This window comes from Scyliorhinus torazame, chromosome 1, assembly GCF_047496885.1.
Source record: "Scyliorhinus torazame isolate Kashiwa2021f chromosome 1, sScyTor2.1, whole genome shotgun sequence".
In the NCBI taxonomy this organism is placed as follows: Eukaryota; Metazoa; Chordata; class Chondrichthyes; order Carcharhiniformes; family Scyliorhinidae; genus Scyliorhinus; species Scyliorhinus torazame.
The window spans coordinates 298,908,494-298,980,582 of record NC_092707.1 but is presented as its reverse complement, the minus strand read 5'-3'; positions in this window follow the sequence as shown (position 1 = coordinate 298,980,582).

The window sequence follows — 72,089 nt, the reverse complement described above, 5'->3', positions numbered from 1 at the left end:
CTCATCATAGCTCCTGAGTCTCCAGGATTCAAATTGAGCTTGGAACTCTGAAAATCATTCCACTCAAGCAGGATCCAAGCACCACCTGTTATTGAGTAGAATACGGCCTTTTAACGAATTCATTGGCCACCAGCCAATCTATTGAATTGAGTCCCACCCCATCTCTCGGGTGCCGAAAAGTCTGGATCTTGCAGCCCAAAGCTAGCAGCACCATATACTACGTTGTACTTATTGAATTCCTCGTTCTCTCTGCTGCTTGACTTAAAGATACATGTCCATTAAGCATCTAAGGATCAAAAATGATAATGGCAAAAATTAAGAAAGGGGAAATAAGGGAATCAACAGGAAGGACCCTTACAGAGGCAAGAAGTGCCCCTCCAAGTAAACTAACTTGAACAGGAAATTTAAAGGAAACTTCACTGAAGGGTCATTGGCAAGACAAACAAATTTCTACTTCTTTTGTGTAAACTAATGATAACTGTTTAAATCAAATCAAAGAGGTAATAAGTGATCCCCTTCTAGAAGGAGGCGCATTTAATAAACTGTAATAATAATACCCAAAAACCTCAAAGAAAGCTTAGCACTCATGTTACAGTAGGATTTCGAGGAATCATGATGCACTCAATCCCTTTGCAGCTGCCCACTGGAAATTAGGCCACTAAAAGGTACCTTCATTGTTAGCATCGATGATGTTGTCAGATTGCTGCAAAATACTTCAATGGACAAATTTATGACTCAGAGGTAAGAGTGCTTTCAAACCCTTGCTCAAAAGGTAGCACCTCCAGCAGTACAGTATTCCTTCAGTTCAAGTCTCTAGAGAAGAGTTTGAATGTTTCTGACTCAGAAACAAGAACATTACACACATTAACCACAACAGATGAGCTATAAATAATCTATTCAGCCATGAAAGTACGTCACAGTAAGGTAAGTGAATGGATAAGGTGCCGGACTCAAAATACAGAGGCCACAGGCGAATCCTCCCTCGAAAACCCATTAAGTAGCCCATGAGAAAGATGGGGGCCGAAAATTCATAATATGTCACCCCTGCACAATTCTGTCTTACATTATGGTTTCTCCATGGTCCAAATGTGGCTGAATAATTGTTGGCGCACGGTAGATCCTTGTTGAGATTGGGAAAACATGCCAAGATTGATTGGAGGAGCAACCAGCATGGAGAGGCAGAATCTGTGAGTAACTACTATTCCAATCACAGATTCTGTCCCTCCCATGCCTGTTGCACCAGATGCTCCAATCTCAGAATGCCTCTCTCCTAAGCTCCCTGCTCCTGCAGAGGCAGAATCCATGATTGGAGGAAGAACAAGGGTGGGAAACAGGGAACCTGTGATTGGAGGAGTGGAACAGCATCTGGGAGAGACAAAACCTATGATTGGAGTATCTGGAGCAGCCACTTGGGAGAGACAGAACCTGTGATTGGAGGATCTGGAGCAGCCAGCTGGGAGAGCCAGAACCTGTGATTGGAGAGCTGGAACAGCCACTTGGGAGAGACAGAACCTGTGATTGGAGGATCTGGAGCAGCCAGCTGGGAGAGCCAGAACCTGTGATTGGAGAGCTGGAACAGCCAGCTGGGAGAGACAGAACCTATGATTGGAGGATCTGGAGCAGCCACTTGGGAGAGACAGAAGCTGTGATTGGAGGAGTTGGAGCAGCCAGCTGGGAGAGCCAGAACCTGTGATTGGAGTATCTGGAGCAGCCACTTGGGAGAGACAGAAGCTGTGATTGGAGGAGTTGGAGCAGCCAGCTGGGAGGGACAGGAGAATTGAAACCAAGAAACTTTTCCTGTGTGTTAGAGAGATAGAAACAATTCTCTCAGGGCAGAACCGGTAGGGTAACCCATTAGTGACAATACCAGTGAGCAGGAATCTAGGTAAGTATATTGAGGAATCTGAACAAGAGAAAAAACAGGTCAATGGAATTAAGGTGCAGATCACTTTTGATCAAACTGAATGACTCGAGGTGCTGATTGATCTATTTCTATTTCGCTATGTTTTTCTGTAATACCCTAGTAAACTGCGTTTGCTCCATATACTGCTACCTAACAAGTAATTAAAACTGATTTGCAAGGAGAATAAAACAATCAATAATGTTTTGTTTCTGTACATTAGGAAGCAGTGCATGATGCTAAAAGTAATGTTACAGCAATGATGATCTCTGCGACCTGGTATATGTATACCGAATGCTTAATTATTAGGTTACTAAGAAGAATGCTAATTGATAAAATCCAATGTCATTATTAGAAACTAAAATCTAATCTTGTAGTTAAGCAACACTTGACTTTAGATATCCTACTGTGAAGTGGGAAAACAGAAGTGTAGCACAGAATGAAAAGAGGGATTCTGGGAGTTTGTGTCAGGTTTTAAAAGCACTTCTTCGAAGCAAAAAGAACAAAACTTATGAAGTGTGTCTGGGAAAGATTTTGTGTGTGAGAATGGAATGTAGATGTCTTTCCTGACCAAATAAAAAACCATGGCATTGAGATTAAAAGTGCCTTGCTTATGTAAATATGTGAGGTGAGCAACAACCACTTAAACTATCTGATTGGTCAAGGAAGGAGTCCTCACACACAGGGCTGAGGTGATTGGGGCGAGGGAGAGGTTCATTCGATAACAGCCAGAATAAAAAATTGCCCTGAACTTGCCTTTTTGCGGCAGAGAGAGACCATCCAGAACCAAGACCAATGGACAGACAGACAGAGACTCAAAGACAAAACTGCGAGAGAAATCATTTTGTGTGCACTGCTGTCCAGGTCTTGACAAGGGAGTATATTCCACATTAAATTGTAAACCACCGCTTAAATTTGTTGACTTACCAAGAGCTTAATTAACTTGTCCTGAGTTTGTCTCAGTAAAGTTAATTCACAATAAAGCTTTGCTGCCAAGCCTGTTATTTACAGGGGTGTAAAGACGCCAAAACCTTACACTAGCTGAAAGGTCCCTGGCAATTAGTAACTGTCTCACAAAATCCTTTGAAATTTGAATGCATGTGAATGGAAGCTCGGGCCAGAATGTAGTATGGTTGCAGTATCTTACCAAAATGTTCATTGTTAATGAATCAGATCCCACAATAAGGCCTGATATTCATGTGGTGAGAGTGTCATAAATGTTCTACATTGCTTGGGGGGTGAAGAATTCCCCCCAGACCTTCCTAGCAGTTCTGTCCATTTTACATTTTATGCTGGATTTGTTCCCACTAATCTGACAGCAGACATTATCATAGAATCCCTACAGTGCAGGAGGAGACTATTCAACCCATCGAGTCTGCACAAACCCTGTGAAAGAGCACCCTACCCAGACCAATGCCCCCACCCTATCCCCATAACACCACTTAACCTTTTGGACACTAATGGCAATTTGGAATGGCCAATCCACCTAAGCTGGACATCTTTCGACATTTATCCCATTGTAGCCTTTTGAAAGGCCCAAAAACTTGCTACTGTAAAATATTCAACTTGCAGGATCAAAATTCTTTACCTGGAGCTGAAGAGTTCTTCAATGTTTTATCTTTGGCAGAGGAGCACCTCGAGGTACTGAAGTTGCAGGTCATAGAATCATAGAATTTACAGTGCAGAAAGAGGCCATTTGGCCCATCGAGTCTACACAGGGCCTTGGAAAGAGCACCCTACCAAAGCACACACCTCTCCCCGTAACCCAGTAATCCCACCCAACCTTTTTGAACACTAAGGACAATTTAGCATGGCCAGTCCACCTAACCTGCACATCTTTCGACTGTGGGAGGAAACCGGAGCACCCGGAGGAAACCCGCACAGACACGGGGAGGAAGTACAAACTTGGCACAGACAGTGACGCAAGCCGGGAATTGAACCTGAGACCCTGGAGTTGTGAAGAAACTGTGCTAACCACTGTGCTACCATGCCCCATGTCTTCGAAGGGACAGGCAGGTGCCACTGAAGCATCATTCCCAGCCATACAAATGACCCGATCCATGAAATTCTGGGGTTAATTCATTCTTGAGGACAGATGGTGAAGTAGGAAACCTATTGCAATCTTTTACTTAATACTAGAGTAATTCCCAGAATGCAACATTATGATTGTCTGTCTCCTCCCAGGCCAAGGGACACTCTGTTCCAGTATCACCCACCAAGAGTATTCGAAAACCAGATGTACTGGAATATGCATCTGGAAGATTGGCATCAGAAGTGGGCAGCACAGTAGCATTGTGGATAGCACAATTGCTTCACAGCTCCAGGGTCCCAGTTTCGATTCCGGCTTGGGTCACTGTCTGTGCGGAGTCTGCACATCCTCCCCGTGTCTGCGTAGGTTTCCTCCGGGTGCTCCGGTTTCCTCCCACAGTCCAAAGATGTGCAGGTTAGGTGGATTGGGCATGAAAAATTGCCCTTAGTGTCCAAAATTGCCCTTCGTGTTGGGTGGGCTTACTGGGTTATGGGGATAGGGTGGAGGTGTCGACCATGGGTAGGGTGCTCTTTCCAAGAGCTGGTGCAGACTCGATGGGTCGAATGGCCTCCTTCTGCACTGTAAATTCTATGAAAACTATGAAATAGGTGTCACTGAAAAGGACTAATTTCATGTCCTTAAGGTCCCCCATGGCTGAACATTTGAGTAGTCATTCCTCCATATTCAATTATGTAAAGGTTTTATTTGCCTTTGAGACATCCACACTTGTAGCATGTTTCATCACAGTACTTAATTCCATTGCATTAAAACTGGCACCTGATGTTGAAGGACTCATAGCCAATTCAGCTGTTTCAATCAAACCTTTGAACCACTCTGTTTCTTCTTTAGAGTTAACACTGTCCTTCAGGATCTGGCCTGCTGTATCAGAATACGAGTAACACTTTCTAGAAATGACTGTTGATTCAAGGTTACTCCTGACCTCTCCTGATTACTATCTTAAGCCTATTTATTAAAATGTATTTATTCTTCATGGAATGTGGGTGTCACTGGCTAGGCCAGCATTTATTGCTTATCCATAATTTCCCTTGAGAAGGTGGCCATTACAGTTCATAGAATCATAGAATTCCCACAGTGCAGAAGGAGGCCATTTGGTCCATCGAGTGTGTGCTGACCCTCTGAAAGAGCACCCTACTCCCCGCCCTATCCCCATAATCTCACCTAATCTTAGGACATTAAGGGCCAATTTAGCATGGCCAAACCACCTAAACTGCCCGCTTTTGGACTGTGGGAGGAAACCCACGCAGACTTGGGGAGAAAGTGCAAACTCCACACAACCAGTCACCCAAAGCCGGAATTGAACCTGGGTCTCTGGAAGTGCTAAGCACTGTGCCACCGTGCCACCCTATGTGGTGTAAGTATACACCACAGTGCGGTTAGAAAGGGAGTTCCAGGATTTTGACCTATTGACAACGAAGGAATGGTGATATATTCCCAAGACAGGATAGTGAGTGGCTTGTCAGGGAACTTTCCAATAGTAGTGTTCCCAAAGATCCGATGCCCTTATTCTTCTAGATGGTAGTGATTGCATATTTGGAAAGAGCTGTTGAAGCAGTCTAGTTCCAATGCATCTTGTAGATTGTACACATTCCTTCCATTGTGCATTGGTGGTGGAGGGAATCAATATTTACGCTGGTGGATGGGGTGCCAATCATGCAGGCTGCTTTGTACTGGATGGTGTTCCTTTTTGAGTGTCATTGGAGCTGCACTCCTTGAGGTAAGAGGAGAGTATTGCATCACACTCCTGACTTGTACCTTGTGGACAGGCTTTGGAGAATCAGGAGGTGAGTTGCTCACCACAGAATTCCTACCCTCTGACCTGCTCTTGTAGCCACAGTATCTATATGGCTGGTCCAGTTTAGTTTCTGGTCAATGGTAACCCCCAGGATGTTGATAGTAGGGGATTCAGCGATGGTAACTATCAAGGGGAGATGATTGGATTCTATCTCGTTGGAGATAATCCTTGCGTGGCACGATTTTACTTGTTACTCATCAGCCGAAGTCTGGATGTTGCCCAAACCTTGCTGCCTATGCTTCAGTGTCTGAAGAATTGTCAATGGTGCTGAACATTGTACAATCATCACTAAACATCTTCTCTTCTGGCCTAAGGATGGAGGGAAGGTCATTGATGAAGCAGCTGAAAATAGTTGAGCCCAAGATGTTACCCTAAGGAACTCTTGCAGTGATGTCCTGGGACTGAGATGGTTGACCTGTGCTAGGTATGAATCAAACAAGTGGAGAGTTTTCCCCCTCATTCGCATTGAGCCCAGTTTTGCTAGGGCTCTTTAATGCCACATTCTGTCAAATGTTGCCTTGATGTCAAGGGCAGTCACTCTCACCTCATCTCCGGAGTTCAGCTCTTTTGTCCATGTTTGGACCAAGACTGTTGTTATGGGCCAGGGTTTAGAGAACCCCAAAGTGTATCATGGAGTTCACCTGACCCAGAACTTTTAATAAATTGTGGTTGTGGGGAGCACACGGGCCTACGCTGCAGGTGTGATGCAACAGAAATCTACAGTACATTTAAATTAAATCAATGTTTATTTATGAAACCAGTTAACACTTTATAAACCCACAGTAAACATCTTAACAACTAACAACACCAATCCTCGCACAGATACAATATTCTATAAGTAAGCCTTAATCTTTCCTTATTAACATCCGTAAGACAAAAGACCCTTTTTAACACAGAGATCGGTGGGGGGGGGATTCTCTCAGCCCGGGGCCGGGCCAGAGAATCCCCGCGACCGGCGCGAATCGCGCCATGCCGCCATGAGCGGAGAATCGGCGCCATTGGCACGCCGCCGGTCGGGGACCGCTCTACGCGGCCGGGCCGCCGATTCCCGGGCCAGGATGGGCCGAGCAGCCGTCATGAAAAAGCTGAGTCCACCGGCGCCATCCACACCTGCTCACAGCCAGCGCGAACTCGACGTGGAAGGGGCGGGGGAGCAGCCTGTGGGGGGGAGGGGGGGGAGAGAACGGGAGCTCCGACCCCAGGGGGGCCTCCGATGCGTGTACCGCTCCAGGCCGTATTGACGTCGTCAAGAAATGCAATGGCGTTTCCGACGGCATCAACACTTAGCCTCAGGATCACAGAATGCCGCTCCAGAATTAAATTCACTACTGAGAGCAGTCAGCACTTTGAAATCATCCAATTGATCTGGAGACAGTCTAGTTTGCAGAGAGAGATCCTTATACAGCTCCTTGCTTTGCCTGCAGCTATCCAGCTCTCAAAACAAAACTGAAACACACCCTGTAGCCAACAGTCCAAAGCGAAAGTAAATGCAGACAGACAGCCCAACTCCACCCACTCTCTGACATCACTGCAGCTATCTAATAAAGACCCATTTCTTAAAGGTACACCCACTATAGCTATTTGATAAAAAACACCCATTTCTTAAAGGTACTCTCACATGACACTGTAATGAGGTCAGGAGCTGAGTGACCCTGGCGGAACCCAAACTGATTGTCAGTGAGCAGGTTATTGCTGATAAAGTGCCGCTTGCCAGGACTGTCGGCGACAGACTGAAAGGTCGGCAATCAGCCAAATTGGATTTGTCTTGCTTTTTGTGGGCACGGCATATGTGGACTATTACTGGGTAGATGCCACTGTTGTACCTGTACTGGAAAAGCTTGTCTAGAGGAGTAGTTAGTTCTGGAGCACAAGTCTCCAATACTATTGTTGAAATGTTATCAGGGCCCATAGTCTTTGCAGTATCAAGTGCCTTCAGCCATTTCTTGACATTATACGGTTTAATTGGCTGAAGACAGACATCTGTGACACTGGGGGATCAGGAGAAGTTTGAGGTGGATCAAGCACTCAAAAACACTTAGCTCTGAAATATTTCTGGCTGAAAATGGTTACCAAATGCTTTAGCCTTGTCTTTCAGGTTTATACGGTGAGCTTATCCATCATTGAGGATGAGGATAGTTGTTTAATTGGCCACCATCATTCACGACAGGATGTGGCAGAACTGCAGAATTTAACTCTGATCTGTTAGTTGTGGGATAACTTAGCTCTATCACATACTGCTTACACTGTTTAGGATGCAACTAGTCCTGTGTTATAGCTTTGCAAGGTTGACACCTCACTTTTAGGTATGCCTGATGTTGCTCCTGGCATGACCTCTTAACTCTTCACTGAACCAGGGATGATCCCCTGCTTGATGTTGCTGCTGCTGATGTCCAACAATGTCTCATGGATGCCCAGTTTTAAGTTGCTATATCTGTTCTACATTTATCCCATTGAGCACAACATAATGATATCCTTAATGTAAAGACAGGACTTTATCTCCACAATTACATTTTGGCAGTTATTAAAAGCTCCCTGAAGATTGACTTCCAATCTTAAATTCCTCTTTTAATCTTATTTGTAACAAATTGCCAAATTCCGTAGAACCTACGCATAGAAAATCATCGACAAGCATCATAAAGATGCCTGGGAGTTTCCCTTTGTGGTATTTATAGAACATTGTTGGATCTGCTTTCAATTGAGTACAGCAAGACAGACGTAACCAATAAATATCATTCCCTCAATGCATCATTCAATCCATAAATGTATTTGTTTAACTTCTAGTTTCCCTTTTGCATTGTTTCAAAAACACTTAGCTCTGAAATATTTCCCCCTGCAAAAATGTGGCTTTTCCATCAGTTGAGCTACATTCTCACAAATATGTGGCCAAAAGAACCAAGAAAAGTTTTTAGCATTACTTTTCCCATCGTGGGGGAGTCCACGGTAACATCTTGATCTCTAAGTCGCTCATAATTATGATAGAATATCGGCCAGCTGATCTATTACTCTCCCCACCCCCCTTCCTTTTACTGTCCCATCCTTTACCCAAACACTCACGAAACAGACACACACAGTGGAAAAGGGTAAAATGAAAGGAAGAAAGGGAGATGAGTGCCCTTGTTGCTGATTTTGAAATCATTGTAGCCAGCTAACTTCCCAGGGCGGGGAGTGTTGAAAACATCAGTTGGATTGCTAATGAGGTTGTCCTGGCTGTAACATTCAGACAGGACTCTCAGGCTGTGGTGTCCCCTTTGGGGAGCCACTTTAACCTGTATTAACCATTAACCTGGGCCTTCACTCGGAGGATCCACCTCATGTCTGTTTAGTTCTGACTTGCTTCCACCTCAACCAGTTTAACTATCAGCCTCACCCTCACCTAAGTTAAGATTAGAGTTCTCCACAAGAGATTTTTAAAATGTTTTTCAAACAACTACCCTGCCTGCAGCTGGTTATAGACTGGATATCCCTGTAAGTTAAACTGGCTGTGCAGAGAGAAAGGTCTTGTCTTCAGGTCTTTAGATAGAGTTCAGAGCTGTGGCCCACTAACTTCATGATCAAAACGAAAACTGAGAAAAAAAAACACAGCCTCACAAAGTAAGGAACATTTGGAACAATCAGCACCAATGAGCATCGAGTGTCAGTTGAGACCCAGGAATATCAAGTGATCCAGGCATTGTCAAACTCGGGGGCACGACCCACAGGTGGGTGGCCAGTGGGTGTCGGGACGGTCGCGGAGTTGTCCGTCGCGGCGCTCCCAATCACGCAAATCTGCGCGCCACAGCCGCAGCAGCCGGCTGTTAATAACGTCGGATGCAAGCGGCCTTCAAAATGGCAGCGAACATGTTTAAAAAAATGAGGCTGCGCTGCACATGCATGCCAGATCATCGGCGCACTTGCACAAAACTATGCGCATGCACGCCGATGATCGAGCATGCATACACAGTGCGGCCGCTTTTTTTTTAAACAGTCGCAGCTTTTTGGTTTACAAGTTTGGGGGGATTTTATTCATATTATTCATTTAATTTTTATTTTTTCAATTATTTTATTAATTTTTTTTTACAAGTTCGGGGCGGTTTTATTTGAAAACATTTTACAGGGGACAAAAATGCAGAACTTTGGACAGATGGAGACTCCATACTTACCGACACCGGAAGGCTTCACCTTCATCCACCAGGTTCCATTGGAGGAGCGTGTACCAGGGCCAAAGGGACCCAAAACCATTTCCTCCATTTTTGTTAGCAGCAAACAAGGTAAGAGAAAATGGTGGGTCTCGCAGGTCGGCCGGCGTGGGTCGCGAAAGTCGGCCGGCGTGGGTCGCGAAGTTCAGCCGGGTTGGGTCCTGAAGGTTGGCCGGTTGTAAAAATGGGTCCCCGGAAAAAAAGTTTGAAGAACACTGAAGTAGTCCATTGTTTGACAGCCAAGTCCATCAAGAAGAGTCATTAGCGATGTCAGCACAACAGCAAAGCCTGCTGGGGAATTTATTTTTTCAATAAAAGGGCAAGTCCATCTTAAAGTTATAGGCACACAGTAATTGTCCAGGTATAAAAATGATAGAAGCCAAAATCACAGAAAATAAAGAGAATACTCAGAGAAAACAAAGTTTAAACTGAAGAATTCTTACAGTTGACACTAATTTCTTCCAACTATACAATTCTTTTTTTGCCTCTCTTTAATTTAACATCTAATTTGTTTGCAATCACAAAAACGTCCCGATCATAAGGACTTCTACTTCAAGTAGTTTTTCTACACTGTTCTGTAGTCTGTATAATCCAGTCAAGCTATGGCCTCCATTTGCCTTCTCTGTATTTCTGGACTACTACTGCAGGGTCTCTCCCTCTCATGATCAGAGGTTTTGATACCAGTCTGTGATCATTTCCTAATGCAAGAGTCACCCCGAGGTCCACTATCAGAACTCGGAGATTGTTTTCTTGCTTTCCACTCTTTCACCTTATTTTGCCAGTCCATAGAATGTTGTCTTTTGTTCATCATTTTGGAGATTTAAGCAATATTTTAATTTATCAGTAGCTTCCCCTGCTCTCCCTGCAATAGTAGCATCTCTCTAATACACTGGCCCTTTCTGGTATATATGTCAGTGGGGTACTCATTCTCAGCAGTTGTCCTTTGTATATGATAGCCCTGCCCTGCTCATCGTATCATTCTGCCTATCGCCATTCAGCCCCTTAAGTACGTATTCTATTCCTCAGAACTGTTAAATATTTGAGTATGTGAGGCATAGGGTGCCTCATCCTCTTCTATTGATTCCTCAGATCTAAACATTTATCATCAATCCCAAAATCAATCACACCCTCATCTTTTTTTAAATTATTTTTTTAATTTTTCCAATTAAGAGGCAAGTTAGCGTGGCCAATCCACCTACCCTGATTGGGTAAACTGCGGAACCATTGATTTCCAAAACCAATTGCTTTATCATGTTCCATATCCAGTTTCATTTGTGCTTTTTCATGGAATACTTGCCCAGTATCAAGGGCATCTCATTTATGGTTGGACAGCTGGTTCATGATGCAGAGTGAGACCAGCAGCACGGGTTCAATTCCCCGTAACAGCTGAGATTATTCATGGGGGCCTTCTCAACCTTGGCCCTCACTTGAGGTGTAGTGATCCTCAGGATAAATCACCACCAGTCAACTCACCCCCTCAAAGGGGAAGGCAGCCGATGGTCGTCTGGGACGAGGGCGACTTTACTTACTTTACTTTATGATGTGCTCAAGATAATTGATCAATCAGTGTCCTTGAACTATGTCAACTTAACCTTAACAATACAGTTAATGTAAAACCAGCAGCTATGAGTTGTATGAATGGGGGTTCCAATCTACTTCATTGTGAGAGCGGAGTATTCTCTCAAGAATTTTAAGCCAGTATATCATAGGATATCACAGTAAAACCTAATCTCGCCCTTATCCACTGTTCAGCAATCAAAGTCAGGAATCCTGGCTGATTTGTTTTTCTCCCTTTCCTGAAGCAGGAACATGTGTCTATATCACTGATCCAGTGGAGATCAGCTAGCTCTGCTATCTGAATGGCATGGACACTACAATTTGTCTCAACGTTTCCAGACTGGGAGATGAGGAATAGTTTCATGATACTTCCTATCCAGCTCACATAGCAAAGGTTTGCGTGAGGTGCTGAAGATGACTGGCATCTGTGGAACATTATCCCAGCGTATTCAGGAAAATGGGAAGAAAAGTGGAGAAAACTCATCAGGGTTGGTTTGGTGGAAAGGGCTTTTGGAGCAATATCAGAACCAGACAAAGTACCCTAGATTCAAAGTAACAGCAGCTTAGAGATTTGCTCTGATGGGTTGAAGCCTGCGACAGCTGATCATATGCTCCTATTAGCACAAAGGGACATAGCTTTAAATTGAGGGGAGATAGATATAGGACAGATGTCAGAGGTAGGTTCTTTACTCGGAGAGTAGTAAGGGTGTGGAATGCCCTGCCTGCAACAATAGTGGACTCGCCAACATTAAGGGCATTCAAATGGTCATTGGATAGACATATGGACGATAAGGGAATAGTGTAGATGGGCTTTAGGTCAGCGCAACATCGAGGGCCGAAGGGCCTGTACTGCGCTATAATGTTCTATGTTCTATTATAAACAGGAGTTTGCAAGAGAAAGACTGCCAACAAGAGGTCAGCTTTATTCCGAATACTAGCTTTGCTGCTAATCTCTGTTTCCGTTGCAAGCAAGCCAACAGGGTGTCAAACACTGCTCAGTCCCAACGCTGTCCTATTTCTCTTTCTAAGAGCCAGTGCAGACTCGATGGGCCGAATGGCCTCTTTCTGCACTGTAAATTCTATGATTCTTCACATCCTGAGGCATCACTTCATCCAACTCAGAAGGAAGACTGAATGCCACCCTTCCAAGCTTCATACCCAAGATCTTCTGACAATGCCTGGCCAATTGAGGCTTGTGATCCACAGGAGGGTGGTTAGATTCTGTCTTTGTAAAGTGTTATTTTTTATTGCCAATGGATATTACAGTGATAGAATGGAGCTGGGCGTAAATCAGTGAAATAACTTGTAGTCTTCCTGCTTCACGTTGTCCAATGAAAGTTACTTCAGGGCTTGTTCCAATGAGTAAGAAATAAATCACTTACATGAATTCCAGATTATTTGTACAAAAGCAAATTGACTCTAATGTACAACAATTGCTTAAAATAAAGGAGAAAGTAAAGAAAAGCACTACCAAAACAGGCATAACTTCAGGAAGTGAGCTAATTTCCAACTATGGTGTTTAAAAATACCCCTAGCTCTGGCAGGAGTCGCTTTGCATTGATAGAGTATCTGGAAAACTATTGTTTCCTTGACATTAGATCCAAAATACTTTCTTGAAAGGGTAGCCAGCCCTTGAATTGTACAAAGAGTAAAATATGTCATGCTGTGGGCTGCTGCCTTTCCCTTTATACAGTATTGTATTGTTCATTGTTGCTACTGTAATGCAAATGGAAACTGGCCTTCAGTCTTATCTACAATTGGTTATTATGGACTTTGAGACAGAAACATCTGTCGTAACAATTTAAAATGATTCAGCAATGGCAATGGGAAAATAAATGTTGGAAGCTCTGTGCTCCCACAGATTGCACAGTATTCCCATGTGAAGTCAAACAATTCCTGACTAAAAGGGTCCACTTAGTCTTCCATTGGTTCAGTGTTTCAGCAAGCAGTAATGAGCCATAAATATGCAGATACTCCTAGATTCAATCCTGGGTGATATTGTTTTCTTTCTCCAAATGGGGACATTGTCTTGCCCTTTTGTTCATGTGAGCCTCTTTTGTGTTTTGTTTAACCCACTCAGCTATTTGCACATTATTTTGTTCCTTTTATGTTTCCGTCTCCTCACCGATAACCTTTCATATCATCTAATAGTTCTCTGTTACGTAGAATGCCAGGTATTCAATCCATTATCTCTCTTGCTTTCTGATTGTAGTATCTATTGATTCTCTCACCAATTGTCCTTTCACAAATTGACTAAACGACTAGCTTATGTTTGAGTCTTCAGTTCTGATGAAGAGGACAACATGCAAAGGCCCTCCAGGTTTTTCTCGAATGGTCCTGCTGTGTGTGTTAATCATTTTCTGTTTCTATTCCTCATTTATTGTCACAGTTGGGGAGGAAGCATGGGAACTACTATTGAGTGTCCATGGGCTATGGCCGGCCTCTGCAGTCAAACAGTCTGTCCGTATTCACTGCCAAGGGTCAGCCATGAGGTACACTATTCAGGCAATGTATGAGATCACACCACAGCATGGAGTCAAAGTTTGCAGGAAATGAGGAAAGGAGAGAACACTGGCGTAAAATGGAGGTTAAAAAGGTTAACTATCATCATTACTGCCGCCTCAGTTGAGTGCAACACTGTCCTTTTGCTTCTATGACCAAACTTCAATCCATCCCAGACGACTAAGGAACAGAAGTCTCTTTCCAGCTGAGATCGTATGAATGAAAAGAATGACTTGTATTCATATACCAAGATCTCAGGAGGCACCAAAGGTCTTTACAGCCAATAAGTGATATAAATTATAGCCACTTGTAATGTTAGAAACACAACCACTAATATACATAAAGCAGCAAACAGCAGTGAAATAAATGACCGAATCATTTGTATTTAGTTGTTGGTTGAGGAATAAGTGTTGGCCAGGACTCTGGTAAAAACTACCCTGCTCGTCTTCAAATAGTGACGTTGGATGTTTTACGTCCACCTGAGAGATCTTAGATTTGCTTTGTCATCTGGAAGATGGCCCCTCAGACAGCACAGCACTCCCTTAGCACTGTTGCAGCATGGATTATTTGCCCAAGTCTCGAGAGTGAGGCCTGAAAACCCGAGACAAAACAAAACATGTTATCACCAATTCACAAGTGGAGGGCTTCATAGCACAATGGCTTAGCATACAGCCTGAAGTAAAATCCAGACTAGATTCTGTCTGCTGGCTAAAAGGTGGCCACTGCTGGTGGCCACTAATATCAGATACCGCTGCATGGGAGGGAGCTCGGCCAGATTGGCTAAACCCTGGACTGTCTGGTGTACAACTGGGCATAGAGCAGGCCGGTTACCTGTAAAGACATACAGGTTGTTCGAAGAGGGCCTGGGACTGGCCCTAATTTTGGATTAGTGTCATAGAGACCAATAGGTTTTGGGGCAAAGTAAAGAGACTTTTATTCTTTGTCTATTTGTTTTACACATAGGTCATACTTTATCTGCGCCCATATAATCTGGATGCCGCCAAAGGCGGATGGTATCACTGTGCCAATATGTTCTTCTATTCTTTTTTATATTCATTCATGGGATGTGAATGATGCTGGCTAGGCCAAAATTTTGGGCCCATCCTTAATGCCATTGAGAAGGTGGTGGTGAGCTGCCTTCTTGAATTGCTGCAGTCCACATGGTGTAGGGACTCCCACGGAGCTGCTAAGAAAGGAGTTCCAGCAATTTGACCCAGCGATAGTGAAGGAACAGTGATATATTTCCAAGTCAGTATGGTGTGTGACTTGGAGGGAAACTTGCAGGTGGTGGTGTTTCCATGCATCTGCTGCTCTGGTCCTTCGGGATGGCCATTTGCAAAGTGCTGTCAAAGAGCTTTGGTGAATTTCTGCAATACATCTTGTAGCTGGTGCACACTGCTGCCACTGTGTGTCAGTGGTGGATGGAGTAAGTGCTTATTGTGGAGGATGGGGTGTTAATGAAGCGGGCTGGATGGTGTTGAGCTCCTTGAATATTGTCGAAGCTACACTCATCCAGGTAAGTGGGGAGTGTTCCATCACACTCCTGACTTGTGACTTGTTGGTGGTGGACAGGCTTTGGGGGGGGGTCATGAGATTCCTAGTCTCTGACCTGCTCTTGTAGCCACAGTATCCCTATGGCTAGTCCAGTTCAGTTTGTGGCCAATGGTAACCCCAGGATGTTGATAGTGGGGGATTCAGTAATGGTAATCCCATTGAATGTTAAGAGGAGAAGATTAGGTTCTCTCTTGTTGGAGATGGTCATTACCACTTGTGTGGCACAAATTATATTTGCCACTTGTCAGTCCAAACCTGAATATTGTTGTGGTCTTGCTGCATATGGACACAAGCTGTTTCAGTATCTGAGGAGTTGTAAATTGTGCAATCATCAGCGAACATCCTGACTTCTGGCCTTATGACAGAGGGAAGGTTATTGATGAAACAGCTGAAGATAGAACGTACAGTGCAGAAAGAGGCCATTCAGCCCATTGAGTCACGCCAACCCATTTAAGCCCTCACTTCCACCCTATCCCCATAACCCAATAACCCCTCCTAACCTTTTTGGTCACTAAGGGCAATTTATCATGGCCAATCTACCTAACCTACACATCTTTGGACTGTGGGAGGAAACCGGAGCACCCGGAGGAAATCCACGCAGACACGGGGAGAACGTGCAGACTCCGCACAGACAGTGACCCAGCGGGGAATCAAACCTGGGACCCTGGCGCTGTGAAGCCACAGTGCTAACCACTTGTGCTGACATGTTTGAGCTGAGGACACTACCCTGAGGAACTCCTGCGAGACGTCCCTGGACTGAGATGATTGACCTGCAGCAACTGCAACCAGCTTCATTTGTGCTAGGTCTGATTTCAACCAGTGGAGATTTTCCCCCCTGATTCCCATTGCTGTCATTTCTGCTGGGGTTGCTTGATGCCATACTCGGTCGATTGCTGCCTTTGGACAGTCACTGTCACATCACCTCACCTCTTGATTTCAGTTCTTCTGTCCTTGTTTGGACCAAGATTGGAATGAAATCAGGAGCTGAGTGGCCCTGGTGGAACTGAAAATGAGTGTCATTGAGCAGATTATTGCTGAGTAAGAGCCATTTGATAGTTGATGTCACTTTCCATCATGTTGCTGATGATCAAGATTAAATGGCTGGACAGCAAATTGTCTAGTTGGATTTGTGCTGCATTGTCTTGCTGTCCACTCGGTTGAATGCCTGCTCTTGTGTCTCAATGGTCTGATCATCCTCATCACCTGGCCAGATAGCTTGGCTAGACATTTTGTGGAACTTATCTTGAAGCTGTTTGTTACACACTCTTCATTAGTTGGAATGATGTACTTATCCCCCTTTTCGTTGTGACTTCTCATAATGGCGAATCACTGGTTCCAGCAATTGATTTCTGCACTGACAATTCCAATGTCCTCTGGAGCCACATGTCTTTGAATTGCATAGTGTGGTAAGAGTTAGGCATTTTCTGGGTGTGTATATGAGTGGGTGGCATGGTGGCACAGCAGTTAGTACTGCTGCCTCACAGCGCCAGGGACCCAGGTTCAATTCTCGTCTTGGGTCACTGTATATGTAGAGTTTATACATTCTCCCATGTCAGCGTGGGTTTCCTCTGGGTACTCCGGTTACCTCCCAAAGTCCAAAGATGTATGGGTCAGGTGGATTGGTCATGCTAAATTTCCCCTTAATGTCCAGGGATGTATGGGTTAGGTTATGGGGTTACGGGGGTAGGGCTGGGTGGATGGGTTAATGGACATTGGTAGCGTGCCCGTTCGAAGGGTGTCTTTCTGCACTGTAGGGATACATTTTATGATTTCCCTATCTAAGGGGAGGCAGTGGCATGGTGGTATTGCCGCAGGACTAGTAATCCAGAGACCCACGATAATTATCTGGGGACCCAGGTTCGAATCCCACCACGGCAGGTGTTGGAATTTAAACTCAATAAAATATCTGCATTTAAAAGTCTAATGATGACCATGAAACCATTACCGATTGTCGTAAAAACCCATCTGGTTCACTAGGGAAGGAATCTGCCATCCTTACCTGGTCTGGCCTACATGTGACTCCAGACGCACAGCAATGTGGTTGACTCTGAAAAATCACTGTTGTATTCAACTGCTGCGAAAACACAAAAAAGGAATGAAACTGGACGGACTACCCGGCATCAAGCCAGGCACCGGAAACAACAACGGCAAATCCAGCCCTGTCAACCCTGCAAAGTCCTCCTCACTAACATCTGGGCGCCTGTGCCAAAACTGGGAGAGCTGTCTCACAGACTAGTTAAGCAACAGCCTGACATAGCCCTACTCACAGAATCATGCCTTACAGACAATGTCCCAGACACCACTATCACCATTCCTGAGTATATCCTGTCTCATCGGCAGGACAGACCAAGCAGAGGTGGAGGCACAGTGGTATACAGTCGGGAGGGAGTTGCCCTGCGAGCCCTTAACATTGACTCTGGACCCCATGAAGTCTCATGGCTTCAGGTTAAACATGATGATTACCACATACCGGCCGCCATCAGCTGATGAACACCACTTGGAGGAAGCACTGAGAGTGGCAAGGACGCAGAATATCCTCTGGGTGGGGGACTTCAATGTCCATCACAAAGAGTGCTTCAGTAGTACCACCACAGACTGAGCTGGTCGGGCCCTACAGGACATAGCTGCGAGACTGGGACTGCAGCAGGTGGTGAGGAAACAAACAGGAGAAAACATACTTGACCTCACTCTCACCAATCTGCCTGCTGCTGATTCATCTGTCCATGACCGTATCGGTAGAGGTGACCACTGCAGGACCTCCGGTGGAGGCCATGGTCTCACATTTGGTGGCTCCCGCTCAAAGTGGAGTTTTTTGTCTTTTCCCCGCCTGAAGGGTGAGGTATTGTGTGCAAGAGGTGTAGGGGTGCCTGGGGAAGGTTTTACTTCTCTGGTGTGGCTGGTGGACGGATCCACAAGCTAGGAGTGGGGCAAAAAGGAAAGAGCGGCTGGAGCAGGCGTGTCTTCGTGGTGTACAACAAAATAAGATGGCGGAGGGCAAAGGGGCTGCACTGCCTGCCAGGTGGTCAACAGAGCAGTTAATAAAGTTCCTCAATGGAAAGTTCTGTCAGCAGAGCAAAGAGACCCTTTAAAGAGTCTTTGATGGCAGGTTTTCTGGAGGGCAGGTTTTTCATGGGGGAAATCGAGGGTGAGTGTACCTTTTGATGCTATTTAGGGGGTATGGTTAGGGGAGCTGGGGGTGAAGGGACGTTGGAGGCCTTGAGAGGGGGCCATCATGCTAGCTGGACAGACTAGTTAATGGAATGAAGTGGGGTGTTGTCATGAGGTAGGCGATGCAGGGGTGGATGGGGCTGATGTTTTATATAAGGGTGGGGGGGGAGGGGGAGGGTTGCTGACAAGGATGTCGTTGGTATGGCGCATTTGGAAAAAGATCGATGATGGTGGACATCCAAGGGTGGGCCTGGTGCGTTGTGTGACATTGGCTGGGGGCTGACCCAAAAAGGGATATGGCTGATCGGCTGGGGAGGGGGGTAGGGCGCCCGACCGACCGACCAGGCTGGTCATGTGGAACGTGAGGGTGCTGAATGGGTCGGTCAAACAGTCACGTGTGTCTGCGTACATGAGGAGTCTGAAGGCGGACGTGGCCTTTCTGCAGGAGACGTGCTTAAGGATGGAGGGCCAGACAAGGTTGAGGAAAGGATGGGTGGGCCAGGTGTTCCATTTGTGACTGGACATGAAGACGAGGGGTGTTGTGGTGTAGGTGAGTAAGAGGGTGGAGTTGGGTACATCATGGCAGATTTGGGGGGGGAGATTTGTGATGGTGAGTGGGAAGCTGGAGGGCTTGCCAGTGGTTTTGATAAGCATTTATGCCCCAAATTGGGATGATGTAGATTTAATGCTCCGCATTGGGTGGATTTGCGGGGGGAGAGCTTCGCCCGCAGTGGAGGCTGGATGTGGGGCTGTTGGCAGATGAGGAGGCGGGTGAGCGGAGGGCTGCCACTCAGGGGTACGTGAAGCTAAACGACATGGGGGACGTCACGGCCTCCACACTGTGGAAGGCGCTCAAGGCGGTGGTTACGGGTGTGTTCATCGCAATTCGGGCGCATAGGGCGAAAGCAGAACGGGCGGAGATGGCAAGGCTGGTAGATGAGATTCTGAGGGTAGATGGGAGGAAGCAAGAGGCAGCGAGGAAGATTGATAGAGTAAAGGACGGGACAGGAACCTCCCCCACCCACCCAAATCTGCCATGATGTTCCGCAACTCCACCCTCTTACTCAACAGCACCGCGTTGTCGCGCGTCCTGAAGGATCGCCGAGCAGAAACTTATAGCCAAGTTCCGCACACATGAGTACGGCCTCAACCGGGACCTTGGATTCATGTCACATTACATTCACCCCCCACCATCTGGCCTGGGCTTGCAAAATCCGACCAACTGACCTGGTTTGAGACAATTCACAGCTCTTTAACTTGGGATTACCCCTCCCTCTGGATCTGTAAAGACTTAATGACCTGCAAATGCTCGCATTCAAAATATCGTCTTGCATCTTTGACTTTGTCTATATATATGTTTCTGGAACCCACCTCTTCATTCACCTGAGGAAGAAGCAGTGCTCCAAAAGCTAGTGATTTGAAACAAACCTGTTGGACTTTAGCCTGGTGTTGTAAGACTTCTTACTGTGGTTCAAGAAGGCAAATCACCACCATCTTCTGAAGGGCAACTAGGAATGGGCAATAAATGCTGGCCTAACCAGCGACGCCTACATCCCATAAATGAATAAAATAAAGTCTGTGCTGCTCATTAGTCCTGCCTGTATTGGCTATCGTGTCAATGGTGGATGAATTACACATAGCCGGTAGATTCTGCCCATCCAGTATTGTGGATTTATACTTCGTTCCACTTTGTAGTAGTGCATTCACAATGTAACATTTAGATTGGCCCAAGAGGTCTTTGTGGAATGCTTCCACTGGAGTAGGTACTATCACAAGCTCAATTATTCTGTCAGCTAACTCTGGTGCTGTGAAGTCACAGTCAGACCCCTTTTCTCTGCATCTACTCATGAAATGGTTTCCATTGGCTGTTGCTGAAAATACATGAATTTCAGATGGTGTGTTCTGAAGTTGAACTTTGTCGTAATTGATCTTTGATTGCTGACTTATTTCATCTGGATTTTCAAAATCGAACAGACCTGATGTGTTCAGTCTGTGGAGGCCTTTAATACCTATAACAATTTTAATTGCTTGATTATCTGGATCAGAAATATCGATGTCTAGAGAATAAAACTCAGCATGTTGTCAGAACAAAGGAAGCTCAGATAAGAGGGCTGCTCTCTTGCAATTGAGTGTTTGAAATTTTGTGGTCACCTTTTAGCTTTTTGCAGGATTGTTCGGACCTTATCTGAAACAGGACAGCTGTCCTGGTGTTCTTTTACAGCACTGCTATGCTTCATTTAGCTCTGAGCTGCAGTACCTTGAGTGGCCACTGCCTTAGCGCATCATAGGTTATTGCTTGATTGGTGGTGCTGTTGAGCTCTTTCTTATTTTTCCCAGGTTTACTGAAGCTCTGACCACAAAACAATGATCGAAAGCATGAATAGGAACTGTAGACTTCAAAAGTAAAATAAGACTGTGGGAAAATATTTTATTACAGGCTTGTTCTAGCTGGTGAGAGCTGTTCCTTGAAAGGGTTTTTCTTCCTGGCCAAGTCAGCAGCTTTTTATTTTCCTCTTGGCGTCCTGTAGAGACAGTAAGCAGCAGTAAAGAAGTCTCTCCTGTCTGTGCGTTCCACTTAGTTACATTTTCCAGAATCAGCTATTTAACTGGTTCCTGCTGAGGACTTCCCGTGGCGGTGATGTGCTGAGTGGACGCACATCAGGTGTCTCTCCTCCTGATGAGAGACAGCTTCCCCAGCCTCCCAGAACTCGACAGGGAACACGGGTCGCTCCGGCCGAAACCCAAAGCAGGGGAACAACCGAGAGCGATCTGGACCTACCCTTTTTTATTTTTGGTCACTAAGGGCAATTTATCATGGCCAATCCACCTAGCCTGCACGTCTTTGGACTGTGGGTGGAAACCGGAGCACCCGGAGGAAACCCACGCAGACACGGGGGGAACATGCAGACTCCGCACAGACAGTGACCCAGCGGGGAATCGAACCTGGGACCCTGGTGCTGTGAAGCCACAGTTCTATCCACTTGTGCTACCGTGATGCCTCTGCGTAGGAGGGAGGGATTTGGTTTCCTGAGGCATTGGGATTAATTCTGGGTAATTTGCGACCTATGCAAGCTAGACTTGTTACAGCTCAGCAGGACTGGGGCCAATGTCCTTGCAGGAGTATTTGCTAGTGCTGTTGGGAAGTGTTTAAACTAGAGCGGCAGTAGAATTGGGACCTGAGTGGAGGAGACACAAGTGAGGGAAACAACGACAGAAAAGTAGACATAAATGTAGAAAGCAAAAGTGGAAGACAAAGGAAACAAGGGCGAGCAACAAATAGGGCCGCAGTACAAAGGAAATGTGTAAAAATGTTCAAAAGCTGAGACTAAAGCCCTGGATTTGAATTCACAGATTAATCTCAATAAGGCAACAAATTGACAACACAAGGTCATATAAACAGGTACAAGGGGCGAAATTCTCCCGAAACGGCGCGATGTCTGCCGACTGGCGCCCAAAACGGCGCCAATCAGATGGGCATCGCGCCGCCCCAAAGGTGCGGAATGCTCCGCATCTTTGGGGGCCGAGCCCCAACATTGAGGGGCTAGGCCGACGCCGGAGGGATTTCCGCCCCGCCAGCTGGCGGAAACGGCCTTTGTTGCCCCGCTAGCTGGCGCGGAAATGACATCTCCAGGCGGCGCATGCGCGGGAGCGTCAGCGGCCGCTAACAGTTTCCCACGCATGCGCAGTGGAGGGAGTCTCTTCCGCCTCTGCCATGGTGGAGACCGTGGCGGAGGCGGAAGGGAAAGAGTGCCCCCACGGCACAGGCCCGCCCGCGGATCGGTGGGCCCCGATCGCGGGCCAGGCCACCGTGGGGGCACCCCCCGGAGCCAGATCGCCCCACGCCCCCCCCCCAGGACCCCGGAGCCCGCCCACGCCGCCTTGTCCCGCCGTTCAAAAGGTGGTTTAATCCACGCCGGCGGGACAGGCAATTTATCGGCGGGACTTCGGCCCATCCGGGCCGGAGAATCGCGGGGGGTGGCCCGCCAACCGGTGCACCGCGATTCCCGCCCCCGCCGAATATCCGGTGCCGGAGACTTCGGCAACCAGCGGGGGCGGGATTCACAGCAGCCAACGGCCAATTTCCGACCCGCTGGGGGGTCGGAGAATGACACCCAATGTGTTGGTGATTGTGGAGATATGGCTGCAGGGTGACCAGGGCTGGGAACAGAATATCCAAGGAAATTCAACATTTAGGAAAGTTATGCAAAAAGGAATAGGAGGTGGTGTTTTTCTTGTATAAATTTAGTGTACCCAATTAATTTTTTTCCAGTCCAGGGGCAATTTAGCATGGCCAATCCACCTGGACAACACTTGTGGGGGTGAAACCCACGCAAACACGGAGAGAATGTGCAAACTCCACACAGACAGTGACACAGAGCCAGGATCAAACCTGGGACCTCGGCGTCGTGAAGCCACAGGGCTAACCCGCTGCGCCACCGTGCTGATAGGAGGTGGTGTTTTTCGTTAAGGATGAAATCAGTGCAATAGTGAGAGAGGATATTGGGTGGTATCCTTCAGCTGCACCCACCCGCCAACCGGAAATTCCCGCCGAAGGTCAACAGACCTTTACATGGTCCCCGTCCCATCCGTGGCAATCTTGCGGCATCCATGGCCGAAGAATCCAGCCCTTTGTCTCGGGAAATCTAGATGTCGAATCAATCTGAGTGGAACTAAGAAGCAACAAGGAACAGAAAATATTAATTGGAGTTGTCTATAGGCCTCCAAACAAAAGTGGTAATGTAGGGGATGATACTAAACAGGAAATTACAGATGCATGTAACAAGGGTACTGCAGTAATCATGAGTGACTTTAATCTATATAGGCAAACCAAATTAGTAATAATACTGTGGCAGATTAATTCCTGGAGTGTGTATGAGATGTTTTTTTGGACCAATATGTCAAGGAACCAACTCAGGAACATGCTTTCCTAGATTTGGTAATATGCAATGAGAAGGGGTTAATTAATAAACTTACCAGATGGGGTCCTTTCAAGGAACAATGAGCATAACTTGATAGAATTCTTCATTAGGATGGAAAATGAAAAAGTCCGATCAAAAACTAGGGTCTTAAATCTAAACTAAGGAAACTGCAAAGGTTTGAGGTGTGAGTTGGCTAAGATAGACTGGGGAACTTCATTAAAAGCCACGATAGTGGATAAGCAATGGCTAATATTCAAAAAACGAAAGTATGCATTGCAACAGTTATACATTCCTGGCAGCACGGTGGCGCAGTGGGTTCGCCCTGCTGCCTCACGGCATCGAGGTCCCAGGTTCGATCCCGACTCTGGGTCACTGTCCATGTGGAGTTTGCACATTCTCCCCGTGTTTGCGTGGGTTCCACCCCCACAACCCAAAGATGTGCAGGCTAGGTGGATTGGCCACGCTAAATTGCCCCTTAATTAGAAAAAATGAATTGGTACTCTAAATTTTTTTTTTTTAAGTTATACATTCCTTTCTGGCACAAAAACACAACAAGAAAAGTGGCTCAACCAATTTGTAAACAAAACAATGTAAGTCCGGTATTATACCCAAAGTGGAGTCCTACAAAGTTGCTAGAAAAAGTAGCAGAGCTGAAGATTGGGATAAGTTCAGTATTCATTGAAGGAGCAAAAGAGATTCATTTAGAGAGGAAAAATAGAGTATGAAAATAAATTTGCAAGGAACAGAAAAGCGGACTGTGAAAGCTTCTTTCGGTATATTAAAAGGAACAGGTTAACGAGGATAAATTTACGTCAGAGCTGGATTCTCCACTCCACGATGCCAGCAACACTGATCGCGATCAGGCAGAGATTCAGGCATCCGGCCGAAATCAACCCTCGCGGCGGGTGCCGAGCCGACCTCTATGCACGCTGGCGGCAGGATCGGGGTTCAGGCCCGTGCGCCAGTGGGAGAATGTAACTGGATGCAAGTGGCTCCTAATGATCCATTTGCATTCACTTAGTGGGCCCGGCACCAGATTCTCAGGCCCTCCATGATTCTCTGGTCCTCTTGGCCAGGAATCAAAAGGGCGGGAATTACTACAGGTCTCAACAAACGTGGGCCTGACGTGATGGGCCTCGCGGTGAGCTAATGGGGTAGTTCCTTAAGGGAGCTGCCCCCAAAGTCCATTCGAGAGCACCCTTCCCCCCCCCCCTTTAACAATACAATCCCATATCCACCACCCCCTCCCCTGCAGAGAGCCCCTAACTAAAGGGAACCCCACAGGGACCCTCTAATGAAAGGGAGCCCCCAGGGACCTAACTAAAGACCCCTTCCCCCCCACAGGGACCCGCTAACTAAAGCGACCCACGACAGCGACACTCTAACTGGAGGGACCCCCCCCCCCCAAGACACTCTAATTAAAAGGACCCACCCAGAGACACATAAGTAAAGGGACACCCCCAGGGACCCCCTAACTTAAGAGGTCCCCACCCCAAAAAAAAAAGAGACCACTGTCTGGAAACTAGAGAGCAGTCCAGACAGGGGCAGTGAAAAACATTACAGCTGCAACACACACCTGGAAGCACCACAAGTCCATTGCTGGAAAGAGAACAGCTGTGACCTGTGTTTAATCCCCTCAGACCCTTTAGCTGAAGCCATTCATTCAGCAGTGGGCTGCGATTGACAGCTTCCACAAAACAGCTGTGAACCTTGCTTCATTCACCTTCTTCATGGATGAGTAAATCTAAGTGCTGAAACCAGTGTTTACAAACATCAACCACAATAAAGAGAGTGCTATCAATTTCCAGCTCAGACTTCAAAATCACAGGTGCAGGGTGTGATTGGAATATTGAGCTGCTAGTCCTGCCCCTCCTTTAGTCATGTTTCAGTCATAGCTATCATATCCCAGTCCCATGTACCTATCCATGCCCTGAGTTCATCTGCCTTGTCCGTTAGGCCTCTTGCATTGAAATAAATGTTTCTCTGCCTTCCACTTTTCTCCTTGCTGACTTTTGTTTCGACCTTCTCTTTACTACCCTCCGACTTTGTGCATAGATTCCTATCCCCATGCCACATTAGTTTAAACCCTCCCCAACAGCACTAACAAACAACACCCTGAGGACATTGGTTCCAGTCCTGCCCAGATGTAGACCGTCCGATTTGTAATGGTCCCACCTCTCCCAGAACCAGTTCCAATGTCCCAAAAATCTGAATCCCTCCCTCCTGCACCATGTCTCAAGCCACACATTCATCCTGTCTATCCTGTCATTCCTACTCTGACTAGCACATGGCACTGGTAGCAATCCCGAGGTTACTATCTTTGAGGTCCTATTTTTTAGTTTAGCTCCTAACTCCCTAGATTCAGCATGTAGGACCTTATCCCATTGTTTACCTACATCATTGCTGCCTATATGCACTATGACAGCTGGCTGTTCACCCTCTAATGGGGTAGTTCCTTAAGGGAGCTGCTACCAAAGTCCAAGTGTCGCTGTGGTGGGTCGCTTTAGTTAGCGGGTCCCTGTGGGGTGGGGGGGGTGGAAGGAGGTCTCTGGGGGGTCCCTTTAGTTTGGGGGTCACTGTGGGGTTCCCTTTAGTTAGGGGCTCTCTGCAGGGGAGGGGGGGTGGGGTGGGTGGATGTGGGATTGTATTGTTAAGGGGGGGAGGGGGGAAAGGGTGGCTCTGAGACATCCAGGACTCTTGTACCCGGGAGACAACATACCTTCCTGGAGACTCGTTTGCATCGCAGAAACGCCTGTCTACTCCCCTTACAATCGAATCCCCTATCACTATAGCTCTACCATTCTTTTTCTTGCCCTCCTGCGCAGCAGAGCCAGCCACGGTGTCATGAACCTGGCTGCTGCTGCCTTCCCCTGGTGAGCCATCTCCCCCAACAGTATCCAAAACGGTATACCTGTTTTGGAGGGAGATGACCGCAGGGGACCCCTGCACTGCCTTCCTGCTCTTCCTCTGTCTGATGGTCACCCATTTCCTATCTCACTCAGTAATCTTCACCTGATGTGTGACCAACTCAGCGAACGAGCTATCCACAACTTCCTCAGCATCGTGGATGCTCCAAAGTGAGTCCATCCTCCGCTCCAGAGCCATCAAGCAGTCTAACAGGAGCTGCAGCTGGACAGACGTCTTGCACGTGAAGAAGCCAGGGACAGTGGACGTGTCCCCAAACTCCCACATCGCACACGAGGAGCAGGACATGGGTCTGGGATCTCCTGCCATGTCTTAAACCTCAGGTTTACTTCTACAACTACGATGCCAAAAAACAAAACAAAAAGAACGAAAATAATAGGTAAATTAAAAAAAAACTACTTACCAGTCACTACTACTTACCAGATAGATTTAAATTTAGCAGGCCCCCTCTTAGCCAATCTAATCACAGCCTTCCTGTGACGTAACTCTTAAGTTTCTCCCCAGTCTAAACCTCAGTTTCACCGTTTACCCGCTTACCTTCCCAAGGTGCCATTGGTCCAACCACTCGTCTCCGCTCCGCTCCTGAAAAACCAGAAGAAAGAAAACAAAACGAAAGGGAAAAAGCACTTCTTCCCACTCTGCACTGAATTACCGCCCTACTCCAAATTACCAAGTTCGAATCCTCACTCGGGCTCTCTCACTCACTCAGGATGTCTCGACTTAACGTGTGCAAAGCAGCAGAACCCGAATCAACAGGTTCTTACCGGAGGTGGAGGATAAACGTGAACAGTACCAGGGAGGCCTGGCCAACCATGCCCACATGTTCTGGACCTGCCCCAGACTTGTTGGGTTCTGGACAGCCTTCTTCAAGGCGATGTCCAAGGTTGGGGGGGTGATGGTGGAGCTGTGCCCGAGAGTGGCAGTCTTCGGGATATCGGAGCAGCCAGAACTACATATGTGGATGGGGGCTTCTGCCCTGCCTTTTGCTTCCTTAATCACACGCCAGAGAATCCTGCTCAGCTAGCGATCAGCACCACCCACAGCTGCAGACTGGCTGGCAGACCTGTCAGAATTTCTCCACCTGGAGAAGATCAAGTACATCATCCAAGGGCTGGGCGAGGGCTTCTACAAAGCGTGGGGACCATTCATCAGCCTGTTCCAAGAGCTGTTCAAGGCCAATAGCGACTAGGGAAAGAGGGGGGGGGATGCAGGAAGCAGACAAGAATGTATACAATGTTGAGGTACAAAGGGGGAAGGAGATGAGGAGGGAACCCAAGGGAGTCACACAGAGAAACGCGGGGAAAAAGGGAGGAGGGGAGGGGCAAACCCACAAGGATAATGGAGGGGGGGGGGGCAAGAGAGAGGGGGGAAAGGTGGATGGGGATAATGTATGTAAATAAGAAACTGTACAACATGTAAATATCAGGTGCACTATTCGTTAAATTCTTATTCTGTAAAAATTGAAAAATGGCAATATAAATATTCCCCAAAAACTACATGGAACCCGAGAAACAGAGCTGAAGGTTTTTGGAGAACGAGCAGCTACTTTAAAAGACAAAGAGAAAATGATTACTGAAATATTGTTTGTAATTCAAGATCAAAGTTGTTCACTCTGTAGTAGAAAAGCATGTCTGGAAATTAAACCTAATTCGCAGGATAGAAGAAATAAAGAATGTGAAGGTCAATCAGGAGACGTCAAAGTAGAATTCCTGAAATTGCTGACAGTATTGGGAAATCTGAGAACAGCGTATCATATAACACTAAGCCCAGAAGAGATGTTTATATACACCCAAAAACGTACCACACCCATTATTTCCAAAGGTAAAGAAAGAGATTGTATCAGTGGTAAAACAAGGCATCAATTCACCCATAAAATACCAAACAAATTGGTGCTCAGGAATGGTACTAGTTCCGAAGCCAAACACTTTTATAAGAATATGTGTTGATCTCTCACAACTCAATAAAGCTGTCGATCAAGAAGCCCATCCAATGCTATCAGTCGATGAGAGTTTAGCTAAATTAGGGAAGAGCTCAATATTCTCTGAATTAAATACTAATAGTTGATTCTGGCAAATATAACTAAGGCATTCATTACACCATTTGGAAGATTCTGTTTTAACAGGTTATCCTTTGGAATAACATTAGCACCAGAGATCTTTCAAAAAACAATGTCAAATCTTTTGCAGTGTTTACACAAAGTTATTTTTCACATGGATGACGTGTTCATACGTGGGTCACTCAAGCTGAGCATGACATAAGAGTGTGAGCAGGCTGAACAGACTACAAGAGGTCGGTTTGACACTCAACAGTAAGTGCGAGTTTTCACAGGTAACAATCCGGTTTCTCGGTCACGTATTCAGTGCATCAGGTATAGGGGTCGATCCGCTGAAGGCAAGAGAGATAAAAGAATTTCCAGCTCCAGGAAGATTAGAGTTACAAAAGTTCGTGGGGATGGTGAATCAAGTAGCAAAATTTCTAAAACATTTAACAGAGTTCAACAAGCCACTAGACAAGTTGTTACGCCAAGACAATGAATGGGGTTGGAAGAGACACATCAGAAATCATTCAAAAAAAATCAAGGAAAGGTTGATGTCAGATATAACAGAACATTACGATCTGGGGTTGCCAAAAAATTATCACAGTACACACATCCACTACATGATTGAGGGAAGTACTTTTTCACATGTAAAGAGATGGAAATTACAGCCCAGTCTATTATGTATCACAGTCATTAACAAATACAGAGAAGAGATATGTAGTAATCGCAGGGAATGCAAGATATTTGCCGACTATGTCTTGGATCTTCACATTACATTAGAAATAGATCATAAACCTTTAGTCACACCATCCCCTACCACCACCCCCCCCCACTCCCGCCCAATATGGGGAAAAGTTTACATGTCACTTTCCCACCCTCTGCACCTGCTCCCGCCAGCTAGGTGGGATAGGGTCCTTTAGTGACCATTAATTGGCCAATTAAGGGCCTTAGTAGGTGAATGGGTGGGTTTCCTGCCCAAGGCCCTGCCCACCCAAGCGTGAAGTTGCATCTGGATTTAGGCGGACGCGTTCCTGGGGTGATTCCCGTCTATTCTACGTCCCCCACCCCATGCCTCACAACATACCTTGGGGGAGTGTAATGTTCTGCCCAAGAGTTCATGGAATTAAATTAAGATTGATGAGGTTTGATACACATATGGCATATGTTCAAGGGAAAAACTGAACACAGCAGAAGGTGAATCCAGAAAAACTTGTATTAAATTTGTGGAAGAAGTCGAGGAGTTTGTCTGTACGTTACCAGCAACTTCATGGAGATTTAGTAAAATCAGAAAGCTCAGAAATCTGAAGTGGAATGTACGCAGATCAGAGAGGTTTATATTAGCGGATTATAGTCCGATCTATCTGGAGCAGTGAGCACACCTGACAATGATTGATGATTTACTGGTACAGGACGATGGAATAGTAACCCCGAGAGCATTGAGACTTGAGAGGCGGGATTCTCCTTTGGCCGACGCTGAAATTGGGAAAGGCAATTCGGCGTAAAATTGGTTCGCGACACTAAATCGCGATTCTACGTCACCTTGAAAATGCGTCAATGTGTTTCACAACGCACGTACAGAAGGCACCGTTTGCATATCATTGGCAGCACCGACTCGGTACCCTCCAGGGCCCCTCCGCGATTCTCCACCTCCGATAGGCCGAATTCCCGATGGTGTGGGTCACTTGTGCTTTTAAAAATCGTGAAACCGATTTGGCAGCTGCTGAGGGAGAGAGGGTGGGTATGGGCAGCACAGTAGCACAGTGGCTAGCATGTTCTCTCCGTGTCTGCATGGGTTTCCTCCGGGTGCTCTGGTTTCCTCCCACAGTCCAAAGATGTGCAGTTTAGGTGGATTGGCCATGATAAATTGGCCTTGGTGTCCAAAAAGGTTAGGTGGGGTTGCTGGGTTACAGGGATAGGGTGAAGCTGTCGGCTTAAGTAGGGTGCTCTTTCCAAGGGCCAGTGTTCCTTGATGGGCCGGATGGCCTCCTTCTGCACTGTAAATTCTGTTCTATGAATATGGGTACGGAAAGTGTCCAACATGGCCATAGTGTGCTGACAGTTGTGCCAGTTGTGGTCGGTGGGCTTCTGCAAGGGCTGGGGGGAGTAGTGGGGGGTGGCCTGGAGGTGGGCTGTGGGGTCAGAGTGACGGGCATGGATCACCATTGTCGCAGCCAGCAAGGCAGCCATGCAGCTGCATTCACCGCTAACAGCCCGCTTTGAACCTGGTGCCATGGGTCATATAGGTATCTGCTCTGTGGGCGGGCTCCAGCACAACCAGTGCCATCCTTTTGGCTGGGATGAGTGTGGGTGGGGAATGGAATGTGTATGTGCGTCAGCCTCCCGAGTGTCGATCACGGACCCGGTGAATCCCGCACGGTTTTTCATTGGATTGTGTTCCACGTGGCACCGGTGCTAGCCCCTCTACGGTGGCAGAATCAACCCACGTGCGGCACCGGATTTTCTCTCGGAAAAGTCCACGGATTCTGCTTATGTGTCAACACGTAGTCTCAGAAATGGAGAATCTTGCCCATTTACCTAAGAAAGTAAAAATAGGCTACATTTCCCATAGGATTAAAAAAACACTGGGTTGGCTTGGTGGCATAATGGTTAGCACTGCTGTCTATGGCACTGAGGACGCAGGTTCCATTCCAGCCCCGGGTCACTGTCCGTGTGGATTTTGCACATTCTCCCCCTGTCTGCATGGGTCTCACCCTCACAACCCAAAGATGTGCAGGTTAGATATTTGGCCACGCTAAATTGCCCCTTGATTGGAAAAAAGTATAATTGGGTACTTTTTGTAAAGGCCCCGAAGAATCCAGCACGAGTTTTAAGGATACAAAATAATAAAGTTTATTTACTATAACAATATATACATAGTCGTAGCAGTAACTTCCCTTGCTACCTTCTCCTTCCTCCTGGTTCCTGGACTGGCCAGCTTATTTATAGTAGGAGTTTCTCCGCCCCCCTCATTGGGGAAGTTCATACTCCCATAGGATTGTGGGATAGTCATTAGTCCCCAGCCAATCATCAGTAGGCAGGTTATAACAGTACTTTAAATTTATTTTTAAAAAAGGATTCCAATAGGTTCAGAATGATTACGAGACTGAAGTGTTGGGTTTCCAGGAATGTCAGAGAACGTTGAACAGAGATTAGGGGGAGGTGTGGTACAAAATGGAGTATGGTAGACTAATCCCATTGTGGGTTAGCTGTAGCAGTTTTGTGGGTTAGCTGTAGCAGTTGTGATAGCAACATACACTTTGCAAGAGAAGTCACTGTATGTGGAGTGGGAATCTGACTTGAATCCCTCCTCTTCAAGACAGTGTCACGGAGGATAACGGTAACTTTCCGAGTTGTCACTGTCTCACCTGAGATTGGTGAGCTCAACAGAAATCAGACCTGAAACGTTCCTTGTCTGAATGCTGTACTTATGAGATATTGGAGCCACTCCATGTAGTGTTGTGAACTCTTCGTTGAGCATTCAATCCTGTCCCTGAGAGACAGCAATGGTCCAGGTCTAGAGCAGCCATCTCGTTTTGCAGAAATAACTTTATGAAAAACTGTCTGGGAAAATTCATTTACCATGTCAGCAGAGTAAATTCCACCTGCTCTTTTTTGTCACGCTTGCTATTGAGTGCAGGGCCAAACCAAATAATTCAACTTCACTTCCCCAAAAGAGGGTCTGCATTTTTTATCGGAACTATAACATTCATTGTTTCAATGGACGTTGAATATAATGCTGCTAACCGAGGGCTACAGCTTTTGATACAATCAGCAGCAGTAAAATTGAGAGTAGGGAAGGAAACTCAAATGCCTGCGATTCAGCATGTGTGACTGGGAAGGCTGGCAAATAAAATTATTATTGCCTTGCAAGGTGCAGCAAAGCCATAGGACAATCAAAGCATTCCAATAGCATTGTAAGAGCAGTGCAGTCAATGACTTTTACAGTCATTTTAACTCCAAGAATGTATAATGATCTTATGACATACATCCAAACCTTTTATAATAATTTATGGCCTACTCTGAATGTGAAACGTTTCTGCTTTCCCTTTATATTCTGGTGAGTTGTGTGCTTTAAGCTGGCCATTTGAGGCACCAAATCAGCAGTAAGCACTACCAGCTACAGAATGAAGTTCCTCTTTTCTGCAATATCAAGAACTGTTCTTCCTTAGATCTTCTGGGGGGAGATTTCAATGGGACCCATTTGTGGGCACAAAGATCACGATGCACCAGTTCTTTTGAGCCATGCAGCTCTCAAACTTTGTGCTGCTTGCTCGTCAACGTGACTGCAGTGTACAAGCCCAGAACAAAACAATCTGTTGATTGACTTCACACTCAGCAGGGGTCCTAGCATGGTGACCTCTGTGTACAGCCAGCCTACATTTCTTCAAGACAGCATGCCCCTCTTAAAGGGGAGGTGCAGTCAGGTTACAACAGTTTCTGAAACAATCCCTGGAACAATTTTGCATAAAGGAAGAAGGATGGATCAAGAGAGAGGCTCCCAGGTTCTCTGATGCCGCAATGGAAATCTTGGTAATGGAGGTGGTAAAGAGCAGAGCAGTTCTGTTTCCATCGGGGGCCAGAAGGCCTTCAAGGCAAACCACCTGCAAGAGGAGGTGGCCGTGGATCTCTTGATTTCCATCAAACACCATTGCCTAACTGTTCTCTTTTCTCGGTCTGTTTTCAAATACTCATCTGATAAAATAACTGCAAGCTAAAGTTGGGGCTGATGGGGTTAAAGGCAGGCCATTGACCTGGTTAAGAAATTAGCTGAGTGGAAGGAGATGGGGCCTCAGGAGTTCAGGAAGGTTCTCTAAAAGGCAGGATCTAATTAGTGGTCTCCCACTGCGATCTATGTTGGGGTCTCACTGTGTTCATTAATGGCTAGGATGATGGGATTGAAAGCCACATATGATGATACAATCATAAGCAAAATTGTGAGCAGTCGAGATGGAAGCATAAAATTTCAAAGAGAAATTGATAGATTAAGTGAACAGGCAAATGTGTGACAAGTGGATTTCAATGTAGACTAAATGGGAGGCTATCTGCTTTTCACCTTAAAACAATTGAACATAGGGCAGCACGGTGGCACAGTGGTTAGCACTGCTGCCTCATGGCACCGAGATCCCGGCGCTGAGTCCATGGGACGGGATTCTCCCATTCGGTGGCAGAGTGTCCACGCCATCGGAAACACATCGCGTTTCACGATGGCGTGAACGGGCCGCTGGGAGTACCGATTCTGGCCCCTACAGGGGGCCAGCACGGCGCTGGAGCACTTCACGCTGCTCCAGCCTCCAATCCCGGTGTGAACTGTGCGCCGCAGGATCCGCGGAGGCGCAGTGGCACCAGCGCCAACCAGCGCATGCACAGTGGCCTCCCTCAACGCGCCGGCCCCGACGCAACATGGAGTGGGAGTTCAGGGGCCGGCGCGTAAGAAAATAGGCCCAGGAAGTGACAGGCCGACCCACCGCCCCGATCGCGGGCCAGGACCCATCGGAGCCCCCCCCCGGGGTCCTTGCCCCCCCCCCCCCCCAAAGGCCGCACCCCGACCCTGCGCGCAGAGTTCCTGCTGGCTGCGACCAGGTGTGGACGGCGCCGGTGGGACTCTGCCTTTTTAGAGCGGCCACTCGGCCCATCCAGGCCGGAGAATCGCTGGCCCGGTCGCGTAGAGTGGCCCCCCGACCGCGCCGGCGCTGAATCTCCGCCCTGTGTCGGCGTCGGAGCGCGCTTGCAGGAATTCTCCGGCCTGGCGTGGGGCTGGGAGAATCCCGCCCACTGTCTGTGTGGAGTTTGCACATTCTCCCTGTGTTTGCGTGGTTTTCACCCCCACAACCCAAAGATGTGCAGTGTAGGTGGATTGGCCACGCTAAGTTGCCCCTTAATTGGAAAAACAGAATTGGGTACTTTTTGTAAGGGCCACGAAGAATCCAGCACGAGTTTTAAGGATACAAAGTAATAACACTTATTTACTATAACAATATATACATAACAGTAGCAGTAACGTCCCTTGCTACCTTCTCCTTCCTGCTGGTTCCTGAACTGGCCAGCTTATTTATACTAGGAGTTTCTCCGCCCCCTCATTGGGGAAGTTCATACTCCCACAGGATTGTGGGATAGTCATTAGTCCCCAGCCAATCGTAAGTAGGCAGGTTATAACATCCCTCCCCCCAAAGTCCAAGGAATCCACCGAAGACCCTGGCGAAGGAAGGCGTCGGACTCGTTTAGCCGCAGGCCGGACACCATTTACACGCGGCGCTGGATCAGGCGGCGTGTAACGAGACGGAGACCGGCGCTTCTGTGATGAACGGCGCGGTTGTACATCCACGGCCCATGGACCCGAGGATTCCCCCTCTGATGCATCCTGTGTCTCCATCTCGGAGTCAGAGTCTGCTGCCTCCGTCATGTCAGCGTCACTATCTCCATTTGGTCCCGTCATGACCTGCGCAGGCTTCGAGTGAGGCACCAGTGGAAGCTTTGGGGACTAACTTCCCTTGTCTCTGGTCTTTGCGGCTGTTGAAGTGAGCTCCGGGGGCGAGGAATCTTTTGAGGGGATAATCTTCTGGACCGGACGTGGTCTACATGTTTTCACTGGAGACGACCCTGGGCTTGCACTTGGTAAGATATAGGGCCCGTTTGGCGAAAGATTACACCAGGAACCCATTGGGCACCACCAGCAAAATTCCGCACGAATACTGGGTCACCGGGCGCAAACTTCCGAATTGGACGATGCCGAGACCATCCCTGTCCCTGCCGTTCTTGTGTGCGGCGTACTTTTGCACCAATGTCCAGGAAAACCATACTAAGGCGGGTGCGGAGTCTCCGGCCCATTAGGAGTTCTGCGGGAGCTACCCCAGTCACTGCATGGGGGGTGGTCCTGTACGTAAACAAAAAGCGAGCCAGTCTCGTGTCCATTGATCCGGAAGACTGCTTCTTTAGGCCTCTTTTGAATGTCTGCACTGCGCGCTCTGCCAACCCATACGGGCGGTAAGGGGCAGTGCGGATATGGCGGATGCCGTTCATCTTTGTAAACCTAGCAAACTCCTCAGTCGTGAATGGAGTGCCATTATCCGTGACCAGCACCTCGGGGAGGCCATGCGTACTAAACGATAAACGCATCTTTTCAATTGTTGCGCAGGACGTTGTCCCCTGCATCTTATGCACCTCCAGCCATTTGGACTGGGCGTCAATTAGTAGAAGGAACATGGATCCCTGAAAAGGGCCTGCGAAATCTGCATGCAAGCGTGCCCAAGGCCGCCCTGGCCATTCCCAGTGATGTAGGGGCGCGGCCGGCGGAAGCTTCTGATGCTCCTGGCAAATGGAGCAGTTTTGGGCCACCTTCTCAATGTTGGTGTCGAGGCCTGGCCACCAGACATAACTCCGGGCCAACATTTTCATCTTGGTCACGCCTGCTAATCCATTGTGCTATGCACACGTGGGTTCGAATCCCATCCTCGTCGCCAGTTTTGTAAGGGCCACGAAGAATCCAGCACGAGTTTTAAGGATACAAAGTAATAACATTTATTTACTATAACAATATATACATAACAGTAGCAGTAACTTCCCTTGCTACCTTCTCCTTCCTGCTGGTTCCTGAACTGGCCAGCTTATTTATACTAGGAGTTTCTCCACTCCCCTCATTGGGGAAGTTCATACTCCCACAGGATTGTGGGATAGTCATTAGTCCCCAGCCAATCGTAAGTAGGCAGGTTATAACAGTACTCTAAAAAAAATTTTTTAAATATTGACAGGATACTTTCTAAAAGGTGAATAGTTGGAAACCGTGACGCTCCAAAGAAAATTGGGGGTCCAGATGCATAAATCATTGAATTGCTTTGAACAGGTACATGAAAGTAATCCAAAAAGTTCTTGGAATATTGTCCTTTACATCTGGAGGTCCCGAATGCAAGTGGGTGGGAATCATGAACCAGCTTTACAAAGCCCTGGTTAGACCACCTTGGAATACTGTGAACAGTGCTCGGCATCACAGCTTAGCAAGGATACATTGACTTTAGAGGGACTGCAACACAGATTTACTAAAATCATGTGTGCACTCCAAGGGTTAAACTATGAGGTGAGGTTATGCAATCCTCAGGTTGTGTTCCCTGGAATTTAAATGGTTGCAGAGTGATTTGATTGAAGTTATCAAGATATTCAGGCGAACAGATAGGGGGGACAAAAATTGTTTCCACTAACTGGAGATTCTGTGGCTCAGGGACATAAAAATTAAATCTTATTTTAGGATTGAAATTAGGATGACAGATGTTTGGAATTCTTCTACAAATGACAGTTGATGCTGGATTAATTGTTGACTTGAAAACTGACTTTAATAGATTTTTATAAGCCTAAGGTATTGTACAATATGGGGCAGAGGTGGATAAATGGAGTTAAATTGCAGGTCAGCCATGATCTTACAAAATGGTAGATCAGGCTCGAGAGGCTAAATGTTCATATGTTTTGGTCCTGTCCAAAGGATTATTGGAAGGAGGTGTTTAGGGTAATCTCTAAAGTGGTGCACGTGAAACTGGACCTGGGCCCTCGGGAGGCCATATTCGGGGTGTCGGACCAGCCGGGGTTGGAAAAGGGTGCGGAGGCAGGTGTTGTAGCCTTTGCCTCGTTGATCGCCCGAAGGCGGATCCTGTTAGGGTTGGGATCAACCTCTCCACCCTATGCCCTGGCGTGGCGGGGGGGAGCTGCTGGAATTCTGGTCAAATTTGAACTGAGGGGAAGGATGGAGGGGTTCTACAATTCATGTGCGCTATTCATTATGCACTTTCGAGAATTGGATCACATTATGGGGGTTGAGGGGTGGGAGGGTTGGGGGACTGTATGTGTTACTGTTGACTATGGGTGATTCCTGATTCCTTTTTGTTATTTGTTTATGTTAACATGCGGGCTAATGTTTGGGAGTTTGGTGGGAGGATGGGATCGTTATCATTGATATGGGGATTGACATTGCATTTGTTACTGATTCTTGTTTATTGTTGGGTGTAGATTTGGGAGAAAATGTGAAAAAGGAGGAGAATAAAAATAGTTTTTTTTAAAAAGAGGCTAAATGGCCAACCAATGTTTATATGTTCCAAGGTTTTGACCAGTCGATGCAACCTCACCCTGAAGGACACCAGCATCAACCATTTCAAAGAAAGTTAAGTGCTGTCAATTTCCAGCTCAGCACTTCAGAATGACTCAAACGTGAAGGGAAATTATTGGACTTAACTCTCTTTGATGTGATTGATGTTTGTAAACATTGTGGTTACAGCACTTAGAGTTACTCAACCATGAAGGAAAATGAATGAAGCAAGGCTGACACCTGTGTTTGTGGAAGCTGTCAATCGCAGCCCACTAGGAGAAATGAATGAATGGCTTCAGCTAAAGGATCTGAGGGGTTTAAACACAGGTTTTCTCTTTCCAGGAATTGACATGAGGCGCTTCCTCTGTCTGAGCCAGCAGGTGTATGCCCATGTGAGTGTTACAACAGTAATTTCTTTCACTGCCTCTGTCTGGACTGCTGTCTAGCTTCTAGATGGTGATCTCCTTTCTGGGGGCTCTGTGGGCTGGGGAGGGGGTTCCTTTATTTAGGGAGTCTCTGGGAAGGATCCCTTTAGTTAGGGGGTCTCAGGTGAGTCCCCCTATTCAGGGGGTCTCTGTGGGGTCCCCCTACTCAGGAGGTCTATGAGGGGGGGGAGTCCCTCTATTGAGGGAGTCTCGGTGGGGTGGTGGTGGGGTCCCGTACAGGAGGGTGGGCACATCATGCATTGTGGGGGGGAGAGTGGCCTTCGGGTGTGCTTTGGGGGCAACTCCCTTAGGGGGTTACCCCCTTGGCCCACGGCAAGGCCGACCACGTCAGGGCCACATTGGTAAATATCAGTAGTGGTCCACGCCCACATGATTCCTGGCCAGGAGGGCTGGAGAATCGCCAGGGCCCGGAGACTCTGGTGCCAGGCCAGCTCAGTGGATGCTAATGGGTCATTAGGACTAATTTGCATTCATTAGCATCCTTCCGCTGGTGCGCAGGCGTAAACCCTGAGCTTGCCACCAGCGGGGGGTCGGAGCATAGTGCACTGCCAAACAAAATAATTCAACTTAACTTCCCCAAAATAGCGCAAACATTGATTTCAGCTGGACGCCTGATCGCAATCCGCATCGCTGGCTTGCGGGACGGATAATCTAGCCTCTTTAATGGCTTCTGCCTGTGCTATAATGAGAGTTGTGATATCAGCTCCCTAATGCTGCATCAAAGGTCCTCACATTCTGCTCTGGAATTGGTCGCCACTTCCACAATGGAAGGAATAGGCCCTAAGCTCCTACGTGAAGCCCTGTGCTAAGTTGAAGCTAGACTACTCCATGCTCCTTCACAGTGACATCAGGCTGCCCACCAGCCCTATCGATGCACCAAGTATCTCTGTGAGCATTCCCAACAATGTTCTCCTATATGCCGCTGAGATCCTCATCCATGTCCTCTGTGGCAGAGCTCATCTGTAACCTCACCCTCCAATGAGCTGGCACATGACTGACCCTATTCCCCCCTTCCTCTGGCTGCATCTCATTCTTGTCCAATGAATAAGCATGTTTGATCCTGATTCTATTCTCCCTTCTAACATATGCACATTGCCAGTATCTGAGCTGGTGGTTTCAATTGTCAGATCATGTGATGGTGCTTCTAGATCAGAGGTGCTCTACTCTAGGAAACCAATGAGCCAATCTTTACTCTGTCTTACATTTATTTACAGAGTGAAATATTACAAGCATAAACCTCCTAACTTAACCACACTACATTTTCAGTAAGTGTCTCTTTTTATGTCTCAAATGAAACCCTAAATAGTGCCTGCAACCTGCATATAATTAAACACATCCACTTCCTGGATACTCTTGAGGAAAAGAAAGGCACAAAATGCGTTCCAGTATAGCTACAGCCTAGCATGTACCCGGCAATGTGGAAAACTGCCCAAGAATGTCCTCCACACAACCAATTACCGCCTCATCAGTCTACTCTCGATCATCAGTAAAGTGCTGGAAGGGGTCATTTCAATGCTATCAAATGGCATTTGCTTAGCGATAACACAATGCTCAGTTTGGGTTCTGCCAGGGCTACTCAACTCCTGACCTCATTACAGACTTGGTTCAAACATGGCACAAGCACTGAATAGCAGAGGTGAGATAAGAGTGATTGCCCTTGATATCAAGGCCTCATTTGATCGAATGTGGCATCGAGCTCTAGCAAAACTGGAGTCACTGGGCATCAAGGGGAAAACTCTCCACTGGTTAGAATCATACATGGCACAAAGGAAGCTGGTTGTGGTTGTTACAGATCAGTCATCTCAGCTTTGGGGCACCATTACAAGAGTTATTCAGGGCCTAGGTTGCTTCATTAATAACCTGAGTTCTTCAGGTCCTAGGGACACTCTTTCTGTAGTGATCTCTGTTTCTGTAAACACATGATTTGTTAATGTGCAGTCAGTACAGTCAGATGATCACTAGGGGGCAACACTAACACGGAGTATGTAAGTAAGCTCAAGCAGTTTTCCCGCTCTCTTTGTGTGTGTTGTAGCTAGAGGATAGAAGTGTGACCAGTTCAGAGTGTAGAGTATTATATTCATTGTTAATTTAATTCAATCTTAGTTAATTCAATTACTAGTCAAAGTTTTAAAGTAAAGAACTCACAAGAATATTATTTTGTTACTCAATAAATAATTTGTCATAAACTGGAAGACTTTGAGTGTTTATCATCAAAGTTAAGTATAACTCTGCAAGACAAATGAGTAGCATATATATTATTCCCAAGTAATATGACACCTTCCATCATAAGGTCCGAAGAGATGTTGGTTGATGATTGCACAATGTTCAGCACCATTCGCAGCTCGTCAGATATTGAAGCAGACTCCGTCCAAATACAACAAGGACAATATCCAGGCTTGGGCTGGCAAGTGGCAAGTAACACTCGTGCCACAGAAGTGCCAGGCAATGACCATCTCCAACAAGAGAGGATCTAACAATTGCACCTTGACATTCAATGGCATTAGTATCATTAAGTACCCGAATATCAATTTCTATAATAATTTTTATTCGTACCACAAGTAGGCTTACATTAAGACTGAAATGAGGTTATTGTGAAAATCCCCTAGTTGCCAAACTCCGGCGCCTGTTCGGGTACACAGAGGGAGAATTCAGAATGTCCAATTCACCTTACATGCCCGTCTTTCGGGACTTGTGAGAGGAAACTGGAGCACGCGGAGGAAATCTACGCACACATGGGGAGAACGTGCAGACTCCGCACAGTCAGTGACCCAAGCCAGGAATTGAACCCAGGTCCCTGGCACTGTGAAGCAACAGTGCTAGCCACTGTGCTACTGAGCTGCCCACAACCTGAGGCATTACAATTGTCCTGAAATGCAACTTTACTAGCCATATAAATACTATGGCTACAAAAGCAGGTCAGAGACTAGGAATCTTGCGATGAGTAACTCACCTCCTGACGCTCCAAAGCCTGTCTTCCATCTGCAAAGCACAAGTCATAAGTGTGCTGGAATACTCTCTACTTGCCTGGATGAGGGCAGCTTCAACAACACTCAAGAAGCTTGACACCATCCAGAACAAAGCAGCTGCTTGATTGGCACCCCTTTCATAAATATTCACTCCCTCCGCCACCAACACACAGCAACAGTAGTGTGCACAAATCTACACAAAACCCTGCAGGAACTCACAAAAATTCCTTAGACAGCACCTTCCAAACCCACAACTACTGGCGTCTAGAAGGACAAGGTCAGCATGTACATGGGAACACAATCCACTGAAAGTTCTCCTCCAAGTCACTCACCATCCAGACTTGGAAATATATCACCGCTCCTTCATTACAACTGAGTCAAAATCCTAGAACTCTATTGAGGATGTACCTGCACCACAGGGTCTGCAGCAGTTCATGAAGGCAGCAGATTACCACCTTCTCAATGGCAATTAGGGATTGGCAGTGAATGTTGGTGTGATAGCTCACATTGGGGCCTACGGGGTGGAAATGATTATCTTCCCCGTGGTCCTTCTGGGATACAAGCTTCCCCGCGAGAGGCGGGGATCTCTATTACCCTCTGTATAAAAGGTCGACCAATAAGGCAGTGACCAGAACAGGAACTCGGTAGGGATATACCAGGTAGTGTCCATATCATGTTGTAAATAAAACTATGTTTCTTTATTTTACTCGGTGTGGACTCCCTGTGTTCTTATTAAACTGGCGACGAGGAGTAAATTGGCTTACTGTCAATGCTGCGACCTACTCGACTGAGCCAGCTCCCCGATTTTCTGGACCTAGGTGTGGGTTTACTTGATTTGCCATGCCTCTGTTTGGACAGTTAGATGCATTTGACACCAGTGTTGAAGAGGGGAACCATACGCAGAAAGAATGCGTTGCTTTTTCCGGTCCAACAACATTACAGAGAACAAGCACCAGGCAGTCATACTGTTTACTGCCTCTCGGTCGCACATGTTTGGGCTGATCCGAAGTCCCACGTACCTGGTAGCACCAGATACGTAATCATTTAACCAACTGTGGCACATGTGGCGCAACACTTTAAGACGACCCATCAGTAATCGGTCAATGATATTAGTTTATTATAGTGGAGAGGTACCAGGGTGAGTCTGTCACCAAGTTCGTATCATGTCTATGGAAGATAGCCGGGTTTTGTGAGTATGGAACTGCTTTATCCGATACTCTCCACAATCGGGTCTGCGGTATAAATAATATGGAAACACAGACCAAGAAGGGCGGCAGGGTGGCACAGTGGTTAGCACTGCTGCCTCACGGCACCGAGGACCCAGTTCAATCCCGGCCCCGGGTCACTGTCCGTGTGGAGTTTGCACATTCTCCCCGTTTCTGCAGGGGTCTCACCCCCACAACCCAAAGATGTGCAGCGTTGGTGAATTGGCCACGCTGAATTGCCCCTTAATTGGAAAGAAAAAGAATTGAACACTTTAAGAAAAGAAACATAGACCAAGAACATTTACAGAACCTCGAGGCACTGTTAAAATGTTTTTCAGTGTATAGGGTCTGTCTGTGCTGCCGAAATGTGTGTTTCACGTGAAGGAAGTGGTATATATGGGTTATCGGGTGGACCGGAAAGGCCTGCACCCGGTTACCAAGAATGTGAGAGCCATCGAAATGGCTCCTGTCCCGCGTGCCGCCACAGAGCATCACTTTTTTTGTGGACTAGTAAATTACTATGGACAATTTATTCCAAATCTGCCAACCATCCTGGCCCCCCCTTCACTTGCTCTTCAAGCAGCACCAGCTATGGGAATACAGCAAGGCCCAGGATGAGGCATTTCAGAAGGAGGAACGGCGGTTGGCCTCTTTGGGAGTGTTGACACATTTCAACCCGTTTAAACCATTGTACGTTATGTGCGATACTTCGTCATACAGGATTGGGGCAGGTCTGTCTCATTGGATGAGCGATTGTCTGTGAACGTCCAATCGCCTTTGCCTCTCAGATGCTGGCTGCAGCTGAGAGAATCATAGAATTTACAATGCAGGAGGAGGCCATTTGGCCCATCGAGTCGACACCGATCCATTGAAAAGAGACAACGACTTAAGCCCCACACCTCCACCCTATCCCCTAACCGAGTAAGCCCACCTAAACTTTTAAACGCCAAGGGGAAATTTATCATGGCCAATCAACCTAACCTGCACATCTTTGGACTAGTGGGAGGAAACCGGAGCACCCGAAGGAAACCCACACAGACATGGGGAGACAGTGCAAACTCCACATAGACAGGCACCCAAAGCCGGAATTGAACCAGGCACCCTGGAGCTCTGAGGCAGCAGCGCTAACCACTGTGCTGCCATGCCGCCCAGATTCGGTGTAAAACGGTTTAATCAGTATGTCTATGGCCACCATTTCTTTATCGTCATGGATCACAAGCCATTGCAGGGCCTCTTCCATGAAAACAAGTCAATCCTGTGTAGCCACCTGAGTTGGCCACTTCCCAACTTAAAATGGAGAACCGCAAAGGCTGAAGGGAAATTCAGCCAACACAGGCAAAGACTAGCAAATACAGAAATCATGTATATTGGAACCTGTAAAACAACCAGACAGCACCGAAACCAGCAGCCATCTGCACAGTAATGTAGCAGCCATCTGCATAGTAATGATCGATCCCCAGGAACAATGGCAACAGTTAAGGTAAACAAAGCCAAGCCAGACCCCTCGGCGCCAGCAGAAGCCAAGACAAAGGAAGGCCAACGGACACTTAGGGACCGCCCAGCGATCAGGGAACCGCTCCAGCATTGGAGAAATCGATCCAAGTGATCAGAAAGTAGTCCAATCACTTGGAACCAGGTACGGGGTCCGCCCCAAAGGGCGGGAAGCCCCTGGGGACTATAAAGTAAAGCCCCCAAGTTCAAATCGTCCTTCTTTGGCAGGGTCACTCAGCAACTTGAACCAACCCTCGACAGTGACCTGTCTTGTTGCCTCCAAGCAAGTAAGTCTCAAGTCAACGCTCGCTACAAGATAGGCCCTCCTAGCTACCAGTCCATACCAGCTTTTGAATCCCGTAGACTCAGGACCTGAACGAAAAGCCATTGTTATTGGTTGCTTATTAATACCCATTCGAGCACCCAGGGACACGGATTGCTCATGCTGATGCATTGAGCCGTCTTCCCCTACAGACTGAATCCACAAACCTCCTGCGGCGGACAAAGTAGTCCCTGCCCTGAATTTTATGGACTCCTTACCCATCACCGCAGCCTGGATTCGTGACTGGACGCAGACCGACCCTGTCCTTGCCAAGGTGCGGCATCTCGTGCTGTGCAGTGGGCAGCATCTCCAGCTACCAGGGCAGTTGAAAGCTTTCTCCTCCAAGTTCTCAGAGCTGACTGTGGAAGATGGTATCTGCCTTTGGGACATGAGGGTTATTTTTCTAGCGAAGGGTCAGGCAATCGTGTTGAAGGATATTCACAGTGGGCACCCTGGGGTGTCCAAAATGAAGATGCTGGCACAATGTTATGTCTGGTGGCAGGGTTTGGACTGGATAGCGCGATATTGGCGCAACAGTGCTCCATCTGTCAAGAGCACCAGAAACTCCCCACGGCAGCTCCCCTCCAAACTTGGGAGTGGCCAGGACTCCCCTGGGCTCACGTGCATGCCAATTTCACCGGTCCGTTCCTAGGTTCGATGTTCCTTGTCCTGGCCCATTCAAAGTGACTGGAGATCCATAAGATGGCGACGATCACCTCCCAGGTGACTGACGAGTGATTGCGTATTTCCTTTTCCATTCACAGAATCCCTAAGGTACTTGTGACAGATAACGGGGCCTCTTTTACGAGTGAGAGTTTGCCCCATTTATGAAAAGCAATGGAATGTGCCATGTCTGCACTGCCCCATACCATCTGCCAATAAATGGCTTGGCAAAAAGGGCCGTGCAAATGGTTAAACATTGACTAAAGAAACAGACTTTCAGTTCAATGGACACAGGCTAGCAGGATTTTTATTCTCAGACAGGACCCCGCCGCATTCAGTAACTGGGATGGCCCCGCTAAGATGTTAATGGGGCGTAGGCTTCATACACGACTGAGTTTGATTATCCCAGACATCTGCACCGAGGTGCGCCGTAACCAAGATTTGCAATGGAGTTGCCCAGTTCGACATCGACCTCTTTGACACTTCTCACCTGATGACACGATGTTTGTTCGTGACTTCAACGATAGTGCTCGCTGGTTCTGTGGAATTGTCGTCTGCCAAACTGGTCCCTCTTACCAAGTTCAGGTCCAGAGCAACTGTGCGGCACCATTTGGATCACATTCGTTCATGGAGGTTACTGTTTCATGAGGTTCCTTGTAGGAAACCTGCCCTGGATACTCTCGCTCCATTGCTGAACCAGCCTGCTGTGACGCCTCCAGTCACTCTCGAAGCCAACATGCCCGACGTTGTGTCTTCCGACTCTGAATTGGAGACGCAGATCTCTGAGGTCTCGGACACTAATCAGCTGCCTCCAGCCGATCGTCCATCACGGCGTCCTTACCACAGATAATGTTCACCAGAACGGTATACACCGGCTGATTTGATGCATCAGCTCAGTGACGATTTGCCAAGGTTGAAAATACTCCAATGTCCTCTGCCTACTCCTCCTTCTCCTCCTCACAGGTTGTCAAGAGGGTCTTCTGACTTTGCGAGGGAGGAATGTAGTATCCCGCACGAGACTTACGGAATGGGAATGATTATCTTCCACGTGGTCCTTGCAGAGTACGAGCTCCCCCGATAGCTCGTAGGTTCTCTGTTGACCTCTGTGTAAAAGTTCAGCCAGTAAGGCACTGACCAAAACAGGAATCCAGTAAGGATCTACCAGGTAGGGAATATTTTGTGTGTAAATAAAACTACGTTTCTTTACTTGACACACTCCCTGTATCGTTATTAAAGCTGGCCAAGCCAGTAACACCCACATCCTTCGAATGATTTTACAATAATGGCTAGGTGTTTCAGTGTCCACTATTGAGTTGGCCAAGGAGCCAAGACAAAGGTAACTTACCTAAGGAGCCTTCGCCTTCACGGTAAGTGAACCCTCGTTGGTGAGTGTGGCACTTCTGCCATGCTCATTAAGGTGCTGCCTTCTCAACCTTGCCCCTCGTCTGAGGTGTGGTGATCCTCAGGTCAAATCACCACTAGTCAACTCTCCCCCTCATTGGGGAAAGCAGCCTATTGCCATCTGGGACTAAGGAGATTATTACTGCCATGCTCGGTAGGACAGATTAAGGACTGACCTAAAAGCTCAAAACTGGGCATTTAAGGGGGCTTATGGGGCAACAGAGGTAGAATTGTATACGAACATAACTTCATGACTGAGTACATTGTTCACTCTTCCATCACTGTCAAGCCAAGACATTAACTTTGGTTCAAAGAGTACTTTAAAAGGAAATGCCTGGAGTCGCACCTAGAAAAATACACCAGCCAAGCGAAACTACCTCATCGGGTGAACTGCATGATAAACATTGTTCTTAGCGTCACAGCCAACAGACCAGTACAAACTATTGTAGTCCTACTTCAAGAGGTTAGATATAGAGGTGGAAAATTAGGAAACTAATGAGAAAGAGATTCCAGGAACATTCTCATCTGTAACTATGATGGAGGTCAACATGTGAAATGTCTGCAAGCATCTTCAATGAAATGTTCCAAGTAAACCATTTATTTGACCTCTTCCCAGGGCCCCTATTGTCATCAGTGCCAGCATTCAGCCAATTTTGCTGACTCTGTGTGACATTAAAGATCATTGAGTACAGTGAATAGAGCAACGGCAATGAGCCCAAAAAATGTACTGGTTAGTGCTGGAGACCTGGGTACCATATATTATTATATAACTAACTGGCTTCCTGATCAAGACTCTGGAATTGATCCAACAATGTGGAAGGTTCTCCAAGTATGTCCTCCCTTAGAGCAGAACAGAATTCAGTCAATTACTGCCTTATCAATCTCCTCCCACCCATTGCCAAAGTGATGGAAGAAATAATCAATAGTGCCATCAACAGGAACAACTCCTCAATAATCTTGCCACCAAGGGGGAGATGAGAGGAGCTTCCCTCAACATCAAAAAGTATTAAACCAGAGAATACAGCACAAGGTCAGTAGGGATAAATGTGAAAACCCAGTTTTCTCAATCCTTCAGCACTCAAGAGGTTTGGCTCCATCCAAGAGAAAGCAGTTCTTGATTTGATGCCCCCTGCGCTAAATTCAGTATCCCCCATCAGCACACTGTGGCTGTCATATGTAATATCTACATGATGCATTGCAAAAACTCTTGAAGCTTACTTTAAGAATGCAACCTCGACTACTACCAAGAGGAAAAAAACAACAACATTCTATGGGCAGTATCATCTCCAAGTTACTTCCAAGTCACATAGCACCCTGACTTAGTTATATACGAGTGTTCCTTCATCATTGCTGGGTAAATATCTGTCAGTTCCTCCTAATGTCATTGTAAAAGCACCAACACATTAAAGGAGTGTAATAGTGTTGTAGCGCGGTCTCTTTAAGGGAGCTGGCTTGACGGACCACGTGACCGGCACATGGCCAAGTGTGCAGGAGCGCATGAACCCCTGGCAATAGGGAGTTTGCAAGGGGTCCTAGGAGCAGGATCCCAGGCAGGTTGGGCCCCGAAGCCAGGTTTACATTGGGTTCTGTACCTGTTATTTATCTTCCTTTGCCTTTCATCTTCTTTCTGAATTTGGCTGGGAGGGTGGTGGCATGGCAGGTCTCCCAGAGGAGCCAACAGTCAGAACAGAGGGGCGATAGGTCATTCCTGCAGAGACACCAGGTTTTGGTTTGTAATTTTGCTTCAGGGCTACCTTGGCTAATTGGATGGATTGTGGCCCAGTCGGGGCAGGTGTCATATGTGGTCAATGTCAACGGGAAGTCCGTCAGAAAGCCCATCGACAACTTGAGTCAGAGGTTGGCGATCCCCATAAGGAGTCTACAAGACCTACCACTCTTACAGACACTCCTGTAAATTCATCTGGCCAAATCCACTCAACCAGCTGCCCTTGTTGAAACCAGCAAGGCCAGTTCGTCTGTCATTGAGGCGGTGCCTCCTGAGGTGTCACTGACTGCTGACAATTTGATTACCCAAAAGGGTGCCAAGCCTGTGGATGGGCTGCGGAGGCCCGGGAGGATCAAAAGTCGCCGAATCAATTGACTTTTTGAGGGAACCTCTTTCTCTTGTTGTCTTTTGTAATATTTGTGAAATCTGTATGTAATTTTTTGTGTAATTTCTAATAAGGGACTTAAGGGGGAAGGACGTGGTAGAGTGGCCCCTTTAAGGGGGTGGGTTTGATGGACTATAGAATCATAGAATTTACAGTGCAGAAGGAGGCCATTCAGCCCATCGAGTCTACACCAGCCCATGGAAAGAGTACCCTACCCAAGCCCACACCTCCACCCTATCCCCATAACCCCACCCTTTTTTTCGACACTAAGGGCAATTTAGCATGACCACTCCACCTAACCTGCACATTGTTGGACTGTGGGATGAAACCGGAGCGCCCGGAGGAAACCCACGTATGCATGGAGAGAACGTGCAGACTCCGCACAGACAGTGACCCAAGCCGGGAATCGAACCTGGGACCCAGGAGCTGTGAAGCAACAGTGCTAACCACTGTGCTACCGTGCTCGACCACGTGGCTAGTTCAGGGCCAATTACACGGGAACGCACAAACCCTGGCAAGTACGGAGTTTAAGGAGGTCCAGGTATTGGGGACCCCAGAGCCAAAGTGATAGATCTGTTATATTAAACTCTGTGCCTGCTTTTACCTTTCATCAATAAATCCCTTTGTTAACTGCTGGAAGCAGGGTATTCCCCGAGCCACCACAAACAACAAAGCCCATCACCACTTTCTCAGTACCTCCCGAAAGGCAAGAAATTCTAATATTGCCTACACCTCAAGAACAAATAAAATGTAATTGGTTCAGAAATTAGTATTTCTTCTCAGTTTGTAACAGAACTGCAAGTTTTTCCTAAAGTTGTAATAGTTTCTGTGAATTATCAGCTTTCCTCATTTTTAATTTTCCTTTCTATATGTGTAAACATGAAAAGGTGCCTTTAAACATGAAAATCCCATTGCCATAGGAACAAAGACTGAAAATTTATGATTAATACATCATGGGCGAACATTATTCTTTGTAGGGCGGCACGGTGGCACAGTGGTTGGCACTGCTGCATCACTGCGCCTGGGACCAGGGTTCAATTTCAGCCTTGGGTGACTGTGTGGAGTTTGCACTTTCTCGCCATGTCTGCGTGAGTTTCCTCTGGGTGCTCCGGTTCCCTCCCACAGTCCAAAGATGTGAAAGTTAGGTGGACTGGACATGCTAAATTGTCCCTCAGTGCCCAATGATGTTTAGGTTAGGGGGTTATGGGGTTGCGGGGCTAGGGTGGGGGAGTGGATCTAGGTTGGGTGCTCTTTCAGAAGGTTGTTGCAGACATGTTGCTAACTTTTGGTTGGTTCTTAATTTGGCTCTATTTAATTATGTTTGCTCAAAAGTCGCCAGGTACCTTTCGACACCGCCACAAGGTTCAGAACCGAATACTGATCAATGACTCAATACACCAGTTAGTAAGTTCAAAAGCAATGCTCATTTATTTACACACAGTCAAATCTACTCATGCATAAACTCTAAAAACTAAACTACCACTATTACTAAAGCCTATACTTAGCTTCGGGTGCCCACTCAGTCAGAGGAACAATGGCCGTTGCTCGGTTCTGAGGCTGTTGGGTTGAGCTGTTTACAGAGTAGCAACTAGGAGCGTCTATCTCGTAGCGTGCGTTGACTTGGGACTTACTTGGTCTGGTGCAGCTGCTAGGCAGGTCTCTCTCTTCGGTGAGAGCCAAAGCCAAAGGAGGAAGATTCTCCCTTGGGAGATAGCTTTTATATTGAAAAGGGCTTCGCGCTCTTTTGGGCGGGCCTTGAACTTGGCCTCACCTAATTGGGTCTTTCCCAATCATCTGTATTGATTTTCCTCCAATAGAGGGGTGGTTCCCTGATCACTGGGCATGTCCTGGAGACTGTCAGTCTGCTTTGTCTTAGCTTCTTCTGGCGCCAGGGAGTCTGCCTTAACATTGTGTATCTAAATGTTTCCCTTTTGTCCCCGGAGATGGCTCATTAGTATGTAGATTGTTTGGTAGTTTCTGTCCTGTCTGAGAGTTTAAGGTTCTAATCAACAGACAGAGCTTGCACCTGCTTGTTTCTTAGAATTGTCCAATTTTCCCTGCATTCTTTGCAAGTGTCCATTTTGTAATCAGGCCGTGGCCATCCCAGATGCCTACACACCCTCCTTGTGATCCTCAACGCGAAGCGTGAAGGATCACATTACTATGTCATCTTCATCCTCTGATCACCGGGGCACCCATACTTAGGCTCTACACTGTCCTATCCTATGCAACACAATTTTACCTAAACCATTTTAAATACATTCATTATCATAAAAACTCTACGGGGCGCTATGACATTAATACATGCATTACAGAAAAATTTAAAAACTGGAACGTCTAACTATTCTCAATAAACTATCCTCATTCGAACAATCCAAAAATACAAACAATCCAAAAATAATCTGTACATCTTAAACTGTACAAAATAGCAGCACACAAATTTCTCTGGCCTGACAGTGAGACACAGAGGTTTATCTCTTTATTCCATAGAATGCATTAAACAAAATGGATGCTCTTTAATCCGTCCCAATGGGTTTGGGGGTCTTGTGAAATCCGAAAATGGGGGACCTAAACCTGTATACCGGGGTGCGAGAGCGATATGCTCTCTTTCGCCATTTACTAACTCTAAACGCTTGCACGACACTACAAAGTATCGGCAGCACGAAGAGTTCTTCGACTATATATGAGAGTGAGTACCAGGCGATAAACTTATCACACCAGGTCGGGGTATTGCTAGCTGTCGCTGGGCTAGTTATCTCGGGGTTCCATGTATTGCAGGGGTGAGAATCGTTTACGGTTGTGTGGTAGGGGTCAGGGGGGTAGCGTCCGCGCGCAACTGAAGGGATCCCGCTAAGGTCCATGTGAACACGAAGGCTGTCTTCATCTTTGTCGGACTTCTTCTTTGTCTTCCTCTGGGGTTCTGAGTTCTGTGAACACAAGCATAATTTCTGTTATTATCTTGCTTAAGATCTCGTATGTCTGTCTGTCCTTTACTGCCAATTTCCCTTCATAATTGGTCACCATCTGTGACTCCCTCATTTTTTTTTTAAACCGACTATTGGGACAAGACATCTAAAAAAAATACTGCCATACTGCGAGCCGTCTCACAGCCTGTGCGATTTACCATCCCAGTGTTTGAGGATGTAAATAGCATAGGGAAGCAACCTAAGGGTTGCCAAAACCAAACAAAAGAATTTTGAACGTAATGAGCCAAAATGGGGTGCGTATGGGCCGCGGCGGGTAAGAAATGGGTGGAATCCCCGGGTAGGACGGTGATCAATGCCGCATGTGCTCTACCCGAGCGTAGCTGGCCAGAGGGGGGTCCTCAGGCAGGGCGGGGACGAATGCCGTTTCACCACTGCCTGAGCAACCGGCAAGAACGGGTAAGAATGTGGTCGGCGTGGGGGGCTGCCTCTCGAATTAAGAGAGCAATTATGAGTCGTGTTCTGTAGACAAACTAGTTCCTCTGAACTATTGTCTGGGGGCAAACTTGTACCTTTAACAAGGTTCTGAGGACAAACTAGTTCCTCTGAACTATTGTCTGGGGACAAACTTGTTCCATTAACAGCCAGGGGGCGTTAAAGGACTGGTGACATGGGGCCGTGAAAACTTTCGAGTTTACAAACAACACTTAATGTTAACACTAACGAACAAACATTCAGCAAACATTTAATTTTTGTTTGTCTATACTGGGGAATCTGAGGGGCTGTATATATTTGCTGTGTTTGCTATGTGTTTCGGCGGGTGTTAATATATTATTTATGTATGGGGGGAGGGGGCACTGGGTTGTTTTGTTTTGTTTTGTATTTAATTTTATTGGGTTCCTTTTACATTTTGTTGTTGATATTTTGTGAAAACTTTAATAAAAATTATTTATTAAAAAAAACTAATGTCCAAAATCAAATTTTTTTTTGACTGGAGTCCCTGTTTGAGCATGGCCTCGGGACTCGTGGCTACAGTGGGAGCTGCTGCTGGGGTTACTTTATTCTGTTCCCGGTAATCAATGGTCAGTCGCCATAATCCATCCGGTTTCCTGACGGGCCAAATTGGTGCGTTGTTTGTGGAGGCTACTGATCTGTGTATGCCTTGATCCAACAAACTCTCTATTACTTTGGAGATTTCTCCCTCTGCTTCCTGGGGAAATCCGTACTGCTTCTGGGATTTAGGGTCGGGACCTGTAATGTTCACAAAGCCAGTCAAATTGCCACAGTCGTGCTTGTGCTGTGCAAATGCTGCTTTATGTTCCTGCAGGACTGCCCTAACCTGTTTGTCTGCACTAATGGCTCGAGGGTCAAACCAGAAGTCTCCTACTGAGCTAATCCTATTTACGTATTCTCCTACTGTGAGCGTGGCGGGGGCTCGTGCTGCCTTTGCCATTTTCCAAACACACTTGTTAACTGGATCAAAAGAAAGGTTATGGGAGCTCATGAAATCGATCCCAAGGATATGTTCTGCTGTCTAGGGCAGATCAACTAAAACTACAGGGTGCTTAGTCGTGATGTTACCTATCTGTATTGGTATAGGGGCTGTGATATGTCCCTGTTGTAAATGGTCTGTAAAGCCGCTGAGTGTAATGGTGCCTGTTGTGGGCCACGTGTCTCGCTGAAACATCGTGGAGCAATTGAGTGTGGTGCGGGACCCTCCTTTGTCCCAAAGAAATTCTAGGGGCTGTCCCTGAACTTTGCCTGCTACTACCAGTCTACCGGACTTGTCCCAAAGGGTGTCGCAGACCCAAGTTGGGGAGCCCGAACACCGTCAGTCGGTGCCGTTCATGTCTGTATTCTCTGAACGGGCGCTAACGCTATGGATTGGCTTTGCCCTATTCTTGTTTAGGGTGCCTGTCTGTTGGTTTCTCTGCTGCTTCTGGGGCGAGTTGCACTCTTGTGCAAAGTGTCCTAGCTGTCCACAGTTATAACATTCTTGAGGTTTTGGCTGGGGTTGGCTGTTCCTGCCACTCATTTATCCATGCGGGGTTCTGGTGTGCCTTAACTGGGTTCATTTCTGCCTGCTCTTCATCGGGTGTTATAAATGCGGTTTTGCCTGCAAGTGATTGCTCCCAAGTGCAGGACAATCTCTTCAAAATCCATTTTTCATTGTGGGTCTCATCTGAGGGGTCATAATTTGCACAAGCTTTTCGTCCTGCTTCTGTGGCATGGGAGACTAGAATTCGGGTCCATTTGGCCATATTATCTGGGGACAAATGGGTGTGGGCTAACTCTCCAAAAACTGCGGTGAAGTGAATCCACAAGCGTCCAGCAAACGCTGTGGGGTGCTCTGTCTTCTTTTGCCTACACTTATTTAGGCCTTCTACGGGGTCTCCTCTGTTAAAGCCGATTGCATCAAGGATCGCTGTGTGCATCTCTTGGAGTGTGCCTCCTCCAACATTCTGTGGGTCGGGAAGAGCTGCCACAACTGAAGGGTCGAGGCTCAAAACTGTGAGCTTCACTTGCTCCTTTTACACCGTACATGGTGTTGTTTGACTTTCGCGAAAAATTGGTGGGGGTCTGAAGAGGGAAGAAACGGTGTAATTTTTCCACACTCATCCCGTAATTGGGTCACGGTTAACGGGGTTGTGTAAAGGAAATCTGCTTCTCCTTCTCCTGCGGCCCTGCGGTGTGTGGTCACAGGATTCATGGGGGTGTGTTCTGCCTGTTCGGTTGGGGGTTTGAGGCGCTTTCCTTTTCTGGGGTTTTTTTCCTGCGTACATGTCCCATGTACGTATCTATGGGCAGTCTCGTTCAATTCCTGCCAATCGGGGCCGTTTTCTTGATTTAATTGGGGTCCGAATGTACTTTGAAATCCATTTTGCACGGACAGCAGAGATTGCAATTCTGCAATTTGCTTCCGGCACTTTGCGTGGTCTACTGAGCTCTGCCTTTGTTCCATTGTGGCAGTATGGAGTGCTCGTAGGGCTGCTTTTAAATCATTGCACTGTTTCTGCAATATCTCGACTTGCTGTTCTGTCTCATGTCTTACCAAGACCGCACGTTGCGTGTCCTGGTAGGCCTTATCATATTGTGTCTGAAAACTGTTCAAATGCGCGAGACAAGACTGATGTGCCCTCTTGGCATCATCCACCTCTCTGTCCCTTGCTGCCTACTGCTCTTTTAAATCTCCATTCTCCTTCTCTATCTCGTTCACATCTACCTCACTGGTTCTGTCTCTCTCCTCTCTCTCTCTCTACGGAGCGTCCTGACTACCTCCTCTATGCCTCGCAATTGAGCCAAATAGGACACGATTGCCATCGGCTTGCAAGCTATCCCTAAGCTCTTCTTGTGGATCTCTGACAGGTTCTCCCACCAAGTATGTCCTATACTCCCAGGTCCTGTTTACTCATTATCACATAATTCATTCCAAAGGGGCCATCCTTTCCCTTTGAGATATTTCCTGATCTCCTCTTCCAAAATGGGACACTGTCCTACACTTCTGGTCGCTGCGACCTCAAATTCCTGGGGGTTCATAAGGCGTTCCATTTCCTTCATTGCCATTCTCTCTATCTAGGATCTCTACTGAATTTGGAACAGGGGGTGATAAAGCGATGATGCAAACACGGGTATGGCTTACGCTAACTTCCGGCCTACAAAACTCCCGACAGTTTTATGCAACAAAATCTCTCAGGTTTACCTTAGTACGCATGCATTAACACACTTCCGAATCTCAGAGGCTTGATCAGTACTGTTTTTACACTTGTGGTTTTTCTGTTCCCAATTGGATTCTCAATTCAAATTTTGGGTTCTCTCGGAGTGGTTAGGCCACTTCTAAGTCGAGTCGCATCAGATGTCGCCAGTAAATGTTGCTAAGTTTTGGTTGGCTCTTAATTTGGCTCTGTTTAATCACGTTTGCTCAAGAGTCGCCAGGTATCTTTCGACACCGCCACAAAGTTCAGAATCGAATACTGATCAATGACTCGATCCACCAGTTAGTAAGTTCAAAAGAAATGCTTATTTATTTACACACAGTCAAATCTACTCATGCATAAACTCTAAAAACTAAACTACCACTATTACTAAAGCCTATACTTAGCTTCGGGTGCCCACTCAGTCAGAGGAACAATGGCCGTTGCTCGGTTCTGAGGCTGTTGGGTTGAGCTGTTTACAGGGTAGCAACTAGGAGCGTCTATCTCGTAGCGTGCGTTGACTTGGGACTTACTTGGTCTGGTGCAGCTGCTAGGCAGGTCTCTCTCTTCGGTGAGAGCCAAAGCCAAAGGAGGAAGATTCTCCCTTGGGAGATAGCTTTTATATTGAAAAGGGCTTCGCGCTCTTTTGGGCGGGCCTTGAACTTGGCCTCACCTAATTGGGTCTTTCCCAATCATCTGTATTGATTTTCCTCCAATAGAGGGGTGGTTCCCTGATCGCTGGGCATGTCCTGGAGACTGTCAGTCTGCTTTGTCTTAGCTTCTTCTGGCGCCAGGGAGTCTGCCTTAACATTGTGTATCTAAATGTTTCCCTTTTGTCCCCGGAGATGGCTCATTAGTATGTAGATTGTTTGGTAGTTTCTGTCCTGTCTGAGAGTTTAAGGTTCTAATCAACAGACAGAGCTTGCACCTGCTTGTTTCTTAGAATTGTCCAATTTTCCCTGCATTCTTTGCAAGTGTCTATTTTGTAATCGGGACATGGCCATCACAGATGGCTCCAGACTCGATGGGCCAAATGGCCTCCTTCTCCACTGTAGGTGTACTATGGTAGTATTTTTGTACACAAATCATATTTATTAAATTAATAAAACCACATTTTAACAAGGTTAAGGCACTGAACCACGTCAGTAGGCGCTGAACCACGTCAGTGAGAGGATTGTTCATTGCTGGCACTGGTGCAATCATATCCATCAGCAGTAGGTTTGGGCCACACAATGGCTGAGATAGATAAACCTGAAATAGCAACACATAAACTAGAATGTCAACTATCGGACGCATGTTTCCTTTAAGATTCTTTTCAACATTATGTAATAGCTTGTGTTGGAACTTGTACAGTGAAATGAACTTCAAAACATTTGGAAATGTATGAGCTCTCATCACTCAGGCATAAATCAGGAATTCAAAAAAGATGCTTTAATCTCTTTCATTATATATAATGAGTGGGCAGCATCTCCAGCTACCAGGGCAGTTGAAAGCTTTCTCCTCCAAGTTCTCAGAGCTGACTGTGGAAGATGGTATCTGCCTTTGGGACATGAGGGTTATTTTTCTAGCGAAGGGTCAGGCAATCGTGTTGAAGGATATTCACAGTGGGCACCCTGGGGTGTCCAAAATGAAGATGCTGGCACAATGTTATGTCTGGTGGCAGGGTTTGGACTGGATAGCGCGATATTGGCGCAACAGTGCTCCATCTGTCAAGAGCACCAGAAACTCCCCACGGCAGCTCCCCTCCAAACTTGGGAGTGGCCAGGACTCCCCTGGGCTCACGTGCATGCCAATTTCACCGGTCCGTTCCTAGGTTCGATGTTCCTTGTCCTGGCCCATTCAAAGTGACTGGAGATCCATAAGATGGCGACGATCACCTCCCAGGTGACTGACGAGTGATTGCGTATTTCCTTTTCCATTCACAGAATCCCTAAGGTACTTGTGACAGATAACGGGGCCTCTTTTACGAGTGAGAGTTTGCCCCATTTATGAAAAGCAATGGAATGTGCCATGTCTGCACTGCCCCATACCATCTGCCAATAAATGGCTTGGCAAAAAGGGCCGTGCAAATGGTTAAACATTGACTAAAGAAACAGACTTTCAGTTCAATGGACACAGGCTAGCAGGATTTTTATTCTCAGACAGGACCCCGCCGCATTCAGTAACTGGGATGGCCCCGCTAAGATGTTAATGGGGCGTAGGCTTCATACACGACTGAGTTTGATTATCCCAGACATCTGCACCGAGGTGCGCCGTAACCAAGATTTGCAATGGAGTTGCCCAGTTCGACATCGACCTCTTTGACACTTCTCACCTGATGACACGATGTTTGTTCGTGACTTCAACGATAGTGCTCGCTGGTTCTGTGGAATTGTCGTCTGCCAAACTGGTCCCTCTTACCAAGTTCAGGTCCAGAGCAACTGTGCGGCACCATTTGGATCACATTCGTTCATGGAGGTTACTGTTTCATGAGGTTCCTTGTAGGAAACCTGCCCTGGATACTCTCGCTCCATTGCTGAACCAGCCTGCTGTGACGCCTCCAGTCACTCTCGAAGCCAACATGCCCGACGTTGTGTCTTCCGACTCTGAATTGGAGACGCAGATCTCTGAGGTCTCGGACACTAATCAGCTGCCTCCAGCCGATCGTCCATCACGGCGTCCTTACCACAGATAATGTTCACCAGAACGGTATACACCGGCTGATTTGATGCATCAGCTCAGTGACGATTTGCCAAGGTTGAAAATACTCCAATGTCCTCTGCCTACTCCTCCTTCTCCTCCTCACAGGTTGTCAAGAGGGTCTTCTGACTTTGCGAGGGAGGAATGTAGTATCCCGCACGAGACTTACGGAATGGGAATGATTATCTTCCACGTGGTCCTTGCAGAGTACGAGCTCCCCCGATAGCTCGTAGGTTCTCTGTTGACCTCTGTGTAAAAGTTCAGCCAGTAAGGCACTGACCAAAACAGGAATCCAGTAAGGATCTACCAGGTAGGGAATATTTTGTGTGTAAATAAAACTACGTTTCTTTACTTGACACACTCCCTGTATCGTTATTAAAGCTGGCCAAGCCAGTAACACCCACATCCTTCGAATGATTTTACAATAATGGCTAGGTGTTTCAGTGTCCACTATTGAGTTGGCCAAGGAGCCAAGACAAAGGTAACTTACCTAAGGAGCCTTCGCCTTCACGGTAAGTGAACCCTCGTTGGTGAGTGTGGCACTTCTGCCATGCTCATTAAGGTGCTGCCTTCTCAACCTTGCCCCTCGTCTGAGGTGTGGTGATCCTCAGGTCAAATCACCACTAGTCAACTCTCCCCCTCATTGGGGAAAGCAGCCTATTGCCATCTGGGACTAAGGAGATTATTACTGCCATGCTCGGTAGGACAGATTAAGGACTGACCTAAAAGCTCAAAACTGGGCATTTAAGGGGGCTTATGGGGCAACAGAGGTAGAATTGTATACGAACATAACTTCATGACTGAGTACATTGTTCACTCTTCCATCACTGTCAAGCCAAGACATTAACTTTGGTTCAAAGAGTACTTTAAAAGGAAATGCCTGGAGTCGCACCTAGAAAAATACACCAGCCAAGCGAAACTACCTCATCGGGTGAACTGCATGATAAACATTGTTCTTAGCGTCACAGCCAACAGACCAGTACAAACTATTGTAGTCCTACTTCAAGAGGTTAGATATAGAGGTGGAAAATTAGGAAACTAATGAGAAAGAGATTCCAGGAACATTCTCATCTGTAACTATGATGGAGGTCAACATGTGAAATGTCTGCAAGCATCTTCAATGAAATGTTCCAAGTAAACCATTTATTTGACCTCTTCCCAGGGCCCCTATTGTCATCAGTGCCAGCATTCAGCCAATTTTGCTGACTCTGTGTGACATTAAAGATCATTGAGTACAGTGAATAGAGCAACGGCAATGAGCCCAAAAAATGTACTGGTTAGTGCTGGAGACCTGGGTACCATATATTATTATATAACTAACTGGCTTCCTGATCAAGACTCTGGAATTGATCCAACAATGTGGAAGGTTCTCCAAGTATGTCCTCCCTTAGAGCAGAACAGAATTCAGTCAATTACTGCCTTATCAATCTCCTCCCACCCATTGCCAAAGTGATGGAAGAAATAATCAATAGTGCCATCAACAGGAACAACTCCTCAATAATCTTGCCACCAAGGGGGAGATGAGAGGAGCTTCCCTCAACATCAAAAAGTATTAAACCAGAGAATACAGCACAAGGTCAGTAGGGATAAATGTGAAAACCCAGTTTTCTCAATCCTTCAGCACTCAAGAGGTTTGGCTCCATCCAAGAGAAAGCAGTTCTTGATTTGATGCCCCCTGCGCTAAATTCAGTATCCCCCATCAGCACACTGTGGCTGTCATATGTAATATCTACATGATGCATTGCAAAAACTCTTGAAGCTTACTTTAAGAATGCAACCTCGACTACTACCAAGAGGAAAAAAACAACAACATTCTATGGGCAGTATCATCTCCAAGTTACTTCCAAGTCACATAGCACCCTGACTTAGTTATATACGAGTGTTCCTTCATCATTGCTGGGTAAATATCTGTCAGTTCCTCCTAATGTCATTGTAAAAGCACCAACACATTAAAGGAGTGTAATAGTGTTGTAGCGCGGTCTCTTTAAGGGAGCTGGCTTGACGGACCACGTGACCGGCACATGGCCAAGTGTGCAGGAGCGCATGAACCCCTGGCAATAGGGAGTTTGCAAGGGGTCCTAGGAGCAGGATCCCAGGCAGGTTGGGCCCCGAAGCCAGGTTTACATTGGGTTCTGTACCTGTTATTTATCTTCCTTTGCCTTTCATCTTCTTTCTGAATTTGGCTGGGAGGGTGGTGGCATGGCAGGTCTCCCAGAGGAGCCAACAGTCAGAACAGAGGGGCGATAGGTCATTCCTGCAGAGACACCAGGTTTTGGTTTGTAATTTTGCTTCAGGGCTACCTTGGCTAATTGGATGGATTGTGGCCCAGTCGGGGCAGGTGTCATATGTGGTCAATGTCAACGGGAAGTCCGTCAGAAAGCCCATCGACAACTTGAGTCAGAGGTTGGCGATCCCCATAAGGAGTCTACAAGACCTACCACTCTTACAGACACTCCTGTAAATTCATCTGGCCAAATCCACTCAACCAGCTGCCCTTGTTGAAACCAGCAAGGCCAGTTCGTCTGTCATTGAGGCGGTGCCTCCTGAGGTGTCACTGACTGCTGACAATTTGATTACCCAAAAGGGTGCCAAGCCTGTGGATGGGCTGCGGAGGCCCGGGAGGATCAAAAGTCGCCGAATCAATTGACTTTTTGAGGGAACCTCTTTCTCTTGTTGTCTTTTGTAATATTTGTGAAATCTGTATGTAATTTTTTGTGTAATTTCTAATAAGGGACTTAAGGGGGAAGGACGTGGTAGAGTGGCCCCTTTAAGGGGGTGGGTTTGATGGACTATAGAATCATAGAATTTACAGTGCAGAAGGAGGCCATTCAGCCCATCGAGTCTACACCAGCCCATGGAAAGAGTACCCTACCCAAGCCCACACCTCCACCCTATCCCCATAACCCCACCCTTTTTTTCGACACTAAGGGCAATTTAGCATGACCACTCCACCTAACCTGCACATTGTTGGACTGTGGGATGAAACCGGAGCGCCCGGAGGAAACCCACGTATGCATGGAGAGAACGTGCAGACTCCGCACAGACAGTGACCCAAGCCGGGAATCGAACCTGGGACCCAGGAGCTGTGAAGCAACAGTGCTAACCACTGTGCTACCGTGCTCGACCACGTGGCTAGTTCAGGGCCAATTACACGGGAACGCACAAACCCTGGCAAGTACGGAGTTTAAGGAGGTCCAGGTATTGGGGACCCCAGAGCCAAAGTGATAGATCTGTTATATTAAACTCTGTGCCTGCTTTTACCTTTCATCAATAAATCCCTTTGTTAACTGCTGGAAGCAGGGTATTCCCCGAGCCACCACAAACAACAAAGCCCATCACCACTTTCTCAGTACCTCCCGAAAGGCAAGAAATTCTAATATTGCCTACACCTCAAGAACAAATAAAATGTAATTGGTTCAGAAATTAGTATTTCTTCTCAGTTTGTAACAGAACTGCAAGTTTTTCCTAAAGTTGTAATAGTTTCTGTGAATTATCAGCTTTCCTCATTTTTAATTTTCCTTTCTATATGTGTAAACATGAAAAGGTGCCTTTAAACATGAAAATCCCATTGCCATAGGAACAAAGACTGAAAATTTATGATTAATACATCATGGGCGAACATTATTCTTTGTAGGGCGGCACGGTGGCACAGTGGTTGGCACTGCTGCATCACTGCGCCTGGGACCAGGGTTCAATTTCAGCCTTGGGTGACTGTGTGGAGTTTGCACTTTCTCGCCATGTCTGCGTGAGTTTCCTCTGGGTGCTCCGGTTCCCTCCCACAGTCCAAAGATGTGAAAGTTAGGTGGACTGGACATGCTAAATTGTCCCTCAGTGCCCAATGATGTTTAGGTTAGGGGGTTATGGGGTTGCGGGGCTAGGGTGGGGGAGTGGATCTAGGTTGGGTGCTCTTTCAGAAGGTTGTTGCAGACATGTTGCTAACTTTTGGTTGGTTCTTAATTTGGCTCTATTTAATTATGTTTGCTCAAAAGTCGCCAGGTACCTTTCGACACCGCCACAAGGTTCAGAACCGAATACTGATCAATGACTCAATACACCAGTTAGTAAGTTCAAAAGCAATGCTCATTTATTTACACACAGTCAAATCTACTCATGCATAAACTCTAAAAACTAAACTACCACTATTACTAAAGCCTATACTTAGCTTCGGGTGCCCACTCAGTCAGAGGAACAATGGCCGTTGCTCGGTTCTGAGGCTGTTGGGTTGAGCTGTTTACAGAGTAGCAACTAGGAGCGTCTATCTCGTAGCGTGCGTTGACTTGGGACTTACTTGGTCTGGTGCAGCTGCTAGGCAGGTCTCTCTCTTCGGTGAGAGCCAAAGCCAAAGGAGGAAGATTCTCCCTTGGGAGATAGCTTTTATATTGAAAAGGGCTTCGCGCTCTTTTGGGCGGGCCTTGAACTTGGCCTCACCTAATTGGGTCTTTCCCAATCATCTGTATTGATTTTCCTCCAATAGAGGGGTGGTTCCCTGATCACTGGGCATGTCCTGGAGACTGTCAGTCTGCTTTGTCTTAGCTTCTTCTGGCGCCAGGGAGTCTGCCTTAACATTGTGTATCTAAATGTTTCCCTTTTGTCCCCGGAGATGGCTCATTAGTATGTAGATTGTTTGGTAGTTTCTGTCCTGTCTGAGAGTTTAAGGTTCTAATCAACAGACAGAGCTTGCACCTGCTTGTTTCTTAGAATTGTCCAATTTTCCCTGCATTCTTTGCAAGTGTCCATTTTGTAATCAGGCCGTGGCCATCCCAGATGCCTACACACCCTCCTTGTGATCCTCAACGCGAAGCGTGAAGGATCACATTACTATGTCATCTTCATCCTCTGATCACCGGGGCACCCATACTTAGGCTCTACACTGTCCTATCCTATGCAACACAATTTTACCTAAACCATTTTAAATACATTCATTATCATAAAAACTCTACGGGGCGCTATGACATTAATACATGCATTACAGAAAAATTTAAAAACTGGAACGTCTAACTATTCTCAATAAACTATCCTCATTCGAACAATCCAAAAATACAAACAATCCAAAAATAATCTGTACATCTTAAACTGTACAAAATAGCAGCACACAAATTTCTCTGGCCTGACAGTGAGACACAGAGGTTTATCTCTTTATTCCATAGAATGCATTAAACAAAATGGATGCTCTTTAATCCGTCCCAATGGGTTTGGGGGTCTTGTGAAATCCGAAAATGGGGGACCTAAACCTGTATACCGGGGTGCGAGAGCGATATGCTCTCTTTCGCCATTTACTAACTCTAAACGCTTGCACGACACTACAAAGTATCGGCAGCACGAAGAGTTCTTCGACTATATATGAGAGTGAGTACCAGGCGATAAACTTATCACACCAGGTCGGGGTATTGCTAGCTGTCGCTGGGCTAGTTATCTCGGGGTTCCATGTATTGCAGGGGTGAGAATCGTTTACGGTTGTGTGGTAGGGGTCAGGGGGGTAGCGTCCGCGCGCAACTGAAGGGATCCCGCTAAGGTCCATGTGAACACGAAGGCTGTCTTCATCTTTGTCGGACTTCTTCTTTGTCTTCCTCTGGGGTTCTGAGTTCTGTGAACACAAGCATAATTTCTGTTATTATCTTGCTTAAGATCTCGTATGTCTGTCTGTCCTTTACTGCCAATTTCCCTTCATAATTGGTCACCATCTGTGACTCCCTCATTTTTTTTTTAAACCGACTATTGGGACAAGACATCTAAAAAAAATACTGCCATACTGCGAGCCGTCTCACAGCCTGTGCGATTTACCATCCCAGTGTTTGAGGATGTAAATAGCATAGGGAAGCAACCTAAGGGTTGCCAAAACCAAACAAAAGAATTTTGAACGTAATGAGCCAAAATGGGGTGCGTATGGGCCGCGGCGGGTAAGAAATGGGTGGAATCCCCGGGTAGGACGGTGATCAATGCCGCATGTGCTCTACCCGAGCGTAGCTGGCCAGAGGGGGGTCCTCAGGCAGGGCGGGGACGAATGCCGTTTCACCACTGCCTGAGCAACCGGCAAGAACGGGTAAGAATGTGGTCGGCGTGGGGGGCTGCCTCTCGAATTAAGAGAGCAATTATGAGTCGTGTTCTGTAGACAAACTAGTTCCTCTGAACTATTGTCTGGGGGCAAACTTGTACCTTTAACAAGGTTCTGAGGACAAACTAGTTCCTCTGAACTATTGTCTGGGGACAAACTTGTTCCATTAACAGCCAGGGGGCGTTAAAGGACTGGTGACATGGGGCCGTGAAAACTTTCGAGTTTACAAACAACACTTAATGTTAACACTAACGAACAAACATTCAGCAAACATTTAATTTTTGTTTGTCTATACTGGGGAATCTGAGGGGCTGTATATATTTGCTGTGTTTGCTATGTGTTTCGGCGGGTGTTAATATATTATTTATGTATGGGGGGAGGGGGCACTGGGTTGTTTTGTTTTGTTTTGTATTTAATTTTATTGGGTTCCTTTTACATTTTGTTGTTGATATTTTGTGAAAACTTTAATAAAAATTATTTATTAAAAAAAACTAATGTCCAAAATCAAATTTTTTTTTGACTGGAGTCCCTGTTTGAGCATGGCCTCGGGACTCGTGGCTACAGTGGGAGCTGCTGCTGGGGTTACTTTATTCTGTTCCCGGTAATCAATGGTCAGTCGCCATAATCCATCCGGTTTCCTGACGGGCCAAATTGGTGCGTTGTTTGTGGAGGCTACTGATCTGTGTATGCCTTGATCCAACAAACTCTCTATTACTTTGGAGATTTCTCCCTCTGCTTCCTGGGGAAATCCGTACTGCTTCTGGGATTTAGGGTCGGGACCTGTAATGTTCACAAAGCCAGTCAAATTGCCACAGTCGTGCTTGTGCTGTGCAAATGCTGCTTTATGTTCCTGCAGGACTGCCCTAACCTGTTTGTCTGCACTAATGGCTCGAGGGTCAAACCAGAAGTCTCCTACTGAGCTAATCCTATTTACGTATTCTCCTACTGTGAGCGTGGCGGGGGCTCGTGCTGCCTTTGCCATTTTCCAAACACACTTGTTAACTGGATCAAAAGAAAGGTTATGGGAGCTCATGAAATCGATCCCAAGGATATGTTCTGCTGTCTAGGGCAGATCAACTAAAACTACAGGGTGCTTAGTCGTGATGTTACCTATCTGTATTGGTATAGGGGCTGTGATATGTCCCTGTTGTAAATGGTCTGTAAAGCCGCTGAGTGTAATGGTGCCTGTTGTGGGCCACGTGTCTCGCTGAAACATCGTGGAGCAATTGAGTGTGGTGCGGGACCCTCCTTTGTCCCAAAGAAATTCTAGGGGCTGTCCCTGAACTTTGCCTGCTACTACCAGTCTACCGGACTTGTCCCAAAGGGTGTCGCAGACCCAAGTTGGGGAGCCCGAACACCGTCAGTCGGTGCCGTTCATGTCTGTATTCTCTGAACGGGCGCTAACGCTATGGATTGGCTTTGCCCTATTCTTGTTTAGGGTGCCTGTCTGTTGGTTTCTCTGCTGCTTCTGGGGCGAGTTGCACTCTTGTGCAAAGTGTCCTAGCTGTCCACAGTTATAACATTCTTGAGGTTTTGGCTGGGGTTGGCTGTTCCTGCCACTCATTTATCCATGCGGGGTTCTGGTGTGCCTTAACTGGGTTCATTTCTGCCTGCTCTTCATCGGGTGTTATAAATGCGGTTTTGCCTGCAAGTGATTGCTCCCAAGTGCAGGACAATCTCTTCAAAATCCATTTTTCATTGTGGGTCTCATCTGAGGGGTCATAATTTGCACAAGCTTTTCGTCCTGCTTCTGTGGCATGGGAGACTAGAATTCGGGTCCATTTGGCCATATTATCTGGGGACAAATGGGTGTGGGCTAACTCTCCAAAAACTGCGGTGAAGTGAATCCACAAGCGTCCAGCAAACGCTGTGGGGTGCTCTGTCTTCTTTTGCCTACACTTATTTAGGCCTTCTACGGGGTCTCCTCTGTTAAAGCCGATTGCATCAAGGATCGCTGTGTGCATCTCTTGGAGTGTGCCTCCTCCAACATTCTGTGGGTCGGGAAGAGCTGCCACAACTGAAGGGTCGAGGCTCAAAACTGTGAGCTTCACTTGCTCCTTTTACACCGTACATGGTGTTGTTTGACTTTCGCGAAAAATTGGTGGGGGTCTGAAGAGGGAAGAAACGGTGTAATTTTTCCACACTCATCCCGTAATTGGGTCACGGTTAACGGGGTTGTGTAAAGGAAATCTGCTTCTCCTTCTCCTGCGGCCCTGCGGTGTGTGGTCACAGGATTCATGGGGGTGTGTTCTGCCTGTTCGGTTGGGGGTTTGAGGCGCTTTCCTTTTCTGGGGTTTTTTTCCTGCGTACATGTCCCATGTACGTATCTATGGGCAGTCTCGTTCAATTCCTGCCAATCGGGGCCGTTTTCTTGATTTAATTGGGGTCCGAATGTACTTTGAAATCCATTTTGCACGGACAGCAGAGATTGCAATTCTGCAATTTGCTTCCGGCACTTTGCGTGGTCTACTGAGCTCTGCCTTTGTTCCATTGTGGCAGTATGGAGTGCTCGTAGGGCTGCTTTTAAATCATTGCACTGTTTCTGCAATATCTCGACTTGCTGTTCTGTCTCATGTCTTACCAAGACCGCACGTTGCGTGTCCTGGTAGGCCTTATCATATTGTGTCTGAAAACTGTTCAAATGCGCGAGACAAGACTGATGTGCCCTCTTGGCATCATCCACCTCTCTGTCCCTTGCTGCCTACTGCTCTTTTAAATCTCCATTCTCCTTCTCTATCTCGTTCACATCTACCTCACTGGTTCTGTCTCTCTCCTCTCTCTCTCTCTACGGAGCGTCCTGACTACCTCCTCTATGCCTCGCAATTGAGCCAAATAGGACACGATTGCCATCGGCTTGCAAGCTATCCCTAAGCTCTTCTTGTGGATCTCTGACAGGTTCTCCCACCAAGTATGTCCTATACTCCCAGGTCCTGTTTACTCATTATCACATAATTCATTCCAAAGGGGCCATCCTTTCCCTTTGAGATATTTCCTGATCTCCTCTTCCAAAATGGGACACTGTCCTACACTTCTGGTCGCTGCGACCTCAAATTCCTGGGGGTTCATAAGGCGTTCCATTTCCTTCATTGCCATTCTCTCTATCTAGGATCTCTACTGAATTTGGAACAGGGGGTGATAAAGCGATGATGCAAACACGGGTATGGCTTACGCTAACTTCCGGCCTACAAAACTCCCGACAGTTTTATGCAACAAAATCTCTCAGGTTTACCTTAGTACGCATGCATTAACACACTTCCGAATCTCAGAGGCTTGATCAGTACTGTTTTTACACTTGTGGTTTTTCTGTTCCCAATTGGATTCTCAATTCAAATTTTGGGTTCTCTCGGAGTGGTTAGGCCACTTCTAAGTCGAGTCGCATCAGATGTCGCCAGTAAATGTTGCTAAGTTTTGGTTGGCTCTTAATTTGGCTCTGTTTAATCACGTTTGCTCAAGAGTCGCCAGGTATCTTTCGACACCGCCACAAAGTTCAGAATCGAATACTGATCAATGACTCGATCCACCAGTTAGTAAGTTCAAAAGAAATGCTTATTTATTTACACACAGTCAAATCTACTCATGCATAAACTCTAAAAACTAAACTACCACTATTACTAAAGCCTATACTTAGCTTCGGGTGCCCACTCAGTCAGAGGAACAATGGCCGTTGCTCGGTTCTGAGGCTGTTGGGTTGAGCTGTTTACAGGGTAGCAACTAGGAGCGTCTATCTCGTAGCGTGCGTTGACTTGGGACTTACTTGGTCTGGTGCAGCTGCTAGGCAGGTCTCTCTCTTCGGTGAGAGCCAAAGCCAAAGGAGGAAGATTCTCCCTTGGGAGATAGCTTTTATATTGAAAAGGGCTTCGCGCTCTTTTGGGCGGGCCTTGAACTTGGCCTCACCTAATTGGGTCTTTCCCAATCATCTGTATTGATTTTCCTCCAATAGAGGGGTGGTTCCCTGATCGCTGGGCATGTCCTGGAGACTGTCAGTCTGCTTTGTCTTAGCTTCTTCTGGCGCCAGGGAGTCTGCCTTAACATTGTGTATCTAAATGTTTCCCTTTTGTCCCCGGAGATGGCTCATTAGTATGTAGATTGTTTGGTAGTTTCTGTCCTGTCTGAGAGTTTAAGGTTCTAATCAACAGACAGAGCTTGCACCTGCTTGTTTCTTAGAATTGTCCAATTTTCCCTGCATTCTTTGCAAGTGTCTATTTTGTAATCGGGACATGGCCATCACAGATGGCTCCAGACTCGATGGGCCAAATGGCCTCCTTCTCCACTGTAGGTGTACTATGGTAGTATTTTTGTACACAAATCATATTTATTAAATTAATAAAACCACATTTTAACAAGGTTAAGGCACTGAACCACGTCAGTAGGCGCTGAACCACGTCAGTGAGAGGATTGTTCATTGCTGGCACTGGTGCAATCATATCCATCAGCAGTAGGTTTGGGCCACACAATGGCTGAGATAGATAAACCTGAAATAGCAACACATAAACTAGAATGTCAACTATCGGACGCATGTTTCCTTTAAGATTCTTTTCAACATTATGTAATAGCTTGTGTTGGAACTTGTACAGTGAAATGAACTTCAAAACATTTGGAAATGTATGAGCTCTCATCACTCAGGCATAAATCAGGAATTCAAAAAAGATGCTTTAATCTCTTTCATTATATATATAATGTGTTTCGAAGAGAAAACCCTTTATATGCATTAGGGATTATAAGAACAAGGTGTCACTGGAGACAACTTGTAAGTAGGACAGATGTTTCACATATTTGTAACTAGTAGTTGCTGGGAGCATCACAAGACTTGGAAAGATTGTGCTTTGAAGCCAAAGGTTCTCCAGCTGGTGGGTGAGACCCCTGTGGCCTCCATTAAATACCACCCTCTGAATCAGCAAATAAAGGTTAATTCTATACTTGAAGTTGAACTTTATACAATGGATTGAGTTGTAAGCAATGCTGTCTGCCAGATGTGTCCACAGGCAGGAGAGAACTTAAACTTTGGGTGCAATCTAACCATAAAAAAACAGAATTCATTCTGGGCAGAAATCGAGGGGTCATTCCTGGTGCAACAAGTGGCTGGAACGATCCCGTTATCTAATGGCACTCTGGTGATTTTTTGGTGGCCCAGCGGGGAACGCCCCCCCCACACCTGCACACCTCTGCAATCAGGAGCTCTGCTCGCCGGAACTCTTCAGTACAGGAGGAGGTTGGGGCATTATTTTTAAATGGCGCTCCGATTTCTCAACTCCCACCACCCAACGTGATCCCCGGAACCCCGCCCCCTCCATGCCCCTACTCACCTTTTTAAGATAAATTTAGAGTACCCAATTTTATTTTTCCAATTAAGGGGCAATTTGGCGTGGCCGATCCACCTACCCTGCACATCTTTGGATTGTGGGGGGAGACCCACGCAGACATGGGGAGAATGTGCAAACTCCACAAGAACAGTGACCCAGGGCCGGGATCGAACCCGTGTCCTCAGCGCCGTGAGGCAGCAGTGCTAACCATTGCGCTACCGTGCCATTCATGCCCCAACTCACCTATAAGGGGGTCCTGGGGCACTTGCACCTCACATCACATGAGCAGGACACCCTCAAGCCCGATTCCCAGTGCAGGCAAAATGCCAGCCTGCCACTTGGGCAGTGCCCCTGCCCACCTGGCAGAGCCTTATGGGTCCAGGGGAGACCCTGCCTGTGTTAGGTGAGTTACGGGGTAATTTGAGAACCCCCTATAGGTGAGTTGGGGCATTAGGGAGATCCGGGAGTTGCACCTGGGGGGTCGAGAGGTTGGGACGCCATTTAAAGATGTCTCCCCCATTTCCTCCTGCACTGAGGAATTCCAGCAAATGGAGCTCCTCGGTACTGGAAATGCAACTGAGTGCAGCCTCGGGGGAGGGGGGTTGTCCCCACTGGATTTACCCCCCAAAAAAGAGCGGCATTAGATAGCGGAGTCGTTCCAGCCCAGAGTGGACTCTGGTCTTCTTTGGTTAGATTGAGCCCAAAGACTTCCTTAACCGGACACTCCTGGTTTATCCTGTGCTCTAATGTGGAACTATTAGTGGACCTATAGATTACTCCCAACAGGGACTTCTTTTGCCTTGCTCTTTCTTATTTCTACCCAGACTGATTGCATGTCTTGATCTCCAGTGCCAACATCATTTCTCACTACAGCACTGATCCCTTCCTTTACTAAGAAACCTTTACCTCCTTTTCCTTTCTGTCTATCCTTCCGAAACATTGAGTCACCTTGGATATTCAGCTCACAGACCTGGTCTCCTTGTGACCACGGCCGCGATTCTCTTGTTGTGCTCTCGCTCAAGCAAAACGAGGCCGGTGAATAGCGGGAGAGACCAAAAACGAGAACCGCGCCAGGAGACAAATAACTTATGATGCCACTGACCCGCTCCCATAGGCAAAATCAGGATTCCGCCTTGGCGTGGTGAGAAACCAATTGTCAAGAATGATTAATCGCTTGCGGCACCACCATGCCAACCCCTGGATCGCGTGTACCTGTTCCGAGGGGAACACCTGTCCCTGCCCGTTTGCCCCTGTGACCACCCATAAACCCCACCAACTGCTAAATCCTCTGACCTTGCGGCTCAAGGCTATTGCTAATAGGGAATTGGCAATCGCGGTTAAGTGAGCACTTCTCAACCCAAGTGGATTTCCGTGGGTAGGTGAGCCGTGTAGCATGTGGGGTTATTGCCTGGCATCCCAATCACATCTAGTAGCCTGGACACTGTACCTGAACGCTGCAGGAGGCACCACACATGCAGCAGCCAACATCTGAACACCCAGGGGATGGGGCACAGCTCCGGGGACATGGCCACGGCAGGAGGGTGGGTGGGCGTCACAGGGAGGGTTCGGAAGTCAGCTCGCATTGCGGAACAAAGGGACAGAGGCATCATAATTGTTGTACAAAGAGGCGTTTAATGTGTTTTACAACTTCCCACTCCCAATAGTGCCGCCCCCCCCCACCCCCAAACACCAACCCCTCTCTCCACCCCCTACCTACCCCCTTCCCCGGTTCCGTTGGCCTTGATGCCCCTGGAGTTAGGAGAGGGGGGCACCGGGGGTGGGCCAGAGCCATCGGCGGGAGGACATGTGGGACAATGGACATGTGGTCAGTGGGAGGGATGGGTCAGTCAGCAAGGCAATAACAACTCACGTTTGACAGGTCCCCCAGATGGAGCCCTGTGGTTCCTCACCTGTGCGGCATCCGCCAGCCTCCGCGTGGCTGATCGATCTGTCCTCGGTCACACCGGTCACCTACAGGGCCCGCTCCTCGAAGGAGGTGAGGATTCTTAAGTCTGGCACACCTCCCCCAGTCTAGGCCCTCTCCCAACGATTATGGGAGAACTTTTCCTGAGGAGACACAGAAGGGGCATCGTCAGCCACAACATGGTTCACAGTGGTGGGTGTGAAGGGAGCGTTGGGAGGGGTTGAAGGGGAGGAGGTGGAGGAAGGTTTTTTTAAAAAAATGTTTTAATATAAATTTAAGAGTACCCAATTATTATTTTTTCCAATTAAGTGGCAATTTAGCAGGGCCAATCCACCTACCTTGTACATTTTTGGGTTGTGGGGGCGAAACCCACGCAAACACGGGGAGAATGTGCAAACTCCACACGGACAGTGACCCAGAGCTGGGATTGAACCTGGGACATCGGCGCCATGAGGCAGCAGTGCTAACCATTGTGCCACCATGCTGCCCTAGGTGGAGGAAGGGTTGGCGGTCACATGGGGAGTTGGGGGGGTGGATGCTCCCTTGTTGGGGGGGGGGGGGGGGGAACATTGGTGTCTATTAACTCATGCTGCCTGGTGTAGGTTGTTGACCTTCTTACGGCACTGGAGTCCTCCTTGTCACTCTCCCAAGCTGACAGTTGCCGCCACCTCATCCAAGGCGGCACTGGCTGCCTTGTGGCTGACTCTCCTGGACCCTCGGGGGAACAGGACATTCTTCCTGGCCTCCATGGTGTCTAGCAGCCTCCCCAGGTCAGCATCCCCGAATCTTGGGGCTGGTCTCCTGGGTGCCATTGTTGCAAGCTGGCTGAGGTTGGCTGAGCAAGTGCAGCTGAAGTGCAGCTCGACCTCAGGGCGGCATGTGGCGCAGTGCTTTGTGATGCGACCATCAATTCACTCAAAGACACGTGGAGAAGTAAACCGCGGTTTTAATCAGCTGAGAACTGAGCCTGCCTGTGACCAGTACAACACTGAAGGCGGCCCCGCAGGTCAGCAGCTCTTATACTCCCTGTAAAGGGGGTGGAGCCGTGGGCAGAGCCCATACATGCCCCAACATATCCCCTGTGGATGAAGCCACACAATGGCCCATAGGTAGAGCCCACAGGGTTAATAACATAACACAGTGCACTGGTGAATTATCAGTAATTATACATTCACCACATTCACCCCCTGATTAAAAATGAAGTCCGGCGGGGGTGACGGGCTCATAGATTCAGTCGGTCCATTGCCCGGATCGTACATTGCGACCGCC